Consider the following 72089-nt stretch of genomic DNA (forward strand, 5'->3'; position numbering starts at 1 on the left):
AATGGGGCTGTAAGAGATGCACTTAAAACTCATAGAAACCAAGTTTGGGATAAAAAGTTAGCCTCTATCTCACTTATTGATCACTCTATCTGGGGGTACTGAGAAACATCATAAATAAAAACAGATCCCTCCCCCCATAATCTCAAATCAGGGCTTAGTTCACACAGATGTAAATAAGACAGAAGCCATACTAAAGAATCTAGAGGAGCTGTGCAAACCTTCTTATAACAACTTAGATTTCATCATCTGTACAAAATCCACAGACAGGTCAGACACGCATTAAATCTCCCAGATACCAGTGCTGACCATATTGCACCCACATCACCTGTTGAATTGTATGATATTATTAGGAAACTTAAGAACAATAAAGCTCCTGGACCAGACGGCATCTCAAACAGGGTGATCAAGCTGCTGCCCCAAAACGCTGTAGTGCACCTGACCAGTATAATAAATGCAATCTTAAGATTTAACTATTTTCCTTCCACCTGGAAACTGGCTGATGTGGTTCCTATACATAAGCCGGGCAAGGTTGCGGAGAAGGTCATCCTCTCACGACTCCAAACCTCGGTAAATGACCTAAACATCCTCCCTAAAGAACAGTTTGGTTTCCGGCGACACCATAGTACTACCCAGCAAATACACAGAATTGTGGAATACATCACCACCAGCTATAACTGGCGCCAGTGCACAGGAGCTGTTTTCCTAGACTTATCCAAAGCATTTGACAAAAATCTGGCATTTTGGACTCCTACACAAACTTATCTCAGCCGGTACCTTACTAAAAATGGTTCATCTGATCCATTCATATCTTCAGAATAGATCAATACAAGTCAAAATCAATGGTTCTACCTCATCCCAGCGCCATATCTTCGCTGGAGTGCCGCAGGGATCCCTACTAGCTCCATTGCTGTTTTCTGTATACATGTCGGACATCCCGCACAATCCGATGACTTCCATTTTGGCCCTGTATGCGGACGATACAACAATACTAACCAGATCTCTCCGACCCCATTTCATTACCAGAAAGCTTCAAAAAAACCTTCTAAAGCTGGAGGGTTGGTTCTCTAAGTGAAGATTGGAAGTCAACCCCTAGAAAAGCTCAGCCGTTCTTTTCTCCAAAAGGCCAATGTCTCCTGTAGGAGATGTGTTACTATTCAATACTAAAATTCCCTGGCAGACAGAAACAAATTACCTGGGTGTAATTCAGGTAATTTGTTTCTGCGTGCACAAAGACATCTAAAGACATAGCTCAGATCTATCCGCTAATTAATAGAAATAGCAAGCTCAGCAACAGAATCAAATTGCAACTATACCAGATGACAAGTCCTCCTATAATCACCTATGCCTCTCCGGCCTAGAGCCACATCTCTAATACTAACATTATCAAGATACAGCGAGTGCAGAACAAGTGCTTTAGAATGATTCTGAATGCCCCGTGGTATGTTAGAAACAGCCAACTCCACAGAGACACAAATATTCCCTATATTTTCTCTTTTCTACAATCCTTAGCAACCAAGTTTTCCCTAAAGACGTCCACACATCCCAACGATTTGGTTCAGCAAGCTGCAGCATACGAGGCAACGGACATATTCAAGCATAGAAGACCAAAAGCTATATTAGCCTCCTATAGCGATGCATAATCTCCATGCCCATTCAGGGAGAGCAAACTGCTCATAAATTTTACCCTCACTGTAATCACAACAGATATGAACAGCTTTTTCGGTATATGTTACACGGATATTAAATGGCAATGTGTGAGTCTAAGTCAGAGCTTCCCAAACTGTGTGTCGCGACACGTTAGTGTGTCCGCTGCAGTGTGAAGGCGTGTCGTGCAAATATAAAACGTTAAACAGAATAATCGTTGAAAATTTCCACAGCGGAATCCATTTCGCAAAGTACCGGTACGACTTTTAGTTAGCGCCGTCAAAATTATATAGACAAACTATCTTTTAATTATTTTTAACCTTTAAGAATATTTCATATCAATATATTTCGATAAATAATGGAGAATAAATGCAGCCGAATTCATCCCCTGTGGTTTTATCACGTAGTAGTCGCTCGGTTCTTATTATCGTTCGACCAATAAAAATAAAGCGCACCACTTATTCATACAAATGTTATTATTAATGTTTATTCTAACTGCAACGTGAATAAAAGAAGAGCTAGTGCTTGTACAGTATTTTATGTTTAGTTACTGTTAAAGCTTTACAATAAATTCGCACAGTTTTATTTATCAAATTGGTGTTGAATTACCCGTAAAATGGATAAGTTTCTAATTAATAAAAGAAAAGCTGAAGGTGACTTTTGTGATGAACGAAATGTATCGACTATAGAGGAAACTACGCAAGAATCAACTGTTGAACGGTCTGCATTAATACCAACCACGTGACCCATGAGAGGCACATCAGACTGAATTACTGTGCCGCGAAATTACGTTTTGTCTAAAAAGTGTGTCACCAACATGAAAAGTTTGGAAAGCACTGGACTCTAAAGTAGTTGATTCTTTTATTGGATACTTTCCAAGCAGGATTTTCATAAGAAGTTCCACTAATTGATATACTTTTGGCGTACATGCTGCTGTATCCATTTGGATAAGAACAACTGCTTAAATTTAGCGACTTTAGCAGTATTAGCATTGGTTATTGCATATTTTTCTTAAGATTATGGCTTTATTTTTTTTTTATTATTATTATTTTATTTATTATTATTTTTTTAAATATACTTTAATGAGAGTCTGTCATGCATGATACTATATGGTAATACGGAAGCGTAGGACTATAAAAATTCCACTATATTTCTGGGAACTTTTTCTAGATTTTTTTCCAACGTTAGTCTCAGTTAAATAAATCCTTCTGTATCTGGCTTTCTAATTAGCACAGAAGTTAAAATGCAACCGTTTATAATTCATAATGTAATATTTCTAACATCTCTAATCATTTATAGTTACAGAATTAGTAGACATTTTTACAAACAATTCATTCCAAGTGTGGTTCTCTGTTTCATTTTTTTTTCTTTAATTTATCGCCTGTTATCTCTAAAATACAGTATATAATTTTAGTCGAGTAATATAGCTGATTATATTTTTGATATATTTTTGTTTTTTATCTTCACGTATTTTTCACTTTTATATATCACATTCATGCCAGCATCGTCTGCTCTATAAAGACCTATTCAATTCTTTTCACTAGCTTGATATCCAAGATGAATATTCAGAGTGAAGAAATTTTATTTATAGAAACCCAGTTTGTTTGTGTTGTAATATTGTAAAGAACATTATTTCTTTCTAGGAACATGTGTGACCTATCTTTCATGCTAGTTCCATATGTGTTTGAAGGGTAAAGGAATTCTTTATTATCTAACCCACTGGTGAGCTTTTATTTGAAACAGTTGTTGATATGACGTTCTTTATTTATTTTTTCCCCTCTGTTGAATCTTTGTGTACGCAAATATTAATACACAACTGTAAGTTTAACAAAAGTAATATTTTTATATTTAGCCGATAGAAAGATCGAACAAGAAGTTGTTTTCATAAATTCCTACACGTCACTTGTTATTCTAATGATATATTAAAAAAAAAAAAAAAAAAGATGGATACTGTATGACATTTAAAACTAAACTTTAATACATTATAAGCAAAAATTTAGTTTTATCTGGAGACCTCTTTATTGTGTGTTTTTTTTTAATCCAGAAGCCAAACGTATGATAGTGACAACTCCCATTTAGTCCAGGAAAATCAGCTTGTTTTTTAAAAAAAAGTAGCACAAGGACTTCAAGCTAAGGCGTATAAAGAACGATGTGTCTTGTATAGTTCAGGGAGGCTCCAGAGAGGAGGTAGGCCATTTTAGCACCCTTATTTCTCTCTCTCTCTCTCTCTCTCTCTCTCTCTCTCTCTCTCTCTCTCTCTCTCTCTCTCTCTCTCTCTCTCGTAAAAGAACAGATAAATCCTACAGACCGTTTCTGTTTTTATCTACTGTGATAATTTTCTTCATATGAATTTTAACTAAATGAACAGTGCATCCAACAGAATTTAATCATGGCCAATACATCGAAACAATATTATGTTGTTTAGGCTTAACTCGCAGTTGTTTACATTGCGCACTAAGAATTGCTTACTTAGTTGTTTACTAAGAAACGGATGTATGTAAAACTGATCATTATATACTGTATTTATTTTTGCAGTCACACACCAAACTTCGTTCGTTTGTTTGTTTGTTTTCCAACTCAGAATGTAAACAGGAAATAGTATTCTGTTTTATTGTTGTTTTGCTGGAAATAAATAAGTTTACTACTTAATATGATTTCTCTTGTGAACTCATTAGCGCTCTGTACCGATTACAAAATGATGGAAAACAACTGAAAACGAAGGAAGAGAAGAATGGAAATTGCTGCTGTTATCAATGTTTTTCTTAATGTGTGTGAAAGCTACTCAGTTTGTTTCTGGATTTCCTTATTATTTTTTTAACTCTGCAGTTTGAAAGGAGAAAAAAAAACATCGCGTAGGTTTTTTTCATCTTTTTTTTAACAGGAATGAGATGTACGTTTTCTTAGGTTTTTTGGAATATATTATCATGAATTAATCAATAATACCTAAAATTTTGATTATTATAATTTAATATCCCTTTTGTAGAATATTTTGATTGACGTCATTTGGTTTGAAAACGAATGTAAGAAGAGTTGGAACATATTTGAACACAAAAGCACGTAATTCATTTTTTTGCACGCTCTTAACTGATTACTTTTAACAGTGTGTGTGTGTGTGTGTGTGTGTGGTTCGTTTACAAGCATTGTTAATTTTAATATCATACAACATACCGTTACTTCAGTTTAAGTGCCTGTTTATCCTTACGGAAATGACCTTGCTTCTATAAACCCTAGATCCGAAGAAAGCCGCTATAAATTCAATGCTCGTCGCCTACCTGAGGGACTTTTTCTAGGACTTTCTTCGGCCTGTTCCGAGTTACTCAGAACAGGCTAGTATATCCCCCATAAACCCTGATTTTTAACCCCGTAGCCCAAACACTTAAACCTTAAAAGACACGTACCTCCTATGTTTTAGGGTGAGATGGCGACACTTGTCTGCTGTCATCCCTCCCACTAAGGCTATGATTTATTATTAGCCTTCCGCTCACTCGAGTGATGGCTGAAGGATAGAAATCGGCTGTTAATCGACCCTCAAAATTTAGTTAACACTAAAAGAGCTGTGCCTATTCCATTTCCATTTGCGAATGAAAGGCATCGAGAATTTTTAATGAATCTATTATTTGATGTATCCGGATTTCCTATGGGAAAAAAAAAATTGATATTGTACCTAAACTTGTAATCTACCATAACACCAGTCAGTTATTTTTTAAATTTTGCAACGTCTGCTTCATTATCATCGTAGGATAATTACGGTATGGTATTGTAACAAAACGTTATAACATGCAGACAAAAAATAAATTTTTTATCACCATGTTAAAAAAAATAGTTGAAAAAAAAGTTGTTGTTTTTTTAACTAAATGTAAGTAGTTTAAAAATTCCTTTGGGGAGGGGGAATTGATTCACATATTATATGAAAATTTTCTCTCCGGAGATCACTCTCCTCAACTATTAAATACACGACAATTATGCAACAATACACGGAAAAAAGCTAACTGTTACTTTGCATATAATAATGCCATTCATTTTCTACAACAACATTCCAATATCTAATTCATTATTTTCAACACGTAACTTAATTGTTTTCAACACGTTGCCACCACTTCAACACTAACTGACAGAAAATAATGCCACCGTTGTCACTGCTATGATGAAATAAAAGCAAATGATTGTTAAACTCATAATATCAAACAAAAGCAACAATTATCTTCATTTGTTGAAAAGCCAAAATGACAATCATATTATCCGATTAAAAATATGTGATGACGAAACATTACAATCGAATTATTATGTTTTTTTTTATGATCATAACACAGACAATGTCATATCAATTAAAATGTAACCTGTGTTACTAATTTATTAATTAATAACATCGTAAATTTTAAAATTTACAAATATATACATGAAAGAGTGTACTATCACAAAATGCTATTATAGCTTAATAATAATAGTAGATGGTACATGATAAAGATAAACCAATAGCACAGGACTACCAATGTTAAACATTTCGTTCTAGTGTGTGTTTCAATTTTTTTTCTTTTGTACTTCTACGAGTTTTTAATGTTATTTTATCTGGGTCACCCTTCATAGCGTGTAATGAGGTCACATAAAAACTCTCTCCCTTGTCACTTTTTTTGGTGTGTTTTCGCGGGAGGGTGGGGATTGCACCTGTCAGTTTTAGATTTTGTCTTGGGCTTGGCATTCAAAAAAGAAACTTGCAAAGGCCCCCACACCCATTAGGGGAAAACACACACACACGCCCGTATCTCTTAATCATTTAAGAGGGAAGAAATGGGGATTCAACTTTGTTCTCTCTCTCTCTCTCTCTCTCTCTCTCTCTCTCTGTACTATTTACGAGTGTAGTGGAAGGAGGTGCATTGAAGAACGCGCTTCCTGCTTTTTTTTTTTTTTTTTTTTTTTTTTTTTTTTGAGAAAGAGAGAGAGAGGACGCCCACATAGAGAAATGTGAATACTTGGACACTTATGAAATGTTTGCAGCATTCTGTTTCCTGAAATTGCTGTGATTAAAATAAAATAACATAATTTTGATATTTTATAGATTTAAAGGGACTGTAATACTACCCTCCCACTTCACGGAACATGAGTTTGATGTTAACCTACTCCTCCATGAATAAAAGCTGCTCAACAAAAACAAAATATATATATATATATATTTAGCTTTCTTAAAATGTACCAATTCGGATATAGCGATTTTTTTTCTCGATCAAAACAGGTCGATTTAATTCTAAGACGTGTGCAGAATGGTATCATATGAGCCCCTAAATTCCACCCGAAAAGCATCATTTAATTAGCTCACTTCTTTTCAATAGAGACAGCAATCAAAGTTTAGAAAACCTGTGAGGTTAATCAATATACAGCTAACAATAAATCTGAATTGTTTCCTGGAGCACAAAATGTGTTGAAAATGAATTTTTTGTTGTTGTTGTTGTTTATGAATGAAAATTTCAGGGAAAACATCTGCCATCATATTAGCATGTCGTATGCCTTCTTGAATGAGTTTTTTTTTTACTTAAGTATAAAGAGCTAATAAGCTTCATTTCGGCAATGAAAACATTACTTATATTAAGGGGATATTAAATCCCACATAGTTTTAAAACCGAATAAGAAACTCAAAGATAGGAATCAGAGAGTTTCTTGCCGAATATAGTAAAACTATAAAGTATCGGCGACACTAGCGTTAGCCAATGCAAGTGACCCTAGTACGTAGTACAATACCGGACGACTCGTTGCAAAGGTGGGGGAAGAAGTTCAGATCGCTATTCTTAGGTATTTTCCATAATGTAAAAACACATTTCCTAGGAAATGTATGCTGTTATTACATTATGGAGGGAGGTCACTACCCAGACCGGTTTCAGCCTTTTTTGAGGCTTCATCAGTGAGTAGCTAGACCTAATACCAAAGTGTATAGCTACTCACTGATGAAGCCTCAAAAAAGGCTGAAACCGGTCTGGGTAGTGACCTCCCTCCATAATGTAATAACAGCATACATTTCCTAGGAAATGTGTTTTTACATTATGGAAAATACCTAAGAATAGCGATCTGAACTTCTTCCCCCACCTTTGCAACGAGTCGTCCGGTATTGTACTACGTACTAGGGTCACTTGCATTGGCTAACGCTAGTGTCGCCGATACTTTATAGTTTTACTATATTCGGCAAGAAACTCTCTGATTCCTATCTTTGAGTTTCTTATTCGGTTTTAAAACTATGTGGGATTTAATATCCCTTTAATTTAAGTGAGTTTTTTTTTTTATTTCTAATAAAATTAAATCATAACTGTTGGGGGAAAAGATTCTAACTCAGAATTAAAAATGAATAAAAGACGTGATTTAGATATGATTTCTTAATTGAATAGTTAAGAAAAGAAAAAAAAACACAGATTTCAAACATTAGCTACTAACGTATTCTGAGTTCCTGCCTTATTCAACAAACTTTTTTTTAAATCTTACAAACACGTAAGCTGGCCAGAAGAATACACGCAATTAACAAACGATATACATCCTTCACAGCCTTTGTTACTTCGGCTGTAATTCAAATCACTCATCTTTTTAAGTTGAGTGATTAGTCCACGTTCGTCTACTATGACTTTGACAATTTCTACGATTCATGATGCCATGTGTGTACTTGAAGTACAAACATGGCATCATGTACAAGTACTACTTTAGCTATTTCAATCATTCTTGTACGTTACACTGCTCACTTGAGCAATTCCCAAGCACTTCTAGATTGTTCATGAAGACGCATATCTGTTAATTCTAATTCTTCATGCTCAGTAAAAATGGTATTAATGTCAGTATCTTTGTGTAAAAGAGAAAGAACGAAAAAGCAAATTGTGCATATAACGTTGCGAGTAAATTTCTCTCCACGTGTAGTTCTAACCTTGAATTGTGTCTTTGTTCTTGAAGTTACCGAAATCACGTGATTATAAAAACAAATTTCCCTGAAGAAAGGTCGAGCTGTCAGTTCTATATGTCAAGCCAAGGACAACTGTATACGCGTGCATCTAAATAAGATTTACAATTTCATTCGAAATTGGCAATTCGTGATATTTTTCCCCCTATTTAATTCCAAAAATTATCATCTGAAAATAAAATCACTGACTGGAACGTAAGGAAACTTTATTACAGATTAGTTGAAGTAACAAATAATTTGAAATACAAATATATTAAATTATAAGCCAAGATAACAATGTATTACAACAAGCTTACTAATATCACGATTTTCTTAAAAGAACTGGGCGATGGACTGAGTCCTTGACTCTTTATCCCGTCATCTGAATGAAGATAATCTGTGTGGATGGAGTGTTGTTGAGCTAAAAAGCTCTAGTCATGGCTGGGTAACGGCAATAGCCGAGCCTCAGTTAAAACTTCATTGGCTATAGCATTGCCATTTGTCACCCTGGAAGTCCTAAAAAGGACTTTTTTTTTTTTTTTTTTTTTTTTTTTTTTTACTAATATCACGATAAGGTATTGCAGCTTGATTAATAATTAATATAAAAATAAGTTTATGGTGTGAGAAATACTGCTCAATAATATATTTAATAAAATAAATAAATTAAAAATAATAAGAAAAAATAATATATTATTTATTGTGCTATATAAATAATTATAAAATTATACTTTATCATGCAACATAAACGAATATAGATATCTGATATAGAGACAAAGGCATTATGAAATTATTTGATATTTGTTGGTTACTTGCAATGGAACTTACCATCAATGTAGACGCATCATATCCATCTCTTGAACATAAGAAAAAAATACCAACGTTCATTGATTTTTGTCTTTGTCATCTTAATGTATCTCAATTGTCACTAGCGCCATCACCCAAATTCCTCAAGAGGTCTTTCGTCAATTCCACAGAGAAATTCTTTCGAAGTATTGACTGTCACCATCATGGCTAACAATACGTTGACGACCAAAATGGAATTTTGCGCATGTCGGAATTTCTCAAAGGCAGACGATCATACGATTAGAAAAAAAAAAAAAAAAAAAAAAAAAAAAAAAAAACGCCATTAAAGCCATGTTTCTAAATTATAATTTAGAATCATGCTTCTGCTAGTGCGACAAAATGCACAATTAAAAGAGAAAATACTTGAAATGTTAGTCACACTGAAAACATTGGTACTATTGATAAACCTGGAGGCATCGCTTGACCAGGACCAGGGTATAGGACAGTGGCTTTATAGATATTAATACAAGCATAATAAACTATCCCATAGATCTGAAGTTAATGAAATAGATAGTTTCAGTTTATAAATAAATTAAGTGGCTGGATACAGAAATATAAAATTTTTTAAAAAAGTTATTATTATCGAGCCTGTAGTGGTCTTTCTATTTTAGTCTAGTGTCACAAGCACATAGGCCTAAGTGCTTGATATAAAAAAAAAAAACGCAACCTAATTAGTTTCATACTTAGTGTTAGGTCATTATTGTTGTTTGGAAATTACTTCCGAAGCAACTAAGACTATGGAGGCTTATTATGTCTGTATAATGGCGTGTATTCTTCTAGCCAGTTTAACTGTTTTTGCTCAATGAAACAAACTCTTCTTTTCGGGGGGGGGGGGAACCCTTCCTCCGTTACGTCAGACCAGCTAACTGATCTGCAGTTGAAAAGCCTTTGTAATTATATAATTTCGATGGTAGATGATTTTTATCGCACAGTGTGAGACCACCAACCTGCTCGTTTGAGGCCTGAAGTTCTTAAAAAGTTATATGTTCGATTTCTGGAACTTTCAGATGATCTAACTCTTAGCTCAACCTAACTAATGTACCATACATTGACCATCTTTCTTGGGTGAGATTCACATAAAAAAAAAAAAAAAAAAATCCCGAAATGATTAAATTTCAAGCTAGCAACATATAGACAAATAAATCTGTTTCCATATGTAGCTGAGAATTACTGAACATTAAACATGAAACAAATTATAATCAAACAATTCTATATGTTCAATGTGTTGTGTCTTGTACAATATTTCGTCGGAGCTTTCAGTGTCCGTACTGAGTTCATGATACCACATTCATATTATCATTTCATACATTTTTCTAGAGCTTCCGTAGCTCAGTCGGTATAGATGAAGACCTGGGTTCGATTCCTCTCTTTCAACGAAAGGTGAATTAGCCGGTCTCGTACGAAGATAGGGTTTTTTATCAACTCGGGATTTTCGTCCCCCAGAACAGGCAAATCGAACCCGTTAACACACACACACACACACACACACACACACACACACACACACACACACACACACACACACGAATTACAATCAGGAATACTTAAGACCCAGCCATAGACCTGATTCGTCAGCTACATGACGGTCCCGAGCCCTGATAAAAATGAGGGGGAGGGGATAAGATGGTGTCGTACATCTCCGTGAAAGGGGACTCACGGCCGTTGTATCATCATGCGTTAAATAAATATATTTTTCTTTTATTTTTTGGCGGCTTCTTTTCTTCCTTGCATATCTACTCATCAAATGCCAATAGTACTTAATAGAATTAAGATTCAGGCTGTTAATCATCGGGGAGCCTTTATAGCTAGTTATCCACAGTCATTTTCATGACTAGCCTGTCATGAATCCTAGATCAGCAGAAAAAAATTTACTTATCAACTAGTTTTTTTTTTTTTTTTTTTTTGGTTCCTGAGGTTAATCGATTTTTTTTGGCACATATTTTTGCTCTTTTTTTTTTTTCATAAAGAAATTCTTGGATTTTTAACATCACAACTCAGATAAATCGAGCACAGAACACGATATAACATACATATAATATGCCAGATAGGATTAGGAACTCGAGATGGCAGCAGCTGTCTGTTCTATTCTCGTGTCACCTTGGTCTATTTACGAAGGCTAGAAAGTGCACTCATCTACGTCATTGATAAAGTTAGTGAGTAACCACCAGTCGATTCCTAAAACTTAAGTCTTAAAGAGTATCACCTACTTCTTTTGGAAAAGATAGGCATTTTTTCATGGTGAGATGGGAAAATGGAAGAATCAAGACTATGTGATATCAATATATAACAGAAATAAACTGAGAATAGCTGTGATTGCTAATATTTGGAAACGTAGGTTGTATGGAAGATATGTTTTAGAGGTGATTACGTTATGCATCGTCAAATATGTATTTTTTTTTCAAGCCAGTCAGTCGGGAATGGGGGGGGGGCGCATGGGAAGTCACTGAATAGAACAGCTAAGTTAGACAGGCAAAACTTTATTTTTCCTTTGCTAATTGCCATAAATGAGACTTTGTTCACAAACTATGATAATCACCAGGATAAACTACGAAGAACGTGTTAATTTTCCAGGAGATAAATGACAATAGAGAGAGGCTGGTTGTTAATAATATCGGAAGACTTAAGCCTGGAAATACTAGAAATTCAAGTAATGTTGCTTTCAGACCATATCACTGATGTAGAGGTTAACAGAAACAAAGTAAATGGTACGTTGCTGGTACAAGCACGGGAGGTCAAATGAATATGAAATGTATCGGAAAATTACTTAGTAGCAAGCTAACAAGTAATTATGGAATATTTTAACTTTTGGGAAAAAGGAATAGTAGAAGGAAAGACATGCAAAATAGAAAATGCCTGGAAAGAAACAGAACGATATAGTCTTCAGCATAAGTTTACACATTGGGAAGATTAAGAAAGAAAAAAAAAACGCCGTTTAGACATTAAAAGTCTCTGTTTGCCTCTGTTTGTAAAAGATAACGTACAAAGTACGTTATCTTTTACAGAGGCAAACTGAATCTAACTTTACGGTTTTATTTTTGAGACAGCGTCGAAATTTTGTTTAGCCTCAAGAAGTCGTATCGAGTTTCTTTATTATCGTATATTTTGTTCATGATCTTCGCAATAATTAAAATATAGCAATTTATTATAAAAAATCGACGATGCTTATCCATTCCATTTAACTGGCGGCAGGCTACATTATTAGTCTCCAGTTAAATGAAATAGATTTTTATATTTTCTTTTCCTAAATAAAATAAATAAAATCGAAACAGATTTGATCTTCCAATCCAAGTATTGTCATTCAGGATGATTTATTCGTGTTGTGCTACAGTATTTTATAATCATATGATTTTACTAAGAAAGTTTTCTTATTTTGGAGATGAACAAGACGAAATTTAAAATGTCAAAATATGATTACTAAGAAGGTTTTCTTGTTTGGGGGATGAACAAGACGAAATGTAAAATGTCAAAAATCTTAAAGCGAAATGATAAAAATATGTCAATCAGAGTGAAATGTCGAAATGAGTTCGCAGTCTAAAAAAAAAAAAAAAAAAGATTTACTTCAACTGATTTGAAAATGCATCAAAGAAGGAATTTTTCTCTCAACATGATATATTTTTTTAAAAATTTCTACTCTTTGAATATGACATGCAACTGGCCGTTCTTATATATATATATATATATATATATATATATATATATAGATATATTTTTTTTTTTTTTTTTTTTTTTATTTAACTTGTTAAAATAAACATTACACGATAGGCAACAATGACTATTTACATATTATAAGTATATATTTACAGAGAAAGAAAAAAACATTTTCCTTTCGGGTGTACAATAGAGATATAAATGAATATTCAAAATTAACAGTTCAGTTTCATTCTGAGTTATCATTCAGATGGAGCACATTGTCGTCGTCAATCCAGAAGAGGGTACCAGTTGGATTCCACTCCTCTAGGAATTTCGCGACAGTTCTTGTTTCTTTGAAGTGCTCAAGTTCCAATAGAAGCCTGCTTTTTAGTTTCCGACGGAGGATGTGCATGAGGGTTTGTGCAGCTTCAGTGATCGATGGGTGCTGGTTACTTCTTGTCTGTTTTAGGTAAAAGCTGTAGATGACGGCCTTAGCGCAGATGAAGATGAAATTGCATGTTCTGTGTCTGTTTTCTTCTATGTGGACTAAATTCCAGTAGTCTTCTTGGCTGTGTGTGTAGTTACAGGTGCTAGAGGCGGTATTCAGGGCATAGGTGATTATCACTTTGTTTGCAGAGCAGGTCAGATATGTGTGTTCCAGGGTGCCTGAAACGTCACAGAATGGACACAGATCCGTTTCTCTTAGCTTAAATTTGTAGAGCTTTGAAGGAGTTGGTAAGATGTTATGCCCCCCCCCCCCACCCCCCCCCCCCCCCACCCCCCCCCCCCCCCACCCCCCCCCCCCCCCACCCCCCCCCCCCCCCACCCCCCCCCCCCCCCACCCCCCCCCCCCCCCACCCCCCCCCCCCCCCACCCCCCCCCCCCCCCACCCCCCCCCCCCCCCACCCCCCCCCCCCCCCACCCCCCCCCCCCCCCACCCCCCCCCCCCCCCACCCCCCCCCCCCCCCACCCCCCCCCCCCCCCACCCCCCCCCCCCCCCACCCCCCCCCCCCCCCACCCCCCCCCCCCCCCACCCCCCCCCCCCCCCACCCCCCCCCCCCCCCACCCCCCCCCCCCCCCACCCCCCCCCCCCCCCACCCCCCCCCCCCCCCACCCCCCCCCCCCCCCACCCCCCCCCCCCCCCACCCCCCCCCCCCCCCACCCCCCCCCCCCCCCACCCCCCCCCCCCCCCACCCCCCCCCCCCCCCACCCCCCCCCCCCCCCACCCCCCCCCCCCCCCACCCCCCCAGTTTAAGTGATCGGGCTTTTCCTTGCAAAAAACACTCAGAAAATAAACAATATCCATTCGATTACTGTATGGAATTATGGCTAGTATTTCAAATAAGAAAAAGCTTTGCTTAGTTTAGGCCAGTTCCATTTTTTTTATTCGAGTATAAGATACTCGAATAAAAATGCCAATGATTTTATTTGACATATTACGTTGCTTATAAACACTTCAAAATATATAAATGTAATGCAAATTTCTAGTGTGTGTGTGTGTGTGTGTGCATTTTCCCGACAGGTAGCAGCACTGCATTGACCCTTATGGCATTCCAGACATGACATATCTCCTTTATATTCACTAGAGAAGCAACGAAAGTTTCTACAGTTATTTTTGTGCTTCCAAAAAGTCAAAACAAGAGGCATTTCTCGGTAGATGTACAAGTGTGGTAAAAGATGTTCTCCCCGTTCCTTGGAATGACTGAACTATGGCAGCTGCTGGACGGGGCATTATTATGAAACAGACGCACTCCAGAGGCAGAAAATCAGGGGTGGGGGAGTCACCATTGCTTGTAGTCTGAAGTTCTTGGCCAACTAGATTTTGGAATTGTTGATGTCGGTCCAACCATGTCTGATTGCTTTAAATATCAATTTTAAGATCTCCGTAGCTCATAGTACGAAGGTGATAGGCTTTATCCTCCAAAAGTTCATATTTTACATCTCGTAAAACAGGCAAACCAACCAAAATAACACACTCAATTAACAGCCATAAGTACACTGGTCTCATAACATTTAACTGATTCCGTTGTAATTCCGATCTTGGCATGCTTCTCTCCCCATACATTTCTTATTATTATACACATCACCTAAAAGGTCTTTGAAGAGTTTTGATATAAAATAATTTATTTATTAAAAAAAAAAAGTGCTCGTATAGTCTTATAGTAATGCTTCCTAGCCCTTTTCAGCCGGTTCTCAAGTTAGTCGACCTTTGACACAGGCGCACTGCATCGGTTTCAGACAAAAATATACCAGTTCAGGTAAAGGAATAGAAGATAGTAGCATTGTCTACCTTATTCTTGTCACCCGAAAAGTTCAGTCAATAGTTTTGAAATCAAGTACCGTCCACACTTATGGGTGAAGACCGACTGCTTACCGATTTCCAAAAAAAAAAGTTATTTTTATTTTATTTTTTTATTTTAGTGGTTGCTATATTGTCTTTTATTCCTTTGAGGAATAAAAGACATTGGAGAATTTATTTATTTTATTTTTATAAAATACAGGTATGTATGGGTAAACTCGTGGAGTTTTTGCCACGTACTTAGCGCAAATTACATCCAGTAAGAAGTGCCCTTCTTGTTGTCATAAGCGAAGAAGCATATTTATGGATAATTTACGATTATATGTCTGAGCATTTCTGCTGTTGCACATGGAATTTGCAGTTTCGAACAACAGCAGCTTATGTTGAAATGTTTCTCTTATGAACTCAACATTCATCTCAGCTTTTCAGTGGTTGAATAGTTTTTTCTTGATTGTTGAACATAGTTTCCAGAAAACTCCTAGATAGCAACAAATCAATGACTATTAAATAAATATCTTCTTTTTCCTGTAGCATGAATTATTTAGAATATTTGCTAAATGTCGTTTAAGCAGAAAAACCACTAGATCGATTTAATGATACTTTCAAAAAATAAACCAACGCTATTCAGACACAAACAAGATTTTTATTTGTTTGTTTCCTTGGATAACTTATAATCTATGCAGTCAACTTATAAATTAATTTAAAAATCTCCCCTAGATTTGATCAAATATGCTGCACGGGACTATCAAAATGCCCTACTCCATTCTATCGCAAATCTCACGCAAACAGCTAAGCCTAATTTTCTAGGAATGCAAAATAACACTTGACTTTTATGGTTAATGTAGGTACTTTAACTCTTAGTTATAGCCCACCTACACTGAGATATGATATATGCCTGATCGTATGCTGTGCGAGTGCATTTAATGAAGAAACTATAAACTGTTGCAAAACAGGATCGTATCAACAAGAAGTCTCCAGCTGCAAAATAACACTCCTCGTTTTCGGCAGTCAACATATACCAATAAGCGAATTCTGACTATGGAATATCTTAGACACTACACGGGGCGGCTCGTGCATAGGCACTGTGGAACTGTCCGCGCGGTTAGCCTAGTGGCTTTGCGCTTCGCAACCGCCTGGGGAAGGAGTGTCCTGGGTGCGATTCCCGTCGCCGACGTGAGGAGCTTAAGGATCTTCCTCAGGCATAGTCAAGTTAGCCGGTCTTGGGCGTGGGTAGCAGGGTTCCCTCCCTCCCCCAGTTTATCTGGGGTTTTTCATCCCGTAAGCAGGCAAACATACCCCGTGAACACACACGGATCTAAAGCCATAAATACTTAATCCCCCCATGAGGGGGCTCAACTCGCCCCAGTAGGGACGGGGGGGAGAAAAGGGAGGAAACTCCATATGGATAAATATAAAAAATAAAACTGCGAAACTGTAGCACCCTAATTTTTCTCGATATATAAATATATTTATTAATTTATTTATATTTGCTTGTAATATTTAATTTTATCATCAACAATCCTATACAATTCTCTTATTTTGTATAAAAAATAATAAAAATCCATCTTGTAGCACTTAGGAGGGCGAAGGGCGCTAGCAGCACTTTTTACCACAGTGTCATATTGCTAGTATTTGCTACGCGCGCAAGCATATGCACGTCATACTGAGATGCGAGCTGTTAGCGAAATGGGGCCCTGTCCGTCGCGCAGTTCCACTGTTGTTTATATGCAGTTTGCATATAAACAATAGAACTTTATATGCAGAATAATGTAATTATTCTCCGAGGCCAGTCATTTAATGTAATTATCCTCTTGTTTTCAGTTCTGCCAGCGCCAAAATTTCTCCTATCAGCGAATTTTGGTACTAAATCTTTTTTTTTTTTTTTTTTCGTGGAAATCATCTCCCCATGCCTTCAAAAGTCTCAATATAAAATTTGGTCTTATTCCGTTTATTGGTTTTAGCTACAGATGTCCCCAAAGAGGGAAAGTTATTTTATGGCCACCCTGTATTTTATTTTTAAATAATTTTGAATTATACCAAACTGTATAATTTTATACATAATAAACAATATTTTTTCGTGTTTAATTTTTTATCATAATTTTGATATTTTATCCAAACACGTATACACTGTACTTATAGTGTGCTTACAGTGTGTATGTATACACTGTACTTACAATGTGTATGTATATTTCGAAAGTTGCAGCACCCCCCCCCCCACGATTTCAAGCCACGAGCCGCCGCTGTACTACGCTGTCATAATAATGCAATACTTTTCTAGAAAACGAACAATAATAACTATGTCACACCAAATCAGACCTCAGCATACAGCAGGCACAACAAGTAATTATATGCTAATATAATTATATATATATATAGATAGATATATGAGTTTGTGTGCATATAATATATCACTAAAAAAATAAATAAATAAAATAGTGGTTGCTGATCGCCTCTTCTATCGGAACTGACTGGTGCGGAAAAAGAGTAACATTTTCCATCAGATTTATCATACAAGGACCTAAAAAATAATATCACGTGATGAAAGATGTGAGTTGCGGAAACAAAACAAAAAAACCTGGTAATATTAGGAAGGAACACATAAACACACGCGTGCTATTTTAATGTTAGGATTGCATCTCTTCTGTTAACGATACCATCTGTTAACACAGATGCTTCTTGATCTTCTACCGAATGATTAGTCACACCAAAATAGTAATTTATTCGAAAAAAATACAATATTAATTACTGATTTTTTTAAAATCAAATAAATTTTATCGCTTCTTAGAGGCAGACAATAAAATATGATTCAACGATACACTTTTTTTTGTGTGCGAAATCGAAACTGTAGCTACATGATTCACCTTATCAATAAATAGCCCCGACTTTTAGCATGAAGTTATTTAAAGGATCACACCTGCTTGCACACGTTTCTACTAACAATGTAATCCAGTTATTAATAGACACGCGTCGGATTAGAGTCAATAACTCGTGGTCGAACGCAAAAAAATCACAAAAACAAACTCGCACAAGTAGTTCACAAATCCAAATATTGCAGGAATTATAATTCCTGCAATATTTGGATTTGGTCGCTAAGATTCAGTGAAAAATAGTTCACAAAAAGTAATTGTTGCTGGCTAGCGAAGCTTATCCAGACCACATGCATTTTGTGTGTATGTATATGTGTGAGTGCATGTGTGTGTGTGTGTGTGAGAGAGAGAGAGAGAGAGAAGAATTTGGTATTTGTAATATTTATTTAAATGTATTCAGTCATTTAAAATTTTTCTTTCATATTTTCAGAGCAGGATGCACAAAGGGGATATATATAAAGTATATATCGTTACAACTCCCCTCTGGCTGGATGAAATTTAATAATATTTAAGATATATAACAAGATGTCTCCAATTGGTTTAGTTTTATTTTATTTATTCGATTTCAAGTGGATAATTTTATGACAAAACAAAAACAAAAAACATTCGGTGTCTTTTATTCCTTCAAATTGAACAGAAGAGGCATTTTGAATGTCAATGGCCAGTCATTTATAACTGTCACTGATAACTGGTCCAAGTCTGTGAATGATCGAAAGGCATACGAGAAGGATAGAACGGTAGACATCTGCTGCCATCTCGTGGTCCTTAACCACCCTAACACTATATTATTGTCTTCTGAAATTGTGTGTCCTACCATTGATTTCGTGTGTTCAAAACTGGAGTTTCCGACAAAATGACTCTCTTGTTCGCACCAAAGATCAACTAACTCGGAAACCAGGTAAACAACAACAAATAAATAAATAAATAAAATTTTATCGAGTCATTTCAATTTTGGTTTCAACTGGATAGTTTGTGGTGGTAAAATTAACTAAAACAATATTATACATCTACAGTAAAAAAAAACCAAAACGGGTCGATCTGTCATACACGTGATGTAACTTTTGACGCACTGTTTGGATTTTACAAGAGGACGGCAGTGGATAAAATTATTTGAATAATGCAACCTGTCGCAATCATCATGATAGCTCCTGCAAAATACAGCAGAACTATCAGCAATTGAAAATTCAACGCTGAAGTTTTAGATTGTATGGGAACTTACTAAAGCCTAAAGGCAGTTTGGTTGTAATTAATCATGTAATCTCGATGTAAGGATCGAGATTACCTGATACCCCCCCTTCTTTTGTTATAATAGCATTACTAGTAACAAAATAATTTGAAATAATAATGTTTTTTCTCTCTTCGCTTTAACTGAACCATTTTTCTTTTTATATTTATTTTATATTATTTTATTTTCATAACCTTAATTCACCGCACTTCATTTTTGCGATGGCCATTTTAAAACCAGCTCTAGGTACAAGACAGAATCTCTATTACAATTTTTTCATTGAAATGCACTGTTTTAATGACAAAATTAAAAAATAGTGCATTTCTAAGGACAAATAGAACAATATTTGCATAAAACAAAATTATGTCTATAGCAGGTATTCCCTTGCTCACACCCTCCTTATACGGCTTCCAGGGATAGCCCCTTGTTCTACTCTCTCTCTCTCTCTCTCTCCTATACATTGTCTGATAACGACCACTCACCAAATTAAGTGCATAATCATATCTCCTCTCTTTCTATTCACAGGGCTCTAAATTCCCTAAATTTCGTGGTCCTTCACCCTAACATCTTGTACAATGATATAAGATGCATTTTCCTAAATGCACCTTTTATCATTTTACGACATTTTCTGTTCTGTCATTATTAATTTGAATTTCTGAGATTACTGACTTTTGAAACTCAGACACTCAACTATCAAAAGAAAAAATATTAAAAAAAATTCAAAAATCAAATATGAAAGGCATTAATATGGAGTTGGTCCGCCTTTTGCTGCTAGAACAACTTTTAGTCTTCTGAAAAGGCTTTCCATTTAGATTTTGGTATGATGCTGAGTAATTCCCTTCCATCCTACCAGAAGAGCATTAGTGAGGTCGGTCACTGATTCACCTGGCTCGCAATCGGCGTTCCACTTCATCCCACAAGTGCTCGATGAGGTTGAGATCAGGGCTGTGTGCAGGCCAGTCAAGTTCTGCAACACCAGTCTCATCAAACCATTCCTGCACAGACCACGCTCTGTGGACGAGGGCATTATCGTGTTGTTCACCGAACGTTGATTTTGTGAAGACATTTGACAGAATTGCACAACAAAGGTTGTTATGCAAACTCAAACAGATGAATACAAACAGCCTTGTGACATGGGTTGAAGAGTGGTTATCAGATAAGTTTCAATGAAGGATGAACGAAATATCTGAATCTAAGTGGATGAGGGTGACTAGTGGAGTACCACATACTTCTGTCGTTCGATCACTCCTGTTTAATTTGTATACTAATAAGTTGGAGGAAATATCCAATTAAATGCGGATGACGCCAAGTTGGATCCAGTGATAAGGAACATTTGTGATACGGAATCCTTTCAGGCTTACTTGGACAGACCGATTCTATCAGCAAATGTTAATGAATATCAGTTTGATGTTATTACGTGCAAGGTTATCCATCTCCTTGTTATGTGCAAGAAACTTTGCATATGAAAACCAATTGTAGAAATCGGCTTTCAAAGTTTGAGAGCTCGAAGGAGAAGATGATAAGAAATATACAAGCTAGTAAGAGGTATAATATAGATGAATGAAATTCTACAACTCATGGCGGATAGAAGAAAACCTCGGGATCATCCTTGGAAATTCATTAAGGAAATGATCAGGAAGCAGGGGAAGTCCTGGTTCTTTTCGTGGTAGTGAGACTCTTCTGTACGTTTTCAACGAAAAATATGATGAGTACCAAGGAATTACACCTTCAAGGACCCATCCTCAATCAGTTCCTGTTTCTTTTAAACAATCAATAGTTTCTAAAACTGTTTTATTAAATTGAAATCTAGCAGTTGATTCTATTTGGTTGGTTTTAACAGCTATTCTGAAAAGATGGTTTTAATCACAGTTAGTAATTCTAATATTGCTTAAAATTTTAATTTTAATATTAAACATGATTTTGCTTGTAGGTTTATCGTTATATCACAGACAATAATAATATATGCTCTATACGAGGTTGTGGGTCCACTGATCTACTAGTATAAAGCAGCGGCCGACAACCTGCGAGGCGCACGCAACCCATCTGAATATAAAGATTTGTAATACTTCTGATTTCTAATACCAACCTTTTTTTCCCATATATTTCTTTCCAAACTGCTACATCTATTAATTTAAGCACAAAATAAAATAATAATTTTAAAACTGTAATTATTTTTTATTAAAAGAAATTTAAATAATATATATTATTAAATATTAGTGTATTTTATATAATATAAATAAACAAAACCGCTAAAGCGTTTTATTCCTGAAAGGGAGTAAGCGAGGCCGTTTACCTCACTAGCTTTTTAAGATTGAGAGGATGGCAACTCTGTCCTTATCCATTACAAACAACTCGCTTAGAGTTATATGTGGTTCTCATAGGCATCCTGGGAGGAGAGTACGGCAGACAACTACCGCCATCTCATTCCCCCAACTACAGCACTATATTATTGTCTGAAATACTATGCGTTCTAAGGTTGCTTTTCTTCAGTTGTGGGGTTAAAAACGCCAGAACTGAAGGGAGAAGGGAAAACCTACTTGCCTGTGCCAAAGAATGACTAACTCTAGAGTACCAATTTTTTTTTCTCATTTAATTCTTAATACTTAAAACTTAATTTCTGGTATAAGCAAGAACGTGCTAACTCACATAGGCTTGCTTGGAGTTCTAAAATTTTTGGTAAGAAAACACTGGTATTAGTAAACAACGAATTCTGATATTTGTGCATGCACACTACACTTAAATGTTTTAAACATAAGCATTAGTAATTAACATATTGCCTTATACATGAAATTTGTAAATTTTTTGTATAAGGCAACGATTTAATCACTAACAATTATGCTTAAAACCGCTTCGTTTAAGTGATGTGTACATGCACAAAAACCAGAATGGTAAAATTATGATTTATTGTCAATAGTTGACATTAGTTTCATGATGAGTGATATTGCAATTGGCATTGTCGAAACCATTTTGGTGTTCAATTCTGAACATAGTTGATAGTAAAAGGAAAACAGGCGATTAAGCACAAAACAATCTATTCCAGATGTGAGCAAGAAAGAGAGCGATAGAGAGAGTGTGTGTCTCCTATTACATGCATTGATTTGGTTCTGATCGCAATGATAATTAATGTATATTTATAAATAGCTGAGTGCATTTATATCAAATAAACCCAGGGAAATCAGGGAACAGTAGGCTGGTCAAATTTCAGCATTGAATTAGTCGGCCTTCGGGATGTATTTCCGACATTCTTTCTCCCCCCCCCCACAAGATTTCCTTCAAAAATATAAGACTGGCCACGATTTTTTTTTATGGTAGCATTACAATTAATCCCTCGACTTTTTTAGGATGGTCAGTCTGCAGTCAAAAAGAGGTTAAAAAGATTTGTCGCCTCCTAGACGGGATACACACCTAAATCTTTCCTAGCAAAAGACATTTTCTTTTCTGCAGCTGGTATTTTTTTTTTCTTCTCTCTCTCTCTCTCTCTCTCTCTCTCTCTCTCTCTCTCTCTCTTCTGTTAGAAAAGACACTCCCGGAAAGTGGTGCATAATTTATGAGCGAGCCAACTTTTGTGATACTTTTAGTACAACTATTCCAATTCTTTTATAATGACACGTTTTTAGCTGTTGTACTTTTTGAATGGTATACTTTTGCCTTTGGTATTTTGACGCCAGTTCTTTTAAATAATTCGCTTTTGACGTCAGTTGTTTTTATTAGAAGTATCAAATAATGAATAATGGAATGAGGAGCTATACACCTTACAGGTCCGATGACATGAAACAAGTTCACACGCACGCACGCACGCACGCACACGCACGCACGCACGCACACGCACGCACGCACACACGCGCACACACACACACACACACACACACACACACACACACACACACACACACACACACACACACACTTTTAGTGGCTACGATGATGCCGAAATAATATTAAAAAAATAAATAAAATACCGTATTGGTTATTCAAGTGCAAATAGGAATGTCATGGATCATCAAAGTTTATTTAAGAAAACAAATTAATGATCATTTCAGATGATAAAAAAAAAAAAAAGACAATTTTGGATAGGATTCCCTGAATTGTGAAGACCAGTTCTGTCGTTACATTAAAAAGACTCCGAAAAATGTGATAATTTGAAACATCTGCTGAGTTCTTTCACAGAACTGTTAAATGCGATTGTAATTCATCTGAAGTAGGTTCAACAATCGGATTGATTCGAAGACGAAATAAAAGTCCGTTCAAAGTAAATACAAGTAAGGAAATTATTGCAAAAAACATAAAAAAAAGGTGTGTTTAAAAATAAATTAAAATGTCTGAATACATTTTACTGTACGTCCTAAATCCCAAATTTTATTCAATTCTATGCAGTTAAAACCGAGTTATTATGAAACTGAGTTATGTGCAAGAAAATGCAGTCTCGTGCTTGCATTTCCTTCTCCGCACTTGAACTCAGATCTACAAAGCCCGAAGTTACTATTCCAGACAGAGAGGTACATTATTTAGTAATTCCAAAATTTATTTGTTATGAAAGTAGGACAGTTTAATTGCCGTAAAAATTCTACACAACCTTTACAGAGTTGAAGTTTTGCTACCACCAACCACGTCGCAAATGAGTTTTGTCTGAAATAAACAGTTTGATGTATCTGTTTAGTCTCGTTTGTAAGTCTGAGTAGTCTGCAAAAACAACTTCCACTAAAAGAGGAGAACATTTGGCACGCGTTAGTAATCTTCGCACAAACATGCCGAGTTTGTCTTTTCACGGTAAAATGTTACTGACCTTGACGAGACAAAGTTTATGGAGTTGCGTAGTGAGGTGAGGACGAAATTGCAAATTAAAATATGAAATTTATAAAGAATTTATTCTCAGTATTCTGGCTGAAACAGTGTATACGTTACGGATAATAAAGTGAAAGGAAAGTAAACAAAGTTGCAATTTTAAAAGACGCATTTGGATCGCTACTACTAGTGACATCTATCGATTGTTTTAACAATCGATTAAAGGCGCTAGAGAATTAGTAGTCTTTCAATAAATAAGAATTATAAATATTAAATTAAAAAAAATTAAATAATTATTCAGCTTACGAAGACAAATTTATTACTTTAATTATTAATAAATGATCTTAATGTAGTAATGTCTTAAAAGAAAGCTAACTTCATTAAAACTCTTTGCATGTATCACAAGCCAAATTAATTATCTTAAGAATCGGAGGCATCAGAAGCGCCACCTGTTGATCCTAACACGGTTTATTGTTATTTTCTCCTTGGGTTTAACTGTTATTGACAATTAGTATGCTTCCACTGACCCGCACTAAACTGGGTCAAATACGTACTGCCCAGGTTCATTCATGCGCAACTGGCACGTGAGGCGATTACGTCACTGAACGCTGCTATATGCGGTCTTGTAGATACGAGTAGTTGCCAAGTAGGTTCGAGGAAACCATGAGGGTGGGGGTGTTGGGGGAAGTGAATGAAAGGAAAGACGGAAAGGAAGCAAAAAAAAAAAAAGACAAATGGCATTTACAAAACTCATACTTAATAAAGATAACTTTATCACTACACTACATGTTTTTTTTTTTTTAATATTAAAGTTAGCGTATTTTTTAACAATACAGATGACTGATTTTTTTAATAGAATGCTCATAATCACAAAAAAGTCTTCGAGTTTTTTGTAAAGGTTTTCTACGGTGTGGTAATTATTGTATTTTCTTGTTTACTAACCCTGGATCAGTGGCATCTTTAACACGCTTTGTCACCCTCAATCATAAATAAAGAATTATAACTAATAGTCTTTTTTTTTTTTTTCCCAGCCTATTTAAATTCAGAATCGTCTCCGTAAACCCGTGTGTAAAGAGACTCCGTAGCTCAGTCGGTATAGACGAAACCCTTTGGTGGGAAAAACCTGGGGTCGATTCCCGTCCATAATATGAGGAAAAGACGTTTATCTTTCGATGAAAGGTGAATTAGCCGACCTCGGGTTAAAATTTTAAAGGGTTAAAATTTCCATAGTCAAGCAAAAAAAAAAAAAAAATCTTTTAAAGATTGCAAATTGAGATGTCAGTTTAAAAAGCCCTTATATGTATCGTTCGATGCTAAATGCTTGTATAAAGCTTCCAAACACACGGCCGATCTTTAAAATTTCGATACCAAGGTCTTTTGCAATCGTATTTAATTCTCGTTGATTTTTTTGGCGATTGATGATAAAAAGCATATAATTTATTCATAAATATTTCAAATTGATTTATTTCTTTGATGTTTTTTTATCGAATCGTCTAATGCTAATTGTAAACGATGAGCTACGCAATGCCAAATCACAACGTTGGGAAATTTTTGTAGAAGTTTGATTGCAACACCTGATTTGTTTCCTAACATTAGCTCCATCAGAACAAAATGCAATGAGATTATTTTTTAAATAGTTAACAGAAAATCCATATGAATTTAAAGTAGCAATTATAATACCATGTATACATTCCGCGGTGGTATTTTCTAGTTCTACAAGATTATTAAACAAGAAAAACAAGGGACTCGCAAATTTGAGAAAAATTTAACAAAGGGCACGCGCGAGCCCCTTATAGCTCACCACTGCTCATACGGATATAGAGTTGTTGTTGTTTTTTCACCCGGAAACTCAGGTTTTTTCATCCCCCAGAAGAGGCAAACCGGCCCCGTGAATACACACACACACGGATTACAGCCAGGAATACTTAAGACGGTCCCTGCAGCCATAGATCTTCTTCGTCAGCCGGCTCGGGACGGCATAGCATGCCGATCCCGAGTAGTTACCCCCCCCCATTTTTAAAAATAAGGGGGGCGGTAACTGAGATGGTGCCGTACCTCCCCATAAAAGGGACTCACGACCGTTGAATCATCATGCGAAATAATAATAATAACCCATGTGTAAAGAGGATCCATGGCAAATAGGGTACTGTAGTCTTCAAAAATATAAATATTAATTCTCTGTTGTGTTTACATTAACTCACATAAGGAAGAAACCTTATTATTTAGTTCATAATACCTTGTGTGGCTCTTTCAGCACTGGATTTGTTTAGAGCATTTTTTTTTTTTTAATTTTTGGTATTTACATCGAGTAGATTGACAAAACATGCTACAGTGGTCAGTAACTGGACTTTTTATTTATTATTTTATTTATTTGTTTATTTTCTTTTATTTCTTTATTTTATTTTTTGAGGAGTGTACAATGGAAAATCGTCATTCCCTTAGACACTGGAATTTATTTCGTTCTTAGCGTTGGTAATATTTCCCCTCGTTTTTCTATGATATTTCCTTCTTGGAAGACAAACAAACGGAGGGACAAAAAAGAAATGACCTTCGAACAGAGGTAAAATACAGGTCTAAAGACAATTAATAATAACAGCAGACATTTGTCAACAAAGTCTTAATCCTGTTAACCATACTCGAAAAGAGTTTACAGGTGTACTCGTGAAAAATCATGTTTATTTTTCACCATTTTCCACACATTTTTACATCTACCTGAACTTGTTCGTTGTCTTATATACGATCACAAAAGACTGACTTGTCCGCTCCCCCCCGAAAAAAAACATTATGTAATTTATGAACGTCCCCTTAACGAGATACGTGTTGTCACATTCAGAGGACCCAAGTCGGTCTCAATTCGAATCATACAAAGAAATATAAAGATCGAAGCGCCCTCTATATAAATCACTGTAGTATCATCGTGTGTGGAATTTATTTTATTTTCTCACTCTCTCGTCAGTTCTGATACTTTTGTTTCCATAATGCTGTTGCGCATTCAAAAGGATTTGCCATTAACTGTACCGTGGGTTCTGTCGCCAACATTCAAGGACTCCACGTGATAAGTGACCTTCAACTCACCGTGAAATCCCCTCGCCTGCCTGTCTGCTGCTACACTGCTAACTAAACCTTGGTGCTTCGCAACTGCATTGACTAGTTTGAAGAGAGAAAGTGTGGCATGATATAGGTGTCCACGGAGAACGGTTAGTCTTGCGTGAGGTACTTAGACGACATCTCTCTCTCTCTCTCTCTCTCTCTCTTCGAAGACAAGCAAAGAGAACTGGTTAAAACCACCACTAGTTCTATCTCTGGGTTGTCATAACAACGTCTTCTCAAGGACAGTGGACACGTCCTTGAAACAAGTTTCTCTACATACAAGTCATGCGCATGAACCTGAAGCCCACACCGATTGTTCTTTTCATATGATGAATAACTAACGTTCCAATGTGCTCCTTAATAGAAACCTTAAAACAGAGATGCTTCTGTTAAGGGGGGGGGGCATTGCACAATGTAGAGAATGTGACAGTTATGCCAGATATTGTCGAAGTCACAACTCTATCACATCCCAAGAGTAGTAGCAGCGATTTGACCGAGTCTAGGATGATATTCGGAAGAGCTACAGTTGTTTTACGGCACATTGCTTGACCTTCAAATGCATCTGGTTTCGTAGTTTTTATATTTTCTACATTTTTTTTTTAATAACCAGATAGTTTAGGTGTATTCATTAGCAGAAATGGTCGGTGAAAGAGCTGTTTTCATACTTATATGAGACGTGTGTGTGTGTTCCCCCTTAGGCTGAAACGACCCGGGTTCGAATCCCGACGTGAAGAACCTTTACAAGAGCTTTTCTGCATGATAGATAATAGTCTCATACGGAGGTAAGGTTTTTTTCATCCCCCCCCCCCCAAAAAAAAAAAACCGGCCACGAAATTAACAAACAGAATAATTCGGCCTCATCAACATAACCTTCTCTGAAGTTAGCAGTTGCACTAATGAAAACACCCGTCTTGGTTGTTCGTTAATACTGCGTTCAGGTCATCTTGGAGCATGACAAGGGATATGACACTGCGAGATGAGGTAATCAACCTTTCAAACAACATCGGCTTCTTTCAGTCAGCATTTTAAGGCTGCTTAGTTATTAGCTCAATTACAATACAAACAGGCTTTTTTTTTTCTCTTCCCAAAATGATATGCAACTATCATTCGCCTATGCTGTTACCGCGTACTTATTTTACTAATTTTTTCGACATATAAGACTGAAATAATTAAATAAAATCTTTTTTAGATCTTAACATTTATTTAATAAATTAATCCTTTACAAAGAATATGGCATTCTACAACATTATTTTTATATTAAATAATAAATACACCAATAAGTTTTCTAAATGTATATTTTACATAATGTTACATGATTTTTAAATTTCACATTGATTGATTTATTCAATCCAATACCCTTGGAGGGTAATGGATGGCAATGCTATAGCCAATGAAGTTCTAACTAAGGCTCAGCTATTGCTGTTGCCCTCCTGCCATGATCAGAGCTTTAATAGCTCAATAACACCTTATCCCTACACTGTCCTCTACAGATAACGGGGAAGATGAAAAGCATTCTTGCTTCGCCCCTTTAAGCCAGTCCTTATAAGGATTATAAGGAATGGGAGTGGGGCAAGAAAAATATCAATCGACCGTGAGATGCGGTGATTGATTCATTCAATCCAATACCCGTGGAGGGTAATGGATGGCAATGCTGTAGCCAATGAAGTTCTAACTGAGGCTCGGCTATTGCTGTTACTCTCCTGCCATGATCAGAGCTTTAATTGCTGCATGAACAAGTTTAACTGAAGCTCGACTATTGCTAATATGAGTTCGCTCTCTTAAGGTTTTTGCCTTAACGGAGGAATTTGAATCTCCGGGGAAAGTGATTTCCGGCACTGCCTGGTGAGGGGCTTTGTCGGTGAATGCTTTTCTTCGAAATATATAAATAGAATATAAATATATATGATAAATATAAATATATATGATAAATATAAATATATATGATAAATATAAATATATATGATAAATATATATAAATATATATGATAAATATATATAAATATATATGAGTGGTGGTGGTGGGTGGAAAGCCATCACTGAGTGGAGCCAATGCTGAGATGGACTGTCTTTCCCCCACTATTGAGTGGTCTAGGGATCGTTCGAATTTTTAGAGACGGCTTTACTTATTCATAAGGCTCGGCTATTGCTGTTACCCTCCTGCCATGATCAAAGCTTTAATAGCTCACCTTATCCCTACACTGTCCTCTACAGATAACGGGGAAGATGAAAAGCATTCTTGCTTCGCCTCTTTAAGTCAGTCCTCATAAATAGTGGGAGTGGAGTAAATCGACCGTGAGATGCGGTGATTAATACCCTTGGAGGGTAATGGATGGCAATGCTGTAGCCAATGAAGTTCTAACTGAGGCTCGGCTATTGCTGTTACCCACCTGCCATTATGAGAGCTTCAATAGCTCAATAACACCTTATCCCTACACTGTCCTCTACAGATAACGGGGAAGATGAAAAGCATTCTTGCTTCGCCTCTTTAAGTCAGTCCTCATAAATAGTGGGAGTGGAGTAAATCGACCGTGAGATGCGGTGATTAATACCCTTGGAGGGTAATGGATGGCAATGCTGTAGCCAATGAAGTTCTAACTGAGGCTCGGCTATTGCTGTTACCCACCTGCCATTATGAGAGCTTCAATAGCTCAATAACACCTTATCCCTACACTGTCCTCTACAGATAACGGGGAAGATGAAAAGCATTCTTGCTTCGCCTCTTTAAGCCAGTCCTTATAAGGATAAGGATGATATTATATGAACCTTAAGATCGACTGTGAGATGCGGTGATTAATACCCTTCGAGGGTAATGGATGGCAATGCTGTAGCCAATGAAGTTCTAACTGAGGCTCAGCTGTTTCCCTATGGGGACGCTGAATTTTGGAGTGTTTGAGTTTCGCTCTCTTAAGATTTTTGCCTTGAGGGAGCAAATTTGAGTCTCCGGGGAGGGTCTTCTCCGGCACGGTCCGATGAGGGGCTTCGTCGGTGGATGCGTTTCCCTGGAATATGAGCGGTTCTGCTCGGTGGTGGGGGAGCCTGTCACTGAGTGGAGCCAACGTTGAGCTGGACGGTCTTTCGGCCACTATGGAGTGGTCTAGGGATCGTCCGAACTTTTAGAGACGGCTTTACTTAGATATAAAACGTTTGATGTGAACGGAGGTATTATTTTAGACTGAGCCTGATTAGTTTGTTTACAAGGTTTTTCATGAAACGCGCATTGCACTGGCGCAGACACAGTTTGTTTCCTACTGTCTCCCCCTCTGCATGAAACATGCAAGAGGTCTAATGGCCGGCAGACCCCACCCGCAATGAGGACCAGTGGTGGATTTATGGTTTTATTTAGGGAGGTAGAATTTCAATCTGTGGCCAAGTGAATTCGTGGCACTCCTTTTCCCTACTGTAGGACAGCTAGTTGTATTTTATTGCTGGTAGACACCTGAGAGTGTCTACGTGATTTGCTAGTGGACCCTCAAAAGTCCACAGGATTACCTGATTACCTGGACACCTGAGCAATCTCTATTCTCTCTTTCTAATCACAAATTAGGCCAAATCATGGGCATTCCATATGATGAGCTCGACTTCAAGCAGCTATTGGCAGTCTTCAAGCATGTAGGAGGCCTGCTGAAAAGGAAATGGCCAGGAAAGGTACCAATCTACCAAATAGCAGAGTTTGAATCAGAGGACTACCAATCCCCTGACCCTCTTCCCAACACCTCACAAGACACCAGCAGAGGAAATACCACAACAGCTGATATTCACACACTACAGGACACTGACGACTATCAGGTAGTGAGTAGGAAGAAGCGCAGGAAGGTGGTTACAACAGTTGAACCCCAAACGCCCACAGACAAAGTGGCTATTACTGCAGCCCATGAAGCACCAATGAACACATCTGCACAGATTAAAGAATGAATACCACCGGTGATTTTACGCGCTAGGAACAATGGTCAACAGTTGTGGAGGTCATGAAAAACTCAGAAACTAATTTCACTTCAGCTAAAAACTCAGATGAAAGAGTCCGAATACAGCCTAAAGGAGTATCGGACTACCGCCGACTTACCAAACACATGGACGAGCTGGAAATCCCGTACCATACGTTTCAGCTGAAAAGTGAAAAAAACCTAAAAGTGGTATTAAGAGGGATCATAGAAACTGTGACAGCAGAAGAAATAGCCTCTGACCTAAAAACACAAGGCCTCGAGCCCCTTAAGGTCTCTAGGATGTACAGGGCGGACCTGGTGCTAGTTGAAATAAGCAAGGACCAAAGAGAAATATATGATCTAAAGCCTGTATGCAATCTAGTGATTAAAACGGAACCATTAAGGTGGAAAGCAACTACAGGACAATACCATCGGTGCCAGAAATACGGACATTCACAAAAATTATGCAAAGAGGAGTACAAATGTGTAAAATGCGGGAACAATCATCTTTCTCACACATGCTACAGACCACGTACTACTCCAGCCACATGTGCAAACTGTGGTTGACCACACCCAGCAAACTATAAAGGCTGCACTCACCACCCAGATAACCTGGTAAAAAACAGAAACGCAAACACTCCACCATCTCAAAAACGCACAGTACTCTTGGAAGGAGGTACCCACCAGCAAACAACATCACACAGCTCATATGCAGCAGCAATTTCCTCAAAGATCAAACCAACAGAATCTACTCCCAACAAACATAACTCAGCTGTTATCCTAGCTGCCACCCTAGGGGAGATGCTAACGACTTTCAGCAAGACTAACCCCAACCAAAGTGATACAAACAAGTTCCTAAAAAGCACTCAGTAATATTCCAATGTTAAACAATGACTAATACGCCTATTTCGAATAATTTCACACAGATCTCTTTTTGGAATGCTAATGGACTAAACAATAATCTCCTAGAATTAGAAGAATTTGCTGCACGTTATAGAGTGGACGTCCTTTTAATCAACGAGACTCACCTCCGGCCATGTGATAACCCCAATGATGCTATACACTACTCAGGAATGATAGACTCAATGCTAGACGGGGGTGGCACAGCTATCTTCATAAAAAAAAAAAAACATAACATATAATGAAATCAAGAAAACAACGACCATAAACCTGGAAGAAACTGGAATTGAGATATACACCAACAATGCAGGTAGACTAAAACTATATTCTGTTTACAACCCTCCAAGCAAACCACTACTAGACGCGGATCTCTCCCAGCTCCTCGACACAAATGAAGCAGGCAGGAGACCTAAACGCTAAACATCCAGCGTGGAATAGTAGAAACTCCTACAACAATGGGAGGAGCCTACACAAGTTTGATATGACAAGAAACATCACCATAGCAGGTCCTGCCGAACCAACACACTATGGACCGCTGGGCAAACCTGATGTGCTGGATGTAGCCATCTTCAGAAACACCTCGTATCAATTCCAGTTACAGGTTGTTAATGATCTCAGCTCCGACCATAACCCAGTTCTGCTAAGCCTAAGTGGGGAAACAGAAATCATCCCCAACCAGTCCTGCACAAATTTTAAAAAGCTCAACGCAACTCTCTTCAACCTCACAGGCCCTGTCCCAGCCATCTCCTCACCCAAAGAAGTAGACACAATACAAACTGGCCTTGCAACAGCCTCCACCGTTACCGCTCCCGCTAATCTGCTTCCAGAAAAGATTCTAAAGCTTATCCGCAACAAAAACAGGATCAGACGTCGCTACCATGCAACTCTATCTCTCCAGGATAAACAAAAGTTAAACAGGATGACAAATCCAGTCGGATATACGATCAAAGACCATAAGAACCAGCTATAGGAGAGGAAACTAAGCTCCCTAAACACCGAAGACAACTCATTATGGAAAATGTCTAAAGCACTTCGCAGCGACCGCCCCAACATGCATCCAATCCATGGAGAAAGAGGCATAGTCTACCGAGACGTTGAGAAAACAGAAGCCTCTGCAGACGCCCTGGAGCTGCAATTTCAACCAAACTACACTCATGCGGACTTGAGCTTCATCGAAAAAATTCACAGGCAAATACGCTGCGCACTTCATCATCCCACCAGCCGGGACAACGCAAGCTATATACGCCAAAGGAAATATACCAAATCATCAAGAACCTCAACAACAGAAAAGCACCAGGTCCTGATCAGATTTCAAACAAAATTATAAAAGCACTCCCTCACAAAACAATAATGCTATCATCAACGCGATGCCAAGATTAAACTACTTCCCCACTCGCTGGAAGCAGGCAGATATAATCCTCATCCACAAACCGGGGAAAGCACCTCAGTTCCCCCAGAATTACAGACCTATCAGCCTCTTGTCAGGCCTGGGGAAAATCGCAGAAAACGTAATACTAAAACGCCTACAAAACGAAACAGACAATCTAAACCTAATCCTAAAAGAACAATTTGGTTTTCTCACAGGTCATTGCACAACTCAACAGGTTCACAGACTTATAGAATACATAACCACCGCATTCAATTGGAAACAACATATAGGTGCAATCTTCCTGGACGTGGCGAAAGGCCTTCGATAAAGTGTGGCACAAAGGCCTCATCCACAAACTAATAACTGCAAAATACTCACTAAACCTCATCCAAATCATGGACTCTTATCTGAAAGACCGAAAATTTCAAGTAAAACTGCGTGGCCTTAGATCCTCTGCAAGAAGTATCACAGCAGGTGTCCCGCAAGGCTCCCTTGTATCGCCACTACTCTTCAATATTTACATCTCGGACGTCCCAAACACTCCATCAACCATCATGGCTTTTTATGCGGATGACATGGAGATACTAGCCAGATCACTCAGACCACACCAAGCCACACAACGACTATAAAATGCAGCAACAAATCTTGAAAAATGGTTTCAAAAAAGCAAATCATCACGGAGCAGTCACAATGTTCAACATTGATATCCCATGGCAAAAAGAAGTAAAATACCTGGGAATCAAAATAGATAACCAACTCAACTTCAACTCCCACATCTCTCATGCTTGCAACAAAGTTAACTCAGTAATAACTCTACCCTCTACTCAACCGAAGAAGCAAGATCAGTCCAGAAAACAAACTAAGAATATACAAAGCAATCGTCAGACCTACATTAACTTACGGATCACCAGCGTGCAGCCACACCTCCCCTAACAACATCAAAAGATTACAAGTAATCCAAAATAAATGCCTCCGAATGATCTTCGATGCCTCATGGTTTGTAAGGAACACTCTCCTCCACCAAGACGAAAACCTGCCAGACATACCTACTTTCTATTCCAGATAGCAGCCAAGTACTTTGCTCAGGCATCACTCCATCCCAACCTGCTCATTAGTGAATCATCAGATTACGATGATGAAAAAGACAGATCAAAACACAAACGCCCAAAGGCGGCTCTGATCAGACTGAAATAATTCTACACAGCCTTAATTAGGGTGAGCCATGTGTTCATAAATTTCTTTCATTAAATAATTAAAACGTTTAGGGGATAAAAAATCCAAGCGATTGATGTCCATCTTGCCATAGAAGTCAACAGTCAACGATTAGGTAGGTTTTGTGATGGAATTGACTGAGATGTGGTGATTAATACCTTGGAGGGTAATGGATGGCAATGCCGTAGCCAATGAAGTTCTAACTGAGGCTCGACTATTGCTGTTAACTTCTTGCCATGATCAGAGCTATATAGCTCAATAACACCTTATCCTTACACTGTCCTCTACAGACAATGGGGAATATGAAAAGCATTCTTGCCTCGCCCCTTTAAGCTAGTCCTTATAAGGACGATTAGGTATGTCCCCATGTGGTGGCCGGGATAAGAATAACGCCAATGCAAATCCAAGCATGTCATAACAGCGTTGCTCCTGAGTGGAGCAACGCTGAGTTGGACAGTCTTTCGGCCACTATGGTGTGGTCTAGGGATCGTCCTAATTTTTGGAGTCCGCTTTACTTAAAAAAAAGCGTCACTGCAACCCATGCATGTCATAAGATGTGACTAAAATGGAGGCAGAGTTTCGCTCTCTCAATTTTCTTCTGGAATTTTGCTCCCGGTGAGGGGGGGGGGTTGCCCTGGGAGATCATTTTGAGTCTCTGGGGAGGGTATTCGCTGGCGTAGCCCGTGAGGGGGCCTCGTCGGTGGACGCTTTTTTCTGTAATATGAGCGGTTCTGCTCGGTGGTGGGGGGCCCGTCACTGAGTGGAGCCAACGCTGAGTTGGACGATCTCCCAGCCACTATGGAGTGGTCTAGGGATCGTTCTAATTTTTACAGAGGGCTTTACTTATATCAGTTCCACTTACGACCCATGCATGTCGTAAGAGGCGACTAAAATGAAAGCAGAGTTTCAAGAGTTTCGCTCTCTTAGGTTTCTTCCGGAATTTTGTTCCCGGTGAGGGGGAGGGCTTGAATTTCGGGGGTTTGCTTGAGAGAGCATTTGGGTCTCTGGGTGGGCGTTCTACGGTGTGGCCCGTGAGGGGCTTTGTCGGTGTTCCCTGGATATGAGCGGTTCTGCTCAGTGGTGGTGGGGGGGGGGGCCTCACTGAGTGGAACCAACGCTGAGTTGGACGATCTTTCGGCCACTCGTAGGGAGTGGTCGGGGGGTGATCTTCTTAATTTTTAGAGGTGATTTTACTTATTAATCCCACTGCAACCCATGCATGTCGTACGAGGCGACTAAAATGGGTACCCAGGGACGGTAATGGATGGCAATGCTGTAGCCAACGAAGTTCTAACTGAGGCTCGGCTATTGCTGTTACCCTCCTACCATGATCAGAGCTCATAGCTGAATACCCTATCCTTACATTGTCTACTACAGATAACGGGGAAGATGAAAAGCATTCTTGCTTCACTCATCTAGCCAAAAAAAAGAAAAAAAAACGATTAGGTATGTATATTAAATGTGCATATGTCCTCTCAATAAATATATATAAAATTCTTGAAATTATTTCATTTCAGATATAACAACTTATTTTTTTTTAAATTTGTTTATATTTTATATGTAAAGACATTTGTTTGTTTAATACATCAGATCGCTTAATATACTTGTACAGAAAAATGCAAATGTGTATATTCACAAAAGTTAAAGACGTGGTCAGTATTTTATATTTATATAGTGAGGATGACTTGAAAATTCCTGTGTAAAATTGGTAAATACGAATAATTTATCATTTTTAAGTACGCAAAAAATAATGATTTGATTCTAATACTTCACGAAAGTACGGACGGTTTCGGTATTAAATATCTTTATTTATCTGACGTTTGTTTTCTTTTATATTTTCAGATTTAACAATGACTGATCAGAGAAATTGCACTATTGAAGAACGTGTTGTTGGATTCATAACAAAAAAAAATAAATAAATAAATAAGAAAAGAAGAAGATACTCTAGTTTGGTATTGAAACCGGTCCGAATCATGTAGAACAGATTCTGTTCAGTTTCTGGGTGTGGAGAGTACTCTATCCCAATAACAACTATCTTTTCTGCTACTTCTACTATTTTCTATCGATGACTGTGCAAAGAGTTACAAAATATCATCTGTCTTCTTATTTCTTTAATAAAAATCAATTGACCAATAGATTTAATAAAACAGTTAATGAAAAGAGGTACCAAGAGATGGCGCAGCAAGATCTGTTTTAGTAGACACCTGTTACAGTTGTATACAAAAATCGATATTTCTGACAAAACGATTCTGTACCAGTAGCATGCAGTTTAATCCCAGAGGGCAGCACAAGCATTCGTCAATTAATGGAGTGACAGTGAAAAGGTCTGCTGACCTTGAAAATTCGATAGAGAATGTACACTTTTTTTTTTTTTTTTATGGCTGTTGCAACGAACAATGTAGGTCAATATTTTCGTGTATAATGCAGTCATGTACACGTTCATATTCTAGGTCTGTTGTCTCGTGATCATAGGCAACACGCTATCCTATACATGCGGCAGCCGATAGAGCACCCGTGTAGGTAGCAAACGACCTTCACCATTGCCGGCATACCTCTCAAGGAGAGATGGCCTTAGCGCAGCTTAGGCTGATAGTGTCGCTACTATCGATCGATGAGATCTAGGGGTGAACGACTGTATAACCAACCTCTGGTTGCCGGCGGTTCGCGTTGAAGGTCACACACTGTTGCGCAGATCGGAATTATAAAGTTGCTATGATTTCCGTTTGCTGGTTTTCTGGGCAAGCATCGCAAGATTCTCTCTCTCTCTCTCTCTCTCTCTCTCTCTCTCTCTCTCTCTCTCTCTCTCTCTCTCTCTCCTTTCTTTAAGATCAAAGAGACGGGATGGAGATCAGCTGGGTTTTCAGATCGAAATTATCACGACTCCGCTAACAGTGTTATCAAAATTGATAAAGAAAGAAAACAAATTATGCAATAGATAATTTAACAAATTAATCGAATATATTCTGCGAAATTAAATATCCATTCATTTGGAGCCACAGTATAGGAACAACAATAGCAAAAATGGCTAAGAAGACGCAGGTAATTAACAGATATAAGATACTTTCATGATGTTACATGCTTATGCGGTGATTCCATCCAAACAAACACACCTGATCACAACCATTTCCCCTTCTTTCACAAAGAACGACCTTTTGAAAAAGTACATTCGTTTTTTAATTAATTACCTACACAAGAGGAATAGAGAGTGAACTCTATTTTTTTTTTTTTTTTTTTTTTTTTTTTTGAAGTCCATGGGATGACCTTGCTGAATGTTGTTCCACTGCACTGAAGTAGATGGATTGGAAGAGAATTTAGATAGAAACAGATTATCTGTGACAAAATGGTAAAAGGGGTGTCGTCAATTACTCAGGCTATCCTCTTCTGGATAGCATGAAAATATTTGGGGAGGGGGAGAAGGGAACTGGTACATTACTCCAAATACGAGATTAGTATTCTGTAGAGCAGATTTTTGATTTGTTTAAGGGTAGCCGTTATAGGCGAAAAGTTTTGTGGGATGGGAAAAAAAAAAGACACGTTAGCTGAGGAGGTCATTGATGTGATGTGGTTGTGCCAAGGGAAGTTAGAGGTAAAAAAAAAATATTTTATTTGGTTTATGATCATTACTTTAGGTGCATTATGCAAGATGATTTGTCGATGTTAATTGTACAGTATTATTTATGCATATTTTCATATCTGTAAAAACTCAAAAAAAAAGGAAGATCATTGTAAAAATATAAATAAATATAAAATGTGCGAAGAGATGATGAAGTGTACCATTTTTTATATGTGGGGGGGCAAGAGGTGGAGGAAGCATCGCTCTGATAAGTCTCGGTATAATCTTCGAAATAAAAACTCCAGCTTCCTAGCTTCCACTAAAGCTCGCATCAACCGAAAAATAATAATAATAACAATAAGCCCTGCTTATGATAGGTGGTTAATCCTATCTTTACTATCTGCTGTGTCTGAAGTTTGAATTTGCGTGTGTTCCTCTGACTAGTCTGCCTGTTTTACTGGAGAAAAACCCTGCCATCTTATGAGGCCGACTAACTCACCTCTGATTAAAAAGTAGTGGCTGCTCGTGGCTTGAAATCGTGGGGATGCTGCAACTTTCGAAATATATATACACATTGTAAGTACAGTGTATACGTGTTTGGATAAAATATCAAAATTATGGTAAAAATTAAGCATGAAAAAATATTGTTTATTATCGATAAAATTATACAGTTTAGTATAATTCAAAATTACTTAAAACAAAATCCATTCCTTTAATTGTAATTAAAGAAATGGATTTACAATTTTTGGACATCACAATTAAATCCTTTAATTGTAATATCCAAATATTTAAAGAGACGGAGTAAACACGATAAGCACTACGAACACTACTACTGGCGCAAACTGCATATAAACAGTAGTTACCGATAGGAAAAATGTACTGTGACGGAGAATTTTGGACCTAGCGGACTACGTTAGAGATGATTAACCAATGATAGAGAAAACGTATGCATTATGAATATAGCATGCAGAAATCAGTGGAAAACAGACATTTTGAATTTCTTAAAATAATTGATTTTTCAGCTTAAATTCTAAGTTGATATAAAAATATTGTGTATTTTTTTTAATTCTAAAATAAACATTTAATATGGTATTTAAACTCGCGTTTAAAATCACTCGTTGAATCCACCTTGAAATTTGTAGTCGTAGTTCTTTTTCTCATCTGTAGAAATAAAAGTTCCATTTTCTACCAGGAGGGTAAACCCTATTTACTTACACCAAGCGATGTTTAAACTAACTTGAAAACATAAAAGATCGGTTACCAATATGGTTAGCCAAGATGTTAGCGTACCCAATAGTCTCTGAAGAATAGTTTCGAACTATGTAAAAAAAAAAAAAAATAATAAATAAAACTTAGTACTGATGTAATAATAAATGCTGATACACTGTGGCTCAAATGATAATGGCTATCAATTCAATGCAGCGTGAAGTTATGCACTTTGATGAGATTTCCAAGGCAGAATTATTCTTGAAGAATCTGATATGGCTAGGAATCTTCAAGATTTGGTAGATAGGAATTTGAAGTTCAAAGGTCATATTGCAATAATTGCAAATACATTAGAAGATAATTGCAATTTTTAAAAGGAACATTGATGTCTACGGATAAGGAAATCAGTTTGCCTATTTACAAGGCCTTAATACGATCGTATCTGGACTACTGTGTTTAGAATTTGTCTGCGGGGGGGGGGGCATTATAAAGAAACTGTTCACAGAATAGAGCATAAGTACACTCTTAAGATTATATTATATTTTTATTAATCTATCTGTTGTTCATAATCCAAGGACATTTTTCATAAAAGTTTTGTTGCCCCCCCTCCCTCAGTTTCTCATTTTACGAGTCACTGTTCTAAAACAATGTTTATGACGTGTGAGACAATGCGTGTAACCAACGCGAGACTGATTGTTGCGTCAGTAAGCACGTCTTGTCATTATTATGCGTCAGTTAGTGATACTTTGCAAATCAAAATGTGACAGCAGGAAGTTTGAGTAACTGCTTAAACATTGAATACAAAAGCACAGCGTAGATGTGTGCAAATATTCGTTATTTTGATAGACCAAAGTGGGTTATACTTTATTAACAAAGTTGAATGAACTTTTCATTAATGTTTGAAATATGATGAACGTAATATTAGATTAATTGTAATGCAATAGGGATATTATGCTATAATGAAGATAAATCATTTGCACTTTTTAAGAACAATTATTAAGAATAATTGTTGTTAAAAAGTTTTGGTGAATTGTCATTCGATGAATTCTTTCGGTGAATTTTCAATGGAAATTAAAGCCTGTGAAAAATGTGCCAAATAATTAACACATTTTAGTAGTGACATAGCAGAAAAATAGTCACTACTTCCCACAACTGTTATACACCCTGTGTCCAAAAAGAAACCGAACTTTTCGAAAATAGACGAAACTAGTGGCGCCACCTGTTGTATCTTTTTGTTCTCGAAAGCGGCAACCTTCATTAGTGTTGTGTCAACTATTTATGATATTTGTTTCATTAGAAGTCGAGTTGTAGTGCCAAGAGCGATAGTGCGTTTTGACGAACGGTTGGATTATGAGTTTCAAACAGAGAGCTGCGATTGACTTTTGTGTTAAACTTGGTAAAAGTTTTACCGAAACACATCAAATGTTTCAAAGAGCATACTGTGATCAATGCTTATCGCGTAATCAAGTTTACGAATGGTTTAAGCGATTTCAAAGTGGTCGTGAGATGAATGAGGACGACGAAAATCCGGGCCATCCAAAAACTGGACTGAGCGAAGTTAACATCCAAAAAGTGCGTGATTTCATCAAAGAAAACTTAAAATCGTCCGTGAGATTGATTGAAGATGAATTGGGGATTCCAAAATCAACTGTGCACAACATTTTGACCGAGAGGTTAGGCCTTCGTAAATTGAATTCGCAATTTGTTCCCCACAAGTTGACCGACGACCAAAAAATGTTTCGAATTGAACGCTGCAAGGACCTCATTAAAACCGCTCGTAAGGACTCAAACTTCCTTGAAACGATCATTACTGGTGACGAAACGTGTGTTTTGAGTATGAGCTCGAAACAAAGCTCCAGAGTGCTGAGTGGAGACCAGCAGAAGAGGGGCATCTGAAAAAAAAAGTCGCTTGGAGAAGTCAAAAGTAAAGACAATGCTGATTTGTTTCTACAATTCCATTATCCACAAAGAATTCTTTCCGCCTGGCCAAACGGTCAATAGTGAGTTTTATCTCGAAGTTTTGAAGCGATTGATAGCGAGAATTCGTTGCGTACGGCATGAATATCGTGACGACCGACCGTTCGTCAAAACACACTGTCACTCTTGGCAATATAACTCGGTTTCTAATGGAGCAAATATCATAAACAGTGGACACAACATTAATGAAGGTTGCTGCTTTCGACAACAAAAAGATGCAACAGGTGGCGCCACTAGTTTCTTCTATTTTCGAAAAGTTCGGTTTCTTTTTGGATATAGGGTGTATTCAGAGGTCATGCAAAAACAGACATGATTCAAGAGAAAAGTTTATTATTATTCGAATAACAATACCATATAGATAATTGTTTCAATTATATTTGTTATAATATGCATTGTAGTCATACAATTGCATACAAATACAGTAGTTATACTTGATTGCACCTAATGAACAATATTTAATGCTAAACTAACCTTATTCTAAATGGATTTGTTTACTGATCTTCTTGACTTTCGGGTTCTTACATTGTTTTATATAGCTTAAAATTTTTGAAATTAATTGTATTTATTTATTTATTCATATGGGGTTCCTCCCCTCCCCCCGATCCTCGACCGTCTCTTAGGACTGGTTGAGCCCTCCCAGACAGGGTTTATATTTGTATTTTATGGCTGTAGATCAGTGTGTGCACGGGTCGGTTTGTCTATTGTGAGGGACGAAAAACCCGAGTTTCCTGGTGAAAAAATCCTCCCCTCTCCCGTATGAGACCGGTTAACTCACCTTTAGTCGAAAGAGACCAGATAAAAGTTCCTCACGTCAAGGACGGGAATCGAACCCAGGTCTTTCCGGCCAAAGGGCTTCGTCTAAACCGACTGAGATACGGAGGCTCCATTAATGGTAGTTAAAGAAACCCACGAGCTCGTCTATGTACGCCCTCTGTCCAAAAAGAAACCGAACTGTTCGAAAATAGAAGAAACTAGTGGCGCCACCTGTTGTATCTTTTTGTTGACGAAACCGGTAACCTTCATTAGTGTTGTGTCAACTGTTTATGACATTTGTTTCAATACAAGCCGAGTTATAGTGCCAAGAGTGACAGTGTGTTTTGACGAACGGTCGGTCGTCACAATATTCATGCCGTATGCGATGAATTCTCGCTATTACTCGCTTCAAAACTTCGAGATAAAACTCACCATTGACCTTTTGGCCAGGCGGAACGAATTCTTTGTGGATAATGCCCTTGGAATCGTAGAAACAAATCAGCATTGTCTTTACTTTTGACTTCTTCAAGCGACTTTTTTTCGGATGCCCCTCTTCTGGTGGTTTCCACTCAGTACTCTGTTTCAGGCTCATATTCAAAACACCACGTTTCGTCACCAGCAACGTTCGTTTCAAGGAAGTTTGAGTCCTTACGAGTGGTTTTAATGAGGTCCTTGCAGTGTTCAATTCGATACATTTTTGGTCGTCGGTCAACTTGTGGGGAAACAAATCACGGATTCAATTTACGAAGGCCCAAATTCTCGGTCAAAATGTTGTGCACAGTTGATTTTGGAATCCCCAGTTCATCTTCAATTAATCTCACGGACGACTTCGGGTTTTCTTTGATGAAATCACGCACTTTTTTGGATGTTAACTTCGCTCAGTCCAGTTTTTGGACGGCCCGACTTTTCGTCATCCTCAAGCGTCTCACGACCACTTTGAAATCGCTTAAACCACTCGTAAACTTGAGTACGGGATAAGCATTCATCACCGTATGCTTTTTGAAACATTTGATGCGTTTCGGTTATAACGTTTACCAAGTTTAACACAAAAGTCAATCGCAGCCCTCTGTTTTGAAACTCATTTTCCGACCGTTCGTCAAAACACACTGTCACTCTTGGCACTATAACTCGGCTTCTATTGAAACAAATGTCATAAACAGTTGATACAACACGAATGAAGGTTGCCGCTTTCGAAAACAAAAAGATACAACAGGTGACGCCACTAGTTTCTTTGATTTTCGAAACGTTCGGTTTCTTTTTGGACAGAGGGCGTACAAAGTGACAGATGACCTTCATGGAATATGAAAGTATGGAACGAACCTGACAGATTAAATTACATCAAATATATATATATATATATATATATGTATACACGAGCCAAAATAAACAAATAAAATATGCAAATCTCATGTTTTAATTACAGTACAACTTTATGCATAGTCATGCACGAGACGATTGTCTTCATGCATGAGAATATCTAAAACAACTATATTTTCCCTCTACACACTGATAATATTTTAATAAAGGAATCGCATAAAAAATAAATGAAACAAAATACTTATGATTTTTATTATGCATAAGCAGTTGATATATCGTATTTATTCGAACATGTATACCGTACTATTTAGCCATGTTATCTCTTTTGCGATCACGCGTATGGTTTCCTTAAATTTACAGAAATGTAGGGATAAAATTAGTAAGGAATATATCAGAGATACTTATACTGTGATTTATTAATAGGTAAATAAAAAACTAATATTCTTAAAACCTATAAGATTTTGCTTATATGATAAGTGTACCTGAAGGCGTGGGGTGCCAAGCCAAGTCCCTTTTGATATGTATACCAACAGGTAAATAAGGCAGAGTAGGCTTAGAAATGGTTTCTTAGATGCCTCTGTTCCTCTTACTGATGAATCAGATAGCAAAAGCGCCAAATACAGAGAGACAATTACTGCAACAATTAATGCAACCTCCCACCTACATGTTGGGGAATGGAAGAACAAAGGCTATGAGAGGATCAGCAAAAAATTTCAAGTCCTCTAGGAATTAATAACTTCGTAAACTTGTTATGGTGGGGAAAAACAACTTACGTTTACTGGCACAGAACCAAATCACTTTAAAAAATTTAATTTCTAATAATAATCTAAATGGTTTCGGTTGTAATATTTACAGTATATACTTTAAAATTAAAATTATTTTTCAAAGGTGTATTTTGAAAAACACATTTTCCCCATTCATATTCAGTTTATTTGCTGCTGGATTGCGATATTCACTTAAATTCAATTTTTCTCCCGATGACGTCACCAACCACTTTTTCTGACGTCATTCAACTTCTTAGCTACTCTCACCTCTCAAGGAGCATTTTAGCGAAACTGTTCTGTGTTTTTACATCCACTATTTAATCAGTCCTCAGTACAATCACCGAGCAGTCACGTTTTGTCCACGTGGACTTTTAAAAAAAGCACGCGCCAGTACCGCCTCTTTTGACGCACTTATCGCCTGTACATTGCTAATATGAAAGGAAGGGGTGACCTTAAGGTTGAATATCATGTATTCCTCCTGGCTCGCTATGCATGAGAAACGAAGCCTGTTTATGAAATAATCATTCGTACACGTGCCACTGAATATAATACTGTAATTAGATTATAGTTAATCAGGATAAAATTACAAGGTATTGGAACTGTAAAAGGAAATGTAATGTTTTGTTCTTTCCACAAGTTTCAAATAAAACTATCGCTTAATATTTATGATTATGAGGTCTCTACAAATAAGCAAGCATTTACGATCCCCAGCTGTGCTTAGTTTTGCAACTATTATGAATCCATATCAACTAAATCAATCTAGTAGTACTTCAACATTAGTATGCATGACGATGCTTCGATAAGGTTTTTCTATGTCAACCGATTTATTAAAAAAAAAGAACAAATTATGTTTCCCATAGATTACATTTTGTCCTACATTCCCCTATTATGATCTGTGATATAATAAATAAAATAATCTATCGTTTGATAAACTATATTCATATTCATCCCTTAATCGCATAGTGATTTTAAACAGAATTTAGTTATCTCAAATGATCACTTTAGTGAGAATGGTAGATGAAGAATAAGAGCGCCCTCTTTGTGTTTTTCAAATTCACTAAATATGAAAATTGGAATATATATATATATATATATATATTTTTTTTTTGACAAAGTTTATTATCCTCTTCACATATATAGAATATTTACAAAATTTAAATAATCTCATTTAAATATGTATAAATAATAAATTTAGTTTAATCCTTTATCTAAGTGTAAGCAAATTAAGTTTGCGCCTGAAGTATCTTCATAACCGAGGCAACTCGTGGTAAAGGTGGACCAAGTTCTCATCACTCCTTGGCTTAGTATCTCCCATAATGCAAAGCATATCTCCTTGCGACGAGAGTTCAATGACGATCGAAACCGCTTTGGGTAGTGGCCCTTCTCTTAATGCATAGCATTATACATGTCCACAAGAAGATGTGCTTTGAATTATGGGAGGTACTAAGCCAAGGAGTGATGAGAGCTTGGTCCACCTTTACCACGAGTTGCCTCAGTTCTGAAGATACTTCAGGCGCAAACTTTGTTTGCTTACACTTGGATAAGGGATTAAACTAAATTTATTATAGTTCAACCAAGTGGGAAAAAACTTCCAACATGTATAAATAAATAATAATAATAATTATTATTTGTTTAAGTTAAGGGATATTACATCCCATATAGTTTCTTAGCCGAATAAGAAACTCAAAGAGTTTCATTCCGAATATAGTAGAAACTATATAAAGTTCGGCGATTCCAAGCGTAAGCAAATACCTGGATACTGCAGCACTGATCCCAAAGGGTAGTGCAAGCTGGGGCAACTCGTGGTAGAAGTGGAGCGAGCTCCGATCACTATTCTTGATATTTGCCCATAATGTGAACTTAGCTCCTAGGAACTGTAATTTTTGTTCACATTATGAGAGAAGGTCACTACCCAGACCGGTTTCGACCTTTATTGAGGTCTCATCAGTGAGTAGCCAGACCAGTTAATATCAAGTTTGTAGCGAACAGAACTTGTACCCCTTCTACGAGTATTGCCGTGAGGTGCTCTAATAAATTATTAGATATGTGAAGAGCCAAAGGCTTCAATTCGGCGACATATAACACATATCTAATAATTTATTAGAGCACCTCACGGCAATACTCGTAGAAGGGGTACAAGTTCTGTTCGCTACAAACTTGATATTAACTGGTCTGGCTACTCACTGATGAGACCTCAATAAAGGTCGAAACCGGTCTGGGTAGTGACCTTCTCTCATAATGTGAACAAAAATTACAGTTCCTAGGAGCTAAGTTCACATTATGGGCAAATATCAAGAATAGTGATCGGAGCTCGCTCCACTTCTACCACGAGTTGCCCCAGCTTGCACTACCCTTTGGGATCAGTGCTGCAGTATCCAGGTATTTGCTTACGCTTGGAATCGCCGAACTTTATATAGTTTCTACTATATTCGGCATGAAACTCTTTGAGTTTCTTATTCGGCTAAGAAACTATATGGGATGTAATATCCCTTAACTTAAACAAGTTATATGTCGCCGAATTGAAGCCTTTGGCTCTTCACATATCTAATAATTATTATTATTATTATCCAGTTGCTATTTAATATTATCAGGTATTTATTATTATCAGGTATTATATGAAAAACTAGCCGTTTTTCATATAATACCTGAATCTGATTCACAGGAAAAAAAAACTTACAACGATCTCTGGTAATTTATTTAACTCGTTCGCCATCACCACTACTCTCTCCTAGCAAAAAATATAAGCCTCACATTCTTGATAATTGTATTTTTTCTGAACTTCCAACAGTGACCACTTGTTCTTTCCCTCCCTGTCATGTATTAGAAATTCCTCCTGTATTTATCCAATAAAAACTTCTTTAGGAACTTATCATATCCTTTCTCTTCGTTTTATGAACTTTTTTTTTTTTTTTGTAATTTACAACTATTCAGTCTGTCCTCATAAGAAGCATTCCAATTTGATACCAACTTGATCACATGCTTCTAAACCTCTCTCCACCACTTTCACGTCAACAAGAAACCTCCAGAAAACTAAACCTAAACACCACAATTCAGATATGTAGTGTCATACTAAATTTTGCAATACGCCCGCTGAATCTCATTTTGATATCCACCAAAATCCATGACCTCACTGACTACACTGAAGGAGTTGCACTGCAAGTGTAACCCCATCAATTATGATAAACAAATTGGAACTTTTTCTGTCAAAAGTACATACCACATTGAGATACAGCCATTATCCTTTTTATTCACATCATCCTGCAGACTCTCTGCATTGTTTTTGTTTACTAGTATCCTCCCTAACTTCGAATCATCAGCAAACAGCGTCACCCAAAATATCCCGAATATTATTAATATACAAAGTAAACATCAGTGTGCTAAATATAGATATCTGTGGTATATATTTTTATATATATCTCTCATATATTTGAGATATATTTTTATATATATCTCTCATATATTTGAGATATATTTTTATATATATCTCTCATATATTTGAGATATATTTTTATATTTATATGTTGTATCTATAATTTTAATAGTTAAATATTAAAAATATTCTAAAATTACGAAAATAAAATAGTATTTATTTATTTATTTTATACACCTATTTCTTTAATTAATGAGATTGTTACGCATTGATTCATTCAATCCGATACCCTTGGAGGGCAGTGGATGGCAATGCTATAGCCAATGAAGTTTTAACTGAGGCTCGGCTATTGCTGTTACCCTCCTGCCATGATCAGAGCTTTAATAGCTCAATGACACCTTATCCCTACACTGTCCTCTACAGATAACGGGGAAGATGAAAAGCATTCTTGCTTCGCCCCTTTAAGCCAGTCCTTATAAGGATAACTAAAGAACAGAAAATGATATATCGACCGTGAGATGCGGTGATTAATACCCTTTGAGGGTAATGGATGGCAATGCTCTAGCCAATGAAGTTTTAACTGAGGGTCGGCTATTGCTGTTACCCTCCTGCCATGATCAGAGCTTTATTTATATATGACTAAAAAGAAACGATATAAGGTTTTCAGGGTAGCAGATGGCAATGATGTAGCCAATGAAGTTTTAACTGAGGCTCGGCTATTGCCGTTACCCAGCCATGACCAGAGCTTATAGCTTACTAACAAGAAATTTTGCAACTGGAAAAATTATCTAGTGAATTATACGCATTTTTAAAATCATTGGAGGTTGGATTGGTGGAAAAATAAGTTTGAAATATAAGACAAAATGAAAAATTTTAATAAGTTGTTCATCTCCATGTGTGACTTTTTAATTAAAACTGCCTCAACAAGGACAGATGTATTTCTATTGATCCAAGCAAACCACCGATTTCAGATCCTTAACAGCATTTTTAAAAAAAGCGTTTATGAATTATCGAAAAATACTAAATGCAAATTGATTTTAATTACTACGTTAATTTATAATATTAAATATGTTACATCAAATATGGTTATGTGTAATTATTGAACTAAAAACATAAATAGATTTATGTAGAAATTTTCAACACGTAATAATAAATACTGTAAAATAAAAAATGTGAATTTTAAATAAAAAATTCCATAAAATTTATTTATGAAAAATATGACGTGTGACTTAGGAAAACAAAAAGAGAGATCGCAAACTCCATTATATTTTGCAACAGAGATAGATCTAAAAGTCCAGAACAAATAAACAAAGAACAAAAAAGTGCAATATCATTTGAAAAATTGACTTCTTAGCGTAATGAATACCAAAATAACTGTCATAACAACAACAACTATAAATGATAAATATAATAAACACTACTCAATAAAGTATAATCAGTTCGTGAAGAAGGTTACATCGAAGATAACGGCTAGGACATACAATGAAGTGTGTCTGGAGATTTAACTGATCATCCAGCTTTGCTGGTAAACTTACAGGGCTGTCGGTAACTTCTACTACATCTGCATCGCCTTGGCAGCGATCCAGTAGCATGACAAAGAGTTTTATTACCTCACTGCACGTGTATCTACAGACGCAAGTGGTTGCCTAGTAACAGCAGGTTGGCTCGTGGATAAACTCTGACCGTCTGAAGAATGGGTCAGTAGCCCTGCTGATGTCTGTCTCCAACTGCATCCACTCATTTCTGGAACTTAAAACATCCTATGTTAGATGAATGATGAGTTACAATCCTTCCCCGTTTCTTCTCTAAGCCCGCATTTAAAATTCGTTTTTCTTTTCAATCTCTTCCCACCCGGAAGAATAATCAATCTACTGAATACAAGCTTGTTGTAAACGGTACATCATTAAACTATAGTGAACATATTTGTTGATATGTAATTCTTGGGAAATAGAGTAAACCGCTTATAACTTCTCATCATATTCACATTGGTTAGTATAGGAGAAGCAAAAGAGAGAGTCCATCTTCACTAAGACAAAAGCCCATAGTCACTTGTTGCTATTGTTTCAAAAATTATAAATTTTCGTTTTGCGTACTCCAAATTCAAAAAAAAAAAAAAAAAAAAAAAAATATATATATATATATATATATATATATATATATATATATATATATATATATATAGAATTTCTGGCTCTCTATATATAGAAATATATAGAGAGCCAGAAAATTAAAGATTGGCTTTCGATTCACTGGCTGGTAGATCTGTGTGTTATACACAGATGACTTGCTTGCGCTGTGTTCGCATTTGTCTTCGTAACTCAATAGATTACTTCAAATAGCCAAATAGCAAGATTATCATAGTTAATTCACGTTTTTTTGTACAGTTTACAATTCATATAACAGATGAAATCAGCAAATTCCCTCAACAATATCTATGAATGTCGTGCACGTGAGCACAAAGCAAGTTACATAAACGCGGTCACAATTTACTAACTACGTAATAATGAATTTACGCTCGATGGTACAACTGTGTAGTAATTATTTATTTTTTTTTTTCCCTCCGAAGGCTCATTTTAATGAATCCAGATAGAGTCATCAGATGGCAGCACATGTAGATTGACAAATATCAAAAGATTAACTCCGTGAAGACTTGGGGGGAAAAAAAAATGAGTGAGTGTGTTGTATGTGTGGAAGTACTAGTGGACTGCCATACTAGTAATACTTATGAAATCGAATTCGCATAACAGTAATATTACACTTATTAAATATACTTCGAAGCATTATGTTTTATAAAGCGCTTATTCAACAAATATAAGCTTTTCTTTATCGTATTTAAAAGAACTGGGCGATGGACTGAATCCTTGACTCTTTATCCCGTCATCTGAATGAAGTAAATCTGTGTGGATGGAGTGTTATTGAGCTAAAAAGCTCCAGTCATGGCTAGGTAACGGCAATAGCCGAGCCTCGGTTAAAACTTCATTGGCTACAGCATTCCCTGGAAGTCCTAAAAAGGACTTTCAACTTTAATACAAACTAAAATTTCAATTGTTGCTATTACTAAATTTAAATGGTGGAATAATTTTCTTCTAAATTTATTAGTTAATTCTTTTTTAGAAATTATGATTTTATTATTTTTCGATTTGAATTTACTAATTATTTTGTTTTTTATATTTAAATTCACAATTATAAGAGTTTCATTGTATTTATAAAATAATTTACGATCTTTAAGGAGAAATGTTCAATATATTTATTGACAATAAAACGAATACGTTACCATCATAGTAATTAAAAACAATATTGTAATTGCTTTAAATATTCGATTATGTGAAGAGTTCAGTAGCCGTTGAGTTCAGACCTGATTTGGTAGGATCTGGATAATCCCAAAAAAGAAATCACTCAATCATTTTAGTAGAAACACACGAAAACAGCGGATCATATTTTGCTGCGTAATTTCACAGTGTAAAAACCTCCATGAACTTTGCCAAAAAGACACACGAAATGCGTCATCAAAAGCGTTAGTTTTTGAACTCTTAAAGAGAGGGCAATGGAGGACATTTCAGGCCGGGGATTGACTTGTACATGATTTATGAGTTGTGGCAGTTTTGCCAAGTTCTCAACGAAGTCATGCCTAACCACAATCTTTGACAGTTAGGCTTAGCAGTTCCATAAGTTAGGCTTAGCAGCTGCATAGTAAGACAGAAGAGCTATTGTTACCGTTTTTTTTTTTTTTTTTTTTTTTTTTAATCCAATGATTGAATATAACTAACGAAACAAATCGCCAATACGTTAATATTTGTTACGAACATATTTCTAATGTATACGCCATGTTTTATCCGAATATTAAAAATAATACAAAAGTAAGTAGACGTCTCATCATTATTATCGGTATAAATAAATGCAGTGATTAGCGAACCAGCTTGTTTGTGTAGTGCTAAACAGCTGAACTCCCACCCACTTCCCGTATGTATGAGGTTAGCGATCTGTGAAGTCCGTTATTAGACGATCACCTGATTGCAAAAGAGACTACAGCTACCCAGGCATAATAAACATTCGACGTGGTTGTTTTGATAATATTATTCAAACTTAATTAATCCTAGTTATTTAAAATAGGCACGTTTATTTATTTACTTTTCCTCAGTGTTCTGAAACTATCAAGAATCGTTCAATATAACTTTAAAAATTCAGGAGGGAAAAAAAAGGCAATAAATTCACAAACACAAAATTCTGTAATTGATTTAGTTACAGTGAAGATTATAGATTCAATTATTATACATTGGTGATACAAAATCGATGCAAAAATTATAAGGCAAACTTCTATATTTCTAGAATGTTGCTCACCAGCGAAATGACACAGTAAAGCATAAAAAAAGCAACAGAATACCAATTGACTATAATTGTGCGGCAGTGTTTGGAGATTAAAGTTAATACTCTGCTATCGAATCCGACGAAACGCAATTTGGATGACGAAGCATCCAAATCACTGAAAATTTTAAATCAAATGCACTTTGTTCGTACATAACATTACATTTAGGTACGATTTTAACGCCAAACATTATTGTTATTAGCGAATCGTACTCAAAGTTTAATTTCAAATAACTTCATGCTTTCTATTTATATTTAAAAAAAAAAGGTAAAATTTATTTATTTTTGTTAATTCTTTTAATATAATAAAAAAATTAATAAACCGACTATTTACTAATTAATTATTATTATGTATCTTATGAAATTATATATTCATTTAAAATAAATGTTTAATTAACTAACTAAATAGTAAACAAGTCAAAGCTTAAGTAATATGTAAACTGTTTTTTTTTTTTTTTTATTTCGACTTCTGGCAAATATATATTCATACTTTTGTTGAAATTAACTGAAGACACATGACTTGCCTGCGGCAACAAGGAGGAAGATGAAAACAACATTTTTAATGGTGTTTTTTTTCTCTCTATTTTCAAACTACTCTAGGTTTTTATTATCGTTGCTACTGCTAGTAATAGTAGTAGTAATTGTATTTACTCTCGTGCCCTTTTGAATACTTTTGTAAAAAAAATTGAGAAATAAATCAGCAATATTCAACATAGAATCGGAGTTACACCAAATTAAATTCTACATGATGATTCGTGTAATAATGGTTATCAACAGTTCTCTTTCGTAGAGATCCTCAAAACATCGTAGAGACAGTTAAAACACGCAGCACTCAACCAAAGTAGTAAACCAAAACAAAAATTGTGAACGGAAACAAAAAACAAACCAAAAACTTGAAGAAAATTCGGCTTGTTTGGATTAATAATTTGTTCGCTACTGTATTTGCTATCACCTGTATTGTTGCATATTGCATAACGTAATATCCAAATTGTTGCATAACGTAATATTTAAACTTCACGAAATGGATGAAACATTTGCTGTTTCATGATTTGATGTAAACCACCTGAAAATTATTATCTCTGCATTACAAGTGACTGTTTCGCTCATGTGTCCATGGAGCACTATATAATTTATACTAATAATATAATGGTGTATAATTTAATCTCTTCAGATTTATATAAATAATTTAAATAGAAATATTTAATATATAGTTTATTTTGATTTTTAAATATAAAATTTAATTATTTTTTAATTTATAATTTTTTTAGATCTGATGCTTTACATTTTTTTTCTTTATGACATAACGTTTTAAGAGTGCACATTAAATTGTTGGAGAGGACTATAACAGCCTTATGAAATGTAGTATCTGTTCTAACAAGATATACAACGGATTTCAGCATGCAGTTGAGTATCATCGTTTTTCTGGAGGAAATGAATGTTTTGCACCATAAGTAGTATTGGGTAGTATTAGAATATTCTACGTCAGAGTGTTGATCAGTTTATTATCAATTTTTTGGTTGTTATATACATTGTATTATCCTTTTGACAATGCAAACGCTTTAAACTCATTCACCGTAATTATAGCACAATGAATAGACTCGAATATGTTGGTTTGTTAGTAATGCTTACAACAAACAAACACACAGACCCAGTTTAAAAGACATTAAACTCTCACTGTAGCATTCTTGCACTCAACACGCATGCATGCAACAGTTGAGGTATAAAGTGATCATACGAGATGCGATCTCATTTCTTTTCAGTAAAATCTTAAAGCATGAAACGTATCAGCATTTATCGTTCACAGGAAATACCATACCACTTTCTTCTTTCTTTCTTTCTCCTTCAAAAAATTTTCTTTATAGCTCCGAGAATATCATCAAAATGTCTGTTTTAAAACTAAAATTACAGCATGCAAGCAAGGATTTAAAGTATTTGCGACATAATGTTATATATCAATAAATAAGTGATATTACTGGAATTCATCGATTTTAAACATGGATCATCTTTTTTGTTATCCAAATACACACAATTTCACCGACAGAATAAAAAGAGAGAAATGTCCACTTGCAGTCACTGCAATTACAAGAGGAATTCAAATAAATTGTATTCTCTAGTACCACTTTGGATGGATAAATCAATAAATATATATCGCCAACTATTGTTAGCAATGTAACTATTGTTGGCGATGTGTTTACGCTAGAATATACAGAAGAGAATTTTAAAAAAATGAGATTAACCCCCTTCAGAAGTGAAAAGGACTGTATAGTATAATTTGTGTATGCTTATTGCCGAGTATAAAACTACCTTATGTTGCGTGAGCCGTTTTCGTTTGTTTTCCTGACACAAATCATTGACTATGGTACATCAGTGGAGAGTAGATGAGTCTCATTTCTATCTCAATGGAAATATGAATACCCACATTTGCCAAATTATATGTTGCAACAGTCTCGCCTTTACATCTATACTCATGGAAATTGCATGACAGTACATCTACCTTCATTGTTAATCCATTTATTCGTTCGAGAGAAAAAAAATTCGCTTTACGGCATTTAAACCACGAACCATGAAGTGTGCGGTGGTGATAAATGCTTCTAGTTTGGATTAGAACACCTAGAAAACATTAATAACAAGCATGATATTCATATTCTATGGAATGATTTGCGTATAAACCATCATGCAAGGACTGTGCTTTGAGGAAATAGAACTGCAAAGTTTAGATTCTTCAGTACCGAGTTTTGATAAGAACAGCCTCTTAGAAGGGTTAGAACACGTGTTTAACAATGAAACCTTTTTTTTGTGCAGGAATAAGCCAAAACATTTGTGTCCTTTTTATCAATATTAGTCAAACGGCTATCCAAGGGTGGACAGATTTTACAATGAGGATTTATACGATCTGGTCCCTTAATTTTTGACATGGTGTGTACACTATATATATATATATATATATATATATATATATATATATATATATATATATATATATATATATATATATATATATATATATATATATATATATATATATATATATCACTGCTAATACAACTGTTGTCTTCAGTCTGAGTGGAAGGCAAAAAAGAAATGCGTTGAGTTTAATTGAGAACGGATGACAGTGGACGGTGGTTACGTCACTTCAGGTCGATAATCCTGACGCATCGTGTCAACTGTTAACATGGTTCAATGAACTGGGACTTTGTCGTAATTTGATCTAATTACGAAGATCAGTCTAGATGAGCGTTTCTTGAACTTGAAAAGACGTGTTTATTTTTTTTCATTTTCATCTGACAAAATGCTCAACTTTGTAGAGTATGGAGACAAAATCATTTATCATCGCATGATTCGTGTTTTTTCTGCCGTAATATTTAGTAAAGAGATCATCGAACGATGGACTGCGATCAGAGAAGAGAATCCGTTTTATGAACCAATTTGCATTTTTTTTTGGGGGGGGGGGCGGAGCGACTAAAAATCTTGATTAGGTTTTTAGCATTTATTTTATTAGTGTGCAGAATTTACTTAATTATTTCACGAATAATCCTTTAATTAATACATTTAATTGTTTATTATAATTAAAATTAAAAAATTATAAAAAAAATTATTATAATTGTTCATTATAAAAAATTGTTTATTATAATGAAAGAAATTTTAAAATAGCAGTAATCACTGAAACAAAAAAGAAATTAAAAGGAACTATGAGAACTGAAAATTTTAATGTGATATACAGTGGAGTCGACAGAGACCAAAGAGCACAAGCAGGAGTCATGATTTGGATTCATAACTCCCTTTCAAAACAGTTAAAACATTATAAATTATGGAATGAAAGAATAATCGAAGCTAGAATAAAAATAGATAGAGGCTATTTAACAATAATTGGTTTATATGTCCCAGAAGAAGGAAGAAAACAGGATAATATTAATTTTTATAATCAGCTACAAAACATATATAATAAAATCAATAAAAATTATTGCATAATTTTAGCAGGAGACTTAAATGCAAGAATTGGAAACACGAAAATTAATAATAATATAGGAATACATGGAGAACACACTCTAAACAGAAATGGTAAAAAATTGATTGACTTTGTAGTTTATAATAACCTAAAAATAATGAATTCCTTCTATAAACATAAAGACATACATAAATATATTTGGGCAGCAAGAGGATGGAAATCAATACTAGATTACTTCATATTAAATGAAAAGACATCAAAATTTTCACTAGATGTTAGTTCACAGAGGATATGAAATAAGCAGTGACCACTTCCTTGTTAAAATAAAATTAAGATTACCACCTAAATGGCTACAAGTAACAAGAACAGAAAGAAAAATTGAAACATTTGTTTATAAAACTAGACTATTGAATGACACAAATGTACAATGGCTATATGAACAAAGAATTAACCAGTATCTAGATAAAATAAAACAAAATGAAGAAATAGAAATAGAATAGCTTAATATAAAAACGATACTAAATGCAGCAGCAAATGAAAGCTTAGGAAAGACCAAAAAATTCAATAAAAGAAAAAAACTGAAGATCTGGGATGATACAATCAAAGAAATAATCAAAAAGAAAAAAAGAAGAAGCCTATCACAAATGGTTAAGCAGTAAAAGATTAGAAGATGAAATAGAATATAAAAGAATAAGAGCCATAGCTAAAAGAGAAGTCAGAAAAAGACATAGAGAATTATGGAATAAATTTGTTTCTAATTTAGAACATGATTTATATAAAATAAGACACAATGTATATACAATTTTGAAACACCTAAATGCAGATACCAAAGAAAACATAAAATTAAACACTGAATTGAAATTAGAAGAATTTCTAAATTACTACACAGAACTGTGGACAGACAAATATTTTAAAAAACACAACTGGCAAACAATAAACGAAAATGAAAAGGAAATAACTGAAGAAGAATTAGAAATCAGCCTGAAAGAAACAAGAAACGGAAAAATCACCTGGAAAAGATAAGCTAGGTTCAGAACTATATAAATACGCAGGAACAAGATTCAAAGGAAGACTCTTATTATTTTTAAATAAAATTTACTCAACTGGTATCCCCCTAATAGAATGGAAAAAAGCAATTGTGATTCCTATCTTTAAGAAAGGTAATAGAGATGACCCTAAAAACTATAGAGGTATCAGTATACTAAATTCATGTTACAAAATATACAGCAGAATCTTAAATAACAAACTAATGAAATATTCCGAAAACTTTATTCTAGAGGTACAAAATGGATTTAGAAAAGGACGATCATGTATAGACCCAGCCTTCTGCCTAAAATTAATAATAGAGAAAAGAAGAGAATATAATTTAGAAACACATATTGCATTTATTGACTTTGAAAAAGCATTTGACAAAGTTAAAAGAAACATATTATTCAACATATTAAAAGAAAGATAAATACCAAATAATATCCTAAAAGCTGTCACAAGTATATATGAAATTAATCAAATACAAATAAGATTAAATCATGAGCTATCATATACAAGAGAGATAAACCAAGGGGTCCGACAGGGATGTCCCCACTCAGCAACTCTTTTTAATATCTACTTAAATGAAATAATAATAAAATGGAGTAAAAATTTACATCAAGGAATTAAACTTTCACCTACAGTTAACTTAAACACTCTCCTCTTTGCAGACGACCAAATAATAATTACAAATTCTGAAGATAACTTACAGGAAGCTATTTTAAATCTAAATGAGATATCCAAAGATTATGGTATGATAATATCAACGGAAAAATCAAAAACTATGGCCTTTAAAGGACAAGATCCAGCAAGAACTAAAATAGTAATAGATAACAAGATCTTAGAACAGGTGAATTCATTTAACTACCTAGGATGTATGATGTATGATCACTTATGAACATAAAAATTGCAAAATATTTAAAAATAACAGGAGTAATTAACTCTATATTTAAACCAAACCTAGTTCAAAAACAAACCAGACTAAAAGTATACAATACATTAGCCCTACCGGTCTTAATGTATGGAAGCGAAATCTGGACAATAAAACAAAAAGACAAACAAAGATTAACAACAGCAGAAATGAAGTTTATATGAAAAACTGCAAAGTATACCCTATTTGATCACAAAAGAAACGAAGATATTATGAAAGAATTAAACCAAGAACCAGTAATTGAAAAAATTAAAAAATATAAATATAGATGGATGGAACACGTTCAAAGAATGAAAACAGAAAGATTACCAGAACAAGCCTTAAAGTACAAGCCATTAGGAAAAAGAAAACCAGGACGTCCTCTTAAACGATTCAACGATGACTTCTAAGGCCGGAACAGGCCATACTAGGCCTAAATCCTTGATACGTATGATGATGATGATGATGATTATAATTAAACCTATAACTGTTGTTTTAATAATAATATGATATTAATAATAAAAAGATGCTATTTTAATAATGATACTGATTATTAATTATTTTTTTTATTAATTTTTGACTTCTAAGTAACTTTCTTCTTTTCCCCCAATCAAAAATTAAAAATAAAAATAAAAAATTCCGGATAGTGTCTTCTCTTTCCAACCAAAAGATTGGATTCGAATCCAACCCCCCCCCCCCGGGGGTAAGTCACAGCTTTATTATAATACTAGTATGCTATAAGGACTCAAATGTCTTTAATATTCCTCAAATTATAATTCACAGTATTACGTAATTCGAACGTCTAGCCCAGAAACTGTCTCTAGGCAACCGACTATGTCACAGTGATAATATTAAAAACAAATAAAAAAATAAATGAAACTGAGCAACTGGTAGAAGGCGCTGTCTATCTGACAAGGCCAGATTAAATGGACAGTAATAAGGGAGTAATATTCGAGGCTAATAGCCACCTGAGACGAGTCCTCCGCCAATGTGACATTCAAGGTCATAAGCTAAACCAACACGCTGAGGTATAATTGATGTCCAATAGAACGACTGTGGAGCTTGTAGATTATGTCGATGTCACGGCGAACTTCAGTTGCTAAGATACCACCAGTTGCAAGTGGTATCTCTAGTTTATGATCGTATTCGCGTTTACAGAAGCGCCTTCTATTGATTATGAAAGAAACTAACGCGATTTCACTTTCCTGGCGTTGGTCCACTTTTTTTTTTTTTTTTTAAGTCCGCCGACGACATTATCCAAGCAACGACAGGGAAGTTCTGGTAAATGAACGTAAGAGGAATTCTGGGAGTTCGCGAATGAAGATGCGAGACATTCAAAGAGTTTTTTTTTTTTTCCTTCTTTCTTTCAGTAGCCAAAAGTTCATCGGTAAGAGCGCAGTTGAGTTTAAAGTTGATTTGAGTGTCAGTCACTGAACTGTGCTTTCCGTATTTAGCACGAGCAGGTGGAGTGGGTTTTAACTAAGACGTATGTCGAAGGTCACAATTAAAGAATAATAATAGCCTTCTACCCTTCATCACAAATGGTCATTTAAAAAAAATATAATTAAATAAAGTGATACGATTTTGATAAATATATTTAAAATAAAAAAATGCTTGCTCTTTTTAAAGAGCTGACCTTGAAAATGCCATGTCATTTTTTATTTAAAAAAAATGAGTCGTGGGGGGGGTAAGGAATGGTCAAAGTCCGATTCAGACATAGCATCGGATACTGCTTCCACTTAATCTAAAAGGCATCGATTGAGGGGAGGAAGGAAACTTTTATTAATTTTGTGTTGTTAATGCATGTGTGTGTATGTGTTTCAGATTTCTTATACTCATTTTTGTCTTTGAAACTTAAGTAATTATCAAAATAATACTCATGGTCACATTTCGAAATCCTACTAAATTAATAACCAAATGATTAACATAACAATAAGTTTTTCGGATTATTTTTTTTTGTTATTTTTAAATTTAAAAAAAAAAAGTAAAACATGTTTGAATGTGTGGCTTTTGTAATTAGCACGTTGGGAAAAAAAGTTGAAAAATTCGACGTTTTTTTTTTTTATTTCATATCATCATTTTTTAAAAAATTTTATATCGTTTCTTAGAAAAAAATAATCATGATTTTTTCCTAAAAAAATGCCCGCTTCCTTAGGGCATTTGTTTTTAAAAACAAAACGAAGGAGGATACATTGTCTTTTTTTGTTTGTTTATTTTCATTTATTTATTTGTTAATTTATTATTTATTTATTTATATATTTTTTTTTGTACTCGAAACGAATGTCTCAATACCAGTTCGAATCTGATTACATTCTGTCGTACTGATAACGATAACCCAATGAAAATGGACAATTCTATCATTTCGTTAGGTTTTTGTATCTTCCCAGTTTTGACTTCCCAGAAAGAATGTATGGAATGTATCAGTCGAACTTATTCAGAGAGAGAGAGAGAGAGAGAGAGAGAGAGAGAACGTGTTTGTGAAAATAGTGAGAAAGATTTGTTGTGAGCTACTTTTCGTTGGCTAGAATCCAGGTTGAAGAGATGCAAAACAAAGCAATAACGACGTCTGGTATGTGGTTATGATGCAGTAATAAATAATCATACCGATCGATATTCGTATCAAAGATCCATAAGAATAACGTATGTATTTTATTCAAAAAAAGTTTTCTTTGTTAAGTAATTTTATCCACACGAACCGAAAACTATCCCACTATATTAATCTTAATAACTGTTACAGAATTGTGAAATATTTGGTAGAGAAATACGATAATAAAATAGCTGGTAAAATATCATAGATTCATATATTTATATTTTATGATATTTAAATTCTTTAATTGCATTTGAAGGATTGAAAAGTTATCCAATTCGATATTTTCAATCAAAGATTTAATTTCTTCAAATGTTTAAAACATTTAAGCTAAAAAAAATAGCAAATCTAATGAACCGGTAGTACTTTTATTTTTCGCACGAAAATATTGGATTTCTTTGCTATTATTTTTTTTTTTAATGATTTATTGTGGCTGCATAGAACTACAATTTTCAAATGATGTATTTCATATTCAACGCATGCGCTATGTCCACCAAAGTTGGAACAATGCCAACTGTGGAAGTGGCGTGCGACCCGCGTGATTTCTGGTGACTAGGAACACGTGACTAGATAGTGGAATTGTTTTTATTGGCACAGTCTACGTTCTAGGAGTATCACTAATACAAAAATAAAAAAACGGAGGGAAAAAAATATAAAAAAACACGAAGTGCAGAAGTCAGTTGACTTTAATAACTTTTGCTCTGTAAATTAGCTGTGAGACTTAAACGCAAAGTTGTTTACTTAAATGCGATTCTTTACGTATAGAAAGACATGCTTCACTCTGTCGTTGATTTCAGATTCTAGTGATGATAATTAATTTCTCTTAGTAAAAGTCAACACTTAGTATTTCTGTCTTATGTTTCATGTCGAAAAATTATCATCTAGAAGTGCTTTAATTATAATAGAAAACTATTGGTATCACATATAAACTGTATTTAAAAATGTAACACTTTATTAAGGCTTGAGTGAAAGAAAATGGATATTAAATTATAAATCTTATTTAATATTAAAATTTATTAAATATTAAATGCATATTTAATTAAAATAGTGAATAATAATTAACTAACCGCTGTTTAGTAGTTCATTTTTCATGATACAATCACATACAACTTTTCAACCTATTTAATTCATGATTTAATATTAATAAAGCATATAACAGTATAATTTAATGTTAGAAATTTAAGGCTATTTTGATAAAATTATATATATTTATATATATTTATAAATTTATTTATATATTTATATACACTTTTAAATTGCTAATTTAAATTATTGCATTACAAAGCATATGAATAATATATTATATTATACACTTGAATAATAGTATATTAAGTATATTATATTTTAAAGTATATGAATAGTATTATATTAAGGAAATAAATGAAAAATATTACCATGATCATGAATAGGGGACTTTTAGAAAACTTTTCTCTTCGTTAACAGCGTTTCATTTTATATATAATTTTATTTCTATGTTTTTTTAAAAAAAAAAAAAAAACAGTTACATTTAATATCCATACTGTGATATTTGTAAATAATGAGTTAAATCAAAAATAATGATTCTTTTGAATTCTTAAAAAGGTGTCCAATAAGTTTAAATATATATTAAATTTAATAATTGCAGTACATCATCATTGTAGTTTATCTCAGTCTGTTCTAATAAAATAAAAACTCTAAAATACAATATATATATATATATATATATATATTGTCATGTACAAAACACAAGAGAACATGGTTAAGTTTTCATTTATTTTCAGTATATTCTATATTAATGTAATGTCACTACTATACTGAACATGATAGCTTCATGCATATATTCCCAAAAAAAAAAGCATTGAGAATTATTTGGGCTTCCTGATCTCTTCATTGTATCACTTAGATGCTATACACTGCAGCCCCTTCTACAGGGACACAAAATGAAAAATCGTTCTGCTGTCAACACTGCTAATTGTGTTGACACAAGATGTTGCAGGCTAGCTGAGGAATTTGGCACCTCTTAAGAGTCCTGTCCATGTAAAAACTGATGTGTTCCGACTCCGCTCACACATAAGTGGCATTTGTTTCTGTTTTTTTTCTCTTATAGTTAGGATGTTAATGATGGTAGACGTACCATTGTGAGAATATTATACTTTGTATGCTTTTGTGACACAAAGGGACATAAAATGAAAAATAATCTTGCTGCCAGCACAACTGATTGTTAACACAAGATGATGCAGACTAGCTTCGGAATTTGGCACCTCTGAAGGGTCCTGTCCACATAAAAAAATTGATGTGCTCCGATCCCTCCCCCTCATAACTGGCATTTATTTGTCCCATACGGTTAAGACACTAATGATGACAGGTGTGTTATTGTAGGAATATTATATATATATATATATATTTTTTTTTTTTATTTATTTATTTCAGAAATCTGTTTTCATAATAAAACAAACATTTCATTTTGATTCTTAGGATGATTTCCATATTGTCAGAGATTAGAACTGTTTTACATATTAAGTTAAATAAAGCACTAGATTATGAAATAAAGCTGTTTCATATCCTTCTTCGTCTGATTTTATACAGTATGGTGCAAAAAAAAAGAAGAAAAAAACAGTACTGACCTTTACTCCATAACATATATCGTTGTAGTAATTCAGTGTTTTTTTTTTTGCGTCATACTGTAGTCCAATAAGTAACGTCTGAATTTATTCTCTAGACGAGCGTGCGCGCGCGCACACACACACACACACATGTGAAACTTGTACTAATTGATATCAACAATCGCCATGACAACAGCTCAGAAAAAAAAAGAATCTTTGTTTCAGATACAGAAACAAATAGTTGAAAGATATAATACACTCGCCTTTTACCCCCTGCTCCTGAACAATGCCCCCCCTCCCATGCTCTCATTTGTTTTCTTCTCCCTTCTCTCTGCGCATCATCATCACCATCTCTCTCTCACTCCGTGTGTGTGTGTGTGTGTGTGAAAGAGAGAGAAAGAGAGAGAGTATTTGGGAGCTGCGTCTTTCTTCCTTTCTCTCATTCTATTTTTCTCTCCGCATCATTTTGTTATTTATCTCTTTCTCTCTCTCTCTCTCTCTCTCTCTCTCTCTCTCTCTCTCTCTCTCATCATTGGCTGTTGCTATATCATTATCTGACATTTCTTTCTCTCTCTTTGTAACATTTGCCATTACTATATTATTCTCTCTCTCTCTCTCTCTCTCTCTCTCTCTCTCTCTCTCTCTCTCTCTCTCTCTCTCTCTCTCTCTCTCTCTCTCTCTCTCTCCTCTCTTTCAAGTGACTAAGAGTCAGTAATTATTATTAATACAAAAGTCTTTTATTATTCTTTGAGACAAAAACCATTCCTATCTCTCTTGCCACTTATCTGGGCAATGGAATTCAATAAGTAGAATATATGATTTAAGGCGATGCGAAATTGTGGAGCGCATTTACTTGTTTAGTCGTCTGGGCTTTTCACATTGATGAAATTGCAAATCACGTGATCTGACTACCATTGGAAGTTTCACTTTAAAAATGCACCTCGACTAGAAACTGATTTCTCCGGAATGCCATTATATAAGGCTTTCATGTTGCGTTCAAGGTCATCAGTAGATCGATACAGCCTTCTCTATGACCTTGAATGTGTGCAACACCGTACAAAAAGATATGGCTGGAGCAAACTGTTGAGCCATTAGTTTCCCCAGCAACTGCTTACGGTGACACACACACACACACACACACACACACACACACACACACACACACACACACACACACACACACACACACACACACACACACACACACACACACACACACACACACAGATAAAAAAAGTTAAAATTAAATAATAAAAACTAGATCTAGAGAGAGGAAATATGAAATATTGCAGATGATTTTGAATCTTAACTTCTCCACGTTGAGGCTGTTTAAGGTTGAATGCGTAAAGTAACAAGTAGAAAGGGCAGTTAGTAGGGGTGATAATATTTCCTGACATTGAATGGAATAAAATGTGAGGAGAACAGAACACTAACAGCTAGAAATACTCGGTTGCCTTCATTTTTTTTTTTTTTCTGAATTTTCAGGGAAAAGAACGAAGACAGTGTATTATCGAGTGAATGCAGCAATAATAAAGTGTCTTCTGTATGGAAAGAGGACAACATTGTTACCCTTTTGAGGTACCCGACCAGTCAGGAAGTGTGAAAGATGACCTCCGGTAGCCTCTGTAAAGGTTAGAGTGAAAAGTGGCCATTATGGAACATTTCTGGCAATTGTTGCTCATTTTGTAGCCTCGAAATGCGAAGGCTGCTTGTTTAGGTTTTAGTTTTCTACTGAATATATATAGAGAGAGAATAAAATAAGATTCTCCCTTGGGTCACTTCTAGAGTATGTACACGCGTTTTCAGATTTCTAGCTTGTTAGTCGACTTGCTATTCCAACATTGTTAATCTGATAGACTGGAAGATAGAATGCGAACCCTTGAGAATAAGGTTGGAATGGGGGGGGGATATGATCTGACCGTTTAGAGAGAGAGTTTTGTAGAATAAAATACCATAGAATGGTTATCTCTTCAAGTGCATATCTTTGGCATCCAATACATGTGTCTTGGATGCCAAAGATTCACACCTATTTGCAAAATGGTATTATTACATCACCCTCTACCCCACGTAATACGAATATATCAGTCATAATCTTGAGGATTGTCCTATTTCATATGATCTCAGTCATCATTTCAATCTGTACCCAGATTTTTATGTCATACCCACTGTATTGCCCAATTAGTACACAACTGTTTTACGTTTTAAGGAAAAATATAATAATTTCACATGTTAATGGATTTATTCAGCGATGTTAAAGCATAATCAACGTATCAAAGATTTTTGGTTTAAAAATAATGGAAGGAACTCATATTATTTGTTAACTTGGTGTGTACCACTCACTGCACTTTCCTAATAAGTGAATATATTAATCTGATATAAATCCCTAAAAGAAACAACTGATTTTTGTAAATGCTTATGTTAGAAGATACAGCTTAAAGAACCACAGGACGGTATTTCCAATAATAAGTCGTAAGTTCAAACCCTCCCTAGAGCATGGTTATATGTGAATGTCTTTAGGTGGTAGGTGAATTTCACTGCCCAGTGTGAGACACTGTCCAGTATTTTTGGAGGGCTAAGATGGCTTGAAAATTTTTCTATGTTTTGTCTTTAGAGAATAAGATTTGTAACTCAACTAACCATTTAGCCTATTCAAGTAAATAATACAAGATAGGTTTATATATATCGTTAGTGAAATTCGTATAAAAACTGTATTTAGAGATATTGAAGTATTTTTTTCAATTTCAGTTAAACAGAACAGAACAAAAAAAAATTAAAATTAAAACGTAAAACGAGTTTGAATTAATACAAAGTAGTAGTAGTAGTAATAATATATATAGAAATGTCACACATTTTTCAAAGTAGAAAAATTGGGAAGTTTTACTTTAAAATTGTATGTAAAGAATGCTTTTCATTTTGAACCGTATTTTTACCATTAATTTTTTTAAAAAAAATCAACACTTTGCTCATCAGTCAGTTGGTTAATGTTTTACATAACTGATTCTGCAATAGAATCCGCTATGTAAAACTATGTATTCGAGTCACGTGCTTGACGTCCAACTTACCTAGACAAGCATTGCGACAGAATAAAACAGATATTACCGTTACGCAGATAAACGAAAGAAAGTAGGTGAAATTGTCTTTGTTTGCACATGTTATATAACTGTGTAGTCAGAAGCGGTTAAAAAGCGGAAGAAAAAAGTCAAAACACATACAGAACAGAGAAAAATAAAATTTTGCACAAAATTTTCATATCTGAAAATTTTGTGCAGAAAACACGATATGCAAAAAAAAAAACAAACAACTTTTTGAGTTATTACATGATTGAAAAACACAAATTATTGTATAGAATATATATACAGGCAAAACTTGCAATTTGTTTATATTTCTTCATAACCCTCTGTTTATACACATAGGGGGCGTTGTTGTGCGCGATAATGACATGCAACTAAGACTGTAATGTAATATGCTCTTCAGTTGTTTTCTGTGGTTGATTTTTTTTTTTTTTTAACCTTAGACTGATACTCATTTCGTATTTACGAAATAGCAGTGGTATAATATATACAAACGAAGTTAATTCCTTGAAAATAAATTCAAACAGGGATTTTATTATAATTATTATTTATTTATTTACTTACTTATTCGAAACGTGTGTTCATCTGTAGAAAATCCCAGAATTTACCGAAAGCAAATTCCCGCCCACATTGGTGATAGACCAATGTGACTTCTGACCTTGTTGGAATCCAGTTTTTCCCTGCTGCGGTACCTGCTTATTTCCGCTTCGAGTATAAAAGCAACGCAGTAGTCGGTAGGTGTGTGGGTTTGCGTATATTATAATAGCAATATGTAAAATCTCTATAACAATGAGAAAGATGGATTTAGAGAGATTTAGGAAATGTGTGTGTGTTATATTAGGTGGGAATAAAAAATGTAGTTTTATTCATTTCGTTAAATGAATTCAGAAATAATTTTACATCAGAATCCACCCTAATTTCGTGCCCACCTGGTTAGACCACCTCGTAACGAATTCAGCCGTAAGTTTACTTTTATGTTCTTCAAGTGCTAAGTGTGAATTGTCCCCAAAATTAAAGTGATACCTAAGTTAAGCGATATTAAATTAAATTATTTAATTAAGTTAATTAAATTTATGATTTAATTAACTTAATTAAGAAAGATGATTGAAAATATGCAGGATATTTTTGTAAGAAAACCCCGTAACAGAATCTCAGTGGTAATCATGGAGGATATTTGGTAATGCTTCCTGTGGCGCCACCTGAAAAGATGAGGTTTTTTTTTTTTTTTTTTTTTTTTTTAAGTTAGGATCGAAATAATGAAGGTTATGACAGCAGTGTATTATATCTGTTAATTGCGAGCACTCTTCATACTTATTTGTCTGTATTGAGACTCTTTGCCTCCGTATGAGACCTACCAACCCACCTTCTATTAAAAAAATATATATAAATGTTCTTCGTGTCCTGGATTCAGATTTAAGGTATTTCCAACGAAAAGGCATCGTTATTACCAGCTGAGCTGAACAAGCAAAGCGTGATTAAACTCATTCAAGTCAAACAAACGTAGAAATTGGTGAAGAAACATCATCCAAGACAAGCCTACCAGAGATGCATTAAACTAATGAAGGATTGGGTATAATGAGAACGATCGTAATTTAAAGAAGATGTACAAAAAATGAATGTGAACATCTTAGTGAGCGAACGCTAATAAAAAAAAAAAAAAAAAACATTGAATAACGAAAGTGCACTGAGGATCACGATTTTTTTTTTCTGTAAATATTTTGTAATCTGAGGATTTTAGTGAATTTAATGTTTTTAGACACTTTAAAATTATGTCAGGTTACATTACTGTTTAAAAAAGTTTATTTTGAGAATTATTCACCTTTCCCTAGGACTAGTTCTTTTATCCTAGATAAAATGTTTGGTCCTTGACAGGATTTTAATTTTAGTCTGCATTTTACGGACCTTCATCTTTAAAAGAACACGAAAATAACTTTGAACTTAAAAGACTTTAAAATGACCTTGCGTTTTAAAATGAATTCTACCTTTTCGTGAATAGAATCGTATAGTTTCCTCAAGCTGAGAATCAAAAAATAAAACATTTCTTAATAAAAAATACTGTAACTGCACGTAACAAAACTAGTTTTGCTCCAGCATAAACATCAACACGCTTAAAAGATTTAAAACTGGCCTAATTAATAGAGTTATTAGTTAGGCCAGTTATTTAGCTGACAAGGCCTAACTAATAGAGCAGACGAATGCGTAATTACTGTGTTTCTATTTCTAGAAAAACAATAGTTTGTACTATTTGCTTCCTTTTATTTTATAGCTAGTCTCACGAATTCATACTTTGGCATTGTCAATATCACGTGTCTTGTTAACGTTCTAAGACATTGGATTCTAAACTACTTAACATTTGACTCACAGCATAGATCAGACGTGAAGTAATTTCTTCCTAGAATATTTCCTCATTTAAATTAATACCTACCTATCTAATAGAACATACAGACATCCGCTTTGAAGTCATCCAGACAACTGCCCTTACACAAGGTCACATAACTTTGTCTGAAAGAATCACAAATTTGATAGCTTTATGCTAATTAGTATTTCAAGGTTGTCTATTGATTGTGAAACAGAAAAATATACTTTGATTTAAATGATAAAACTTCATGTAAAAAAAAAAGTATTTTAACATTAATCAGAACCCATTTTGAATAGATCAAGATAAAATATTGATTTTTTTTAAATGAATAAAAATCAGTTCATTATTAATCATCCTAAACTCGAGCTTGTGCTATTTCTCTATTATGATAAGAGAAAGATAGTACCAGATAACAGAGATAATGAAGAAGTAATTACCGATAACAAAACAGTTTTTCTATTCTATTTCTGCTCGTAAAATACTTAGAAGATAAACAAAAGTGGGTGTTTTGTCTTAATATAGAGCACGGATAGGATCGTGCTATCGTAACAAACGGCGTCAAAGTTCAATCGAAGTTAGGTTTGGGTGTTGGCCTATCAGTTTTCGCAGCGTCACATATCTGTAAGAGCAGAAATATTTGTGCTACTGAGGGGGATATCAGTCGGTTATGTTCATCCACACAGGCCCAAATCTCCATGTAATCTTTTTGTTAGAAATAGTCAAATTGTTCTGAATGCTATCTGGTAACCATAGCAACAGTGTCTATTAAATACTAATATTATACTACAGATGTTACTGATCTGGTGTTTATCTGCTAAACGAGTCATTGTTTATCAAAGAAAAAAAAAGTTTATCTCCTGCGTTTCCTCCGTTTCCTTTTTAGAATACCCAAAGGAATTCTGGGAAGTGAATTGTGCATGCATTTCGCGATCAGTTTACAAAGAACACATAAGGGTGACTTGTCTGTGATTTCCGGTTTGCATGGGAAAATACCTAGAATGGAAATTAAGCAATCTATAACATTTTACTTGGTCGTGGCTGAAAACATTTCATCAGGTATATTTCAAAACAAAGGGCAATGAACGAATAATTGCTTCCTATTCGAACAAATAACCAGAAACAATATGAACAGTAAAAATACCAGAAAAATGTCACAATTACAAATAGCACGCACCCTCAGTTTTGTAACAACTGCAGAACTACGATAATTTTTCACTTTATTATTATGAAAATTGAGTAGTTATTTAATAACAATAATATTCTTTAATGATTTTTATTAAGTAATCATTTAATTGCGTGCTAGAGTGCCCTAATGCCGCTTCAAATTCTTCTTGCTTATTTGATGTGCGCATGCGTAATTAGTAAGTGATTAACAGTAACCATTGAAACCAAACAAAAGAACATACGTTATTGATGCTCTTTTGTTTATTGGCAAAGCGACTCTGATGCTGAAGGTTATGCTCTCGTAAGCCCTATAAATTTTGAAATTTAAATATTTCTCTATACCAGTGGTTCTTAACCGGTGTTCCACGGAGCACTTGTGTTCCGTGAACTAGTGACAGGTGTTCCGCCGGTGGAAGATGTCACATGACACTTTCAAAAACATTACCGGCAATATTAAAACCTGTACTACATCAAGTTTTAAATATTTAAAAAACGTTTGCATATCTATGGGAGCCAAGCGCGAATCTTTGCTTTTGCACGCTGCAATAAGATGGTTATCCAGGGGTAAAGTGCTATACCGAATTTTAGAACTTAAGAATGAATTATTGGCCTTTTTTCCGTGACTTCGAACCACTGCTCTATGCAATATGAATGGATCTATAATATGTCTAATTTTAATGTCTATAATTTAGTTTTATTTGGCTATTATTATCAGAATTATAAAATAATGATACACACCCTCCTTGAGATTACCATCAACTTTTTTATATATAAATAGCAAGAGACTGTACCAATTCATTGCTGTTACCCTCCTACCATGATCAGAGCTGCTTTAATAGCTCAATAACACCTTATCCCTACACTGTCCTCTACAGATAACGGGGAATATGAAAAGAATTCTTGCTTCGCCCCTTTAAGTCAGTCCTTATAAGGTACCAATTCAATTGGTTGACTATTATAGCCGTAATTCGGCTCGGAAACCCTGGGAGAGTAATGGATGGCAATGCTGTAGCCAATGAAGTTCTAACTGAGGCTCGGCTATTGCTGTTACCCTCCTGCCATGATCAGAGCTTTAATAGCTCAATAACCTTATCCCTACACTGTCCTCTACAGATAACGGGGAAGATGAAAAGCATTCTTGAATCGCCCCTTTAAGCCAGTCCTTATAAGGATAAGGACGTGTATATTTGGGAAAAAGTCCTTTTTAGGGCTTCCAGGGTCAAATGGCACTGTAGCCAATGAAGTTTTAACTGAGGCTCAGCTATTGCTGTTACCCAGCCATGATTAGAGCTTTTAGCTCAATAACACCCCATCTACTCATTTTCTTCACTCAGATCGCTTCAGGATAAAGAGTCAAGGACTCAGTACATCTCACTCCCCCCCCCCCCATACACACACACCAACACCAACACCAATTAAATTAAATAATGTATTTAAAATGCTGGGAATTTTATTTACATTAAAATAACAATTTCTATAAAATGGTCTTTATTAACATTAATTTGTTAATTGAGATTCTATAGGAAGCTCCCTCAGCGCTTTCATGAATTTATCTCGCTTAAATCTGTGTTCCGGCATATTGCAACGCTTTGCAAAATGCTAGTTACGGTTTCTGAGTTATTGTTTCAAGTAATTTTATCACTGAACAACCCATCAACTTTGAGAGTACCAATAAAGAAATTTGGAGATATGTCGATATTACAATGCAGTGTATGTGTCGTGATTTAGTGAATGCTATTTATTTATAATTTGAAACTAAATGCTTCAATAACTTTTAAATTAATTTTTTAAACTCAATAAACAAGTGATATTTGCAAATTCTGAGGGAGTATAAAAATTTGGTAATCCGGATGCATAACAACTATTTCGCCTCTTCATTGATCTGCTGGCTGAAGTCTGTTAAGAATTGTGTAGCTAATATTATAACAGCGTATGTCCTCAGCGAAGATTATGTTATGGCGTCGAAAAAGAACTCTTTCACACGGAGAACCAGAATATGTGCTGAGTGATCATGTGACTAACTTGTTGAGCTCAAGACAAATATATTTGTCTTTCTATAGAAATAAATAAATCAACTTCACTCACAGTGTATAAGTCATACTGTAAATTATCAGACTTCTTATTTGTTTCTTGATAATAAAAAGAAAAATCACTTTGTACAAAATTTCAACGCCATCTATGAGTCAGGCGCAAAACTATCGTAATTTTCTATACAGGTCCATTTTTTTAAAAAAATGTTATTTAAAATAACGGCCGAAACAACTAAGAGAGTGTAATTTTATTGTCAATGAAACTAACAATAAAAATAATATGATTAAATATTGATAATTTTATTGTCAATGAAACTGACAATAAAAACAATATAATAATTTTTATCGTTAATGAAAATAAAAATGGTCAATATTTAAAAATAACAGTCGCCAATCACAATACAATTTTTACAATTTACTATAACAA

General features: G+C 35.3%; 1 long non-coding RNA gene across 2 annotated transcripts; it reads left to right on the top strand.

Annotated features, from left to right (window-relative positions):
• The first annotated feature begins 2665 nt into the window (after positions 1 to 2665).
• Positions 2666 to 38444, top strand: LOC150103297 (uncharacterized). 2 transcript variants are annotated; one of them, XR_016548808.1, is made up of 3 exons: positions 2666 to 3366; positions 3689 to 3831; positions 36528 to 38444. It is a non-coding gene; the product is annotated as an uncharacterized LOC150103297 (long non-coding RNA). The 2 variants fall into 2 exon arrangements; XR_016548807.1 differs by having other exon boundaries at positions 2666 to 3831.
• The last annotated feature ends 33645 nt before the right edge of the window (positions 38445 to 72089 follow it).

Source organism: Typopeltis vanoorti, chromosome 9 (genome assembly GCF_054136105.1).
Source record: "Typopeltis vanoorti isolate ZY-2024b chromosome 9, IOZ_Tvanoo_1.0, whole genome shotgun sequence".
Taxonomy (NCBI): domain Eukaryota; kingdom Metazoa; phylum Arthropoda; class Arachnida; order Uropygi; family Thelyphonidae; genus Typopeltis; species Typopeltis vanoorti.